Source organism: Lathyrus oleraceus, chromosome 3 (genome assembly GCF_024323335.1).
Source record: "Lathyrus oleraceus cultivar Zhongwan6 chromosome 3, CAAS_Psat_ZW6_1.0, whole genome shotgun sequence".
Classification (NCBI taxonomy): domain Eukaryota; kingdom Viridiplantae; phylum Streptophyta; class Magnoliopsida; order Fabales; family Fabaceae; genus Lathyrus; species Lathyrus oleraceus.
In genome coordinates, this window is record NC_066581.1 from 224,083,553 (window position 1) to 224,155,641 (window position 72,089).

The 72,089-nt window shown below is 36.9% G+C and overlaps 3 protein-coding genes across 3 annotated transcripts; 1 reads left to right on the forward strand and 2 right to left on the reverse strand.

Annotated features, from left to right (window-relative positions):
* Positions 1 to 2,394: 2,394 nt before the first annotated feature.
* LOC127129098 (phosphatidylinositol 4-phosphate 5-kinase 5) lies at positions 2,395 to 6,068 on the reverse strand. Its single transcript, XM_051058399.1, has 8 exons — positions 4,629 to 6,068; positions 4,237 to 4,404; positions 3,963 to 4,128; positions 3,763 to 3,879; positions 3,491 to 3,684; positions 3,088 to 3,218; positions 2,918 to 2,990; positions 2,395 to 2,769 (listed from the first exon to the last, which is right to left on the reverse strand). Exons 1-8 carry the CDS (start codon positions 5,873 to 5,875, stop codon positions 2,481 to 2,483), a joined length of 2,385 nt encoding a protein of 794 aa, XP_050914356.1. The 5' UTR covers positions 5,876 to 6,068; the 3' UTR covers positions 2,395 to 2,480.
* A 434-nt stretch (positions 6,069 to 6,502) lies between these two features.
* LOC127126430 (uncharacterized) lies at positions 6,503 to 8,002 on the reverse strand. The gene is made up of 4 exons (XM_051055354.1): positions 7,880 to 8,002; positions 7,682 to 7,802; positions 7,476 to 7,548; positions 6,503 to 6,886 (listed from the first exon to the last, which is right to left on the reverse strand). Exons 1-4 carry the CDS (start codon positions 7,908 to 7,910, stop codon positions 6,638 to 6,640), a joined length of 474 nt encoding a protein of 157 aa, XP_050911311.1. The 5' UTR covers positions 7,911 to 8,002; the 3' UTR covers positions 6,503 to 6,637.
* Positions 8,003 to 40,964: 32,962 nt separating this feature from the next.
* Positions 40,965 to 47,489, forward strand: LOC127126431 (amino acid transporter AVT1A). Its single transcript, XM_051055355.1, has 13 exons — positions 40,965 to 41,053; positions 41,197 to 41,444; positions 41,556 to 41,824; positions 42,400 to 42,614; positions 43,045 to 43,068; positions 43,154 to 43,334; positions 43,510 to 43,729; positions 43,992 to 44,127; positions 44,229 to 44,246; positions 44,407 to 44,554; positions 45,981 to 46,024; positions 46,718 to 46,780; positions 47,084 to 47,489. Exons 2-13 carry the CDS (start codon positions 41,251 to 41,253, stop codon positions 47,174 to 47,176), a joined length of 1,605 nt encoding a protein of 534 aa, XP_050911312.1. The 5' UTR covers positions 40,965 to 41,053; positions 41,197 to 41,250; the 3' UTR covers positions 47,177 to 47,489.
* Positions 47,490 to 72,089: the final 24,600 nt, after the last annotated feature.

Here is a 72,089-nt window from a genome sequence, read left to right on the forward strand (position 1 = left end):
TTATATCTTGTTGTAATCTCATGCTCCAATGTTATTTAGTCCATTCCATATGGTCCTACAGTGTGATATCCAGCTCAGGGCTTAGGTTCTTCATGCAACCAACGGTTCAGGTATGTAGGGCATGGCTTCATGACTCCACCCTGCATTGCTTCGTGAAATGCCCTGTTGTTACTACACCTGCTACAAATGTGCAGTTTGTATGATGTGACTGGCTACAGTGGATAGATCTTGTTACAGGTGCTGCTTGGTCTGAGCAGAGCGTGTTGTAGATGTAGCTATGGTCCCTGGCTGGTTCAAGGATATGTAGTGGCATCTGGCAGGTTCAGCTGTATGTTTTCATCCTTGTTTGTGGTTCAGCAATCATTCTGATTGGTAGCATAACAGCAGGGTAATGCACCATGGTTCAATTGGCTTGTGACATATTCATTTCCATTTCTATCTTTGGGTTTAATGCAACAATGACCATGGCAATGCAACTAGGTTCATAACATTGATCAATGCACCTAGAGGATGGTTGAACAAAGGCTTCTACTATGATGACCAAGAATGGAGTGTGGAGCATTCATGACAAATGACAAAGATTCAAAAGTCAAGGATCAAAAATTGACCTTAGGGTTAGAATTAGGACATAGGACTTAGGGTTTTAGGATGAAAAGGGCTTAGGTTGACTTTGGTCAAAGTTGACCAAAAAGTCAACTGTTGACCAAAGTCAACATTTGGTCAACATTTAATTTTTGTTATTTTTTTATGTAATGAACATTGCAATGAATTATAGATAGTTATTTGAATGGAAATTGGTATTTATCAATGAAATGAATTGAATTTGGCATTTGAACTTTGTATGCATTGCCTTGTAAATGGGCTTTGACTTGATCTTGAATGGACATGATTGAAGTGGGCCAAGAATATGACCTTGGATGAACATGAATGACTTGAATAAACCAATAGCATGAATCAATTTAACTTTCATAGACAATGGTAATCATGAACCAAACACTAAGCATTAAAGATGTCATGGAATGGACTTGGATGGACTCCACCAAATGAAAACAATCAAAACCAAAGGCTAGGCATTTGAAATGTACAAATGAAGTGCCATGGGATATAAGCAGAGAATGGAAATTCATAGGACCAAAGACTAGGGCTAGGACCATTGTCCTTAGGCATAGAAGGATAGAACCAAACCAAAATCAACATGAGTAAACCCAATATAAGAGTTTATGAGGGACAAAGACCAAGCAAGAATACCAAGCACACCATGGGAGGTGAATTGGGTGGAATTAGGGTTTTGAAGACTACCTAGATGAAAAGTCAAGTTACAAGCTATATTTAGATCCAATCTTCCTTGGTTATGATTATCTGAAGTATGTCAAGATCTTTGAATCAATGAAGATGCTTCACAAACCCATCCAAAGCTTCATGACCATATCCTCAAGCATTAGGGTTAGCATGCCTTGAGGACTGCTTGAAGATTTCCCATACCTCCATCATCAAGAGATTAGGGTTTTGAAGATCCCTAGGCTTTGGTGCAGCTCCAAGCCCTACCTGTCAAATTGACACACAAGCCAAGCATTTGGAATCTATAATGATCCCTTAATGGAATGAATGATGCATATGCATGAGTTATCAATGTATGCAGCTTATCCCCAAGTTGGACGGAGGTGGGAAAGAAATGGAGGACAAATTTTAGGGTACTACACTACCTGACGTGCAAAGTGTCCAATATGAGCTACGAGGCAAGTGAACTAATGAATTGGAGAAATTTATTTCTACTTGAACTACGAGATGGTTGAGGTGAGACAAACAATTAACATTGGCAATGAAGTGTGAGGTGGATAACATGACACATGTGTCATACTTAAACATTTCCTTCCATTTTTATTGGTACGAGGTTTTCTAAAGAGAAAATTTGAGAGACAACGAGATTGAGTGATCTTTGATTATATTCTAACGGTTTAAAAACAGTTCTGATACATTAGAATTGTGTGATTCATTTATTGAGAGAATAAAAAATTGGGATCGCAAATTAGTAAAAATTAGAAAATGTTCTGATAAATTGTTTTTTTATAATTATTTATAATCTTTTGTTGAAACTCTTGATAGTAGACCGTTTCTCTCCTCTCTAAAATAAATTATTTTAAATCGCACTAATATGTATTTATCAAATAGTAATTGATGAGACAAGTAAGAGCATCAAGGAGTGAAAAAAATAAACATGTACATTGATCCATTTCCATTCACCTATATATACATCCCAATTTGATACAAAATATTGGAATATAATTCCCCTTTCACCCTCTCCATCTCTTATAGAAGAAAATAACAATCCTAAACACAGTATTATATTCTATCAAATGTGTACAATATGCTTTCAGAGTTTCTTCACAATGTGCTCATATACATAATGTACTATACAAAAAATCAAAAAATTATGAACTATGATAAGCAACAATATACTTGAGGAATAGAAGAACCATGCTCTATGTTTCAAGAGTCTCTTCAATGAAAATTCGAAATATAAAATCGCGAAAACGCCTCGAGTATTGTCTAGGATCAACAGCTGATATTGAGGTAGGGTCATATTGAATGGACTTGTAAGCATGTTCTAGCTTCTTGCTGATATCGTAGTCTTGAAGTATGTCTATTACACCAAAAGTAAGTTGAACATCATAGAACTCTTCAATTGGTTCTCCAACTAGTTGTGTTTCGATATCGCCTCTTCTTACCGTCCGTTCAGCTTTTGCTGGAATATTCACACCCAATAGTGTACTGCATATAACCAAGTAGACAAATGTTATCTATTCATATTGTTGAAAAAAATCAACTATTAATGTCACACAGACATGCATAACAAATCACGAGTGCTTGAATATCAACCGTTGATTTTCTCATTAGCGATTGATATTACTTATTTTACCTTGAAGGATCGGAAGGAAGTTGATCTATGTATTCGACGGGAGTACATGGAGTTCCTTCGTTCTCTGATTCACCTGTGGTTGAAAAGTAAAAAAATTCGTACCAGGTTGTCAAAATAGGAACACGCGCGCGTGCACATACACATTACTATGAGTAGGATAAGAAAGTTACTGGTAGGAGTAAGAGATATTAAAGGAATAACATCTCCATCTTGTGATATATTTTTGAAATGAATGCCAAGTAGAAGACTATAGTCCATAATTCCTTCTTGTTCCAAAAGCTCACAGTCCTTATCAATTTGTCTGTAGAACAAATGTATGTTTCATATGCTTAGTATAATTTAATAAGAAACAAAAACTTGCAAAACATGTTTGGATTTGTAACTGTTTGACTTGTCCAATGAAGCACGGATAAGTAAAAATCACACCTGAATCGGGATCTAATACTCAGTATCGTGTCCGTGCTTCATTGGACTTGTCTAAATTAAGATGTTGTGTTTCAAAGGAAAAAGGATATAACTTCAAATGTGTGATATTTTAACTATATAAGTTGATGTATCGGAAACTTATATCACCTGCAAAACTCTTGAAACCACGTCTTCTGAAGTAGAAATATAAAATTAAGGTCAAGATCTTTAAGAATAGTTGTTTCACTAATCTCGGTCTCAAGTTTGTCTGACGTGCGACCAAGCGAAGAACCCTTCAAATCATAGCGTCTATGAGTGATGTACTCGGAACAAAAGAGGTTTCCCATTATGATAAATCGAACCTGAAAAGATGTATCAATCTTGAATTATTTTTTATGTTACAAGAAGATTATGTAAGACTAATAATATGAAATGTGTACCTTCTTTTGGATAGGTCCATTTAACTTTACGCAATGCAAGCCGTAATATTTCGTTAATAGCGTATTTTGATGCTCCCGAAAATGATTGTAATAAGCAGGAAGCATTTTTATGAGGACCTGCGATAGAAATCCAAAACAGCTAAATTATGAAAATAAATGTGAAATTTCAAATGTGACAAAGTTTAAGTTTTGAGACTCACTTTTACTTCAGCTTTCTTCATTGTCTTGATCATGTAACGGTCGTCGTTGGTTAAGTAAAAGAAGCTTCCACTTTTTCCAGGAGACGAAAGCTCGCGAAGAGCATCGTTTCCACATATGGATAGCATGTAATCAGCTGGATCCACATTGAATAGCTTCCTAAGAGTCCTGAGGGACAGATTGTGATGCAAAATCAATTCTCTTAAAGCGATTATTCATGGAAGAACTTTATAACATGCACAAAGAAACTATAAATGAAGTATTGATGAAGCTGACCTAAAAACTACAGGGCAATAGTCCTTCCATTTAAAGTCACATGATGGATGTGGTGGAGTGTATTTTGATCCTTCTGGTGGAAATCTTGTCCATACTTTCTCTTTCGGGTCGAAAGCCGAAGGTTTAAGATCAAGTGATGCAGTCGGAGCAGGTCTTGCAACCGAGTGCCTAGAAAGTCCGGACAAATTGTAAAATGATCAATATTACAAAGTCAGCAACAATAACATGGTTAGAAAAAACAAGAATTCAATAGTGTTTTCATTCTAGAGGATAAGTAACATGACTAGAGAGTAATTAGTCGTCACGAAAATACATTGCAAGAAGCATCAAAAACTAGATTTTCGATCAAGTTGGAAGGTTTATGACAGTTCGAAAATCCAAAACAACATTACCTAATTCCAAGCTGCAAATTAAGCATGAGCTCAAAATTTTTATGCCCTTTACAAATAGTCTCACCCTGCCTCTTTGCTTTCTTAGGTGCTTTCAAAGGTTGAAGTTGATTCAGAGCATCATTAGCATCATCAACCCTTGAACCAATTGATTCATCATCAAGATCACTCCCTAAAGTAGGAGGAGGAGTTCTACTACCACCGCTAGTAAGATCAAAATCTCCTCCACCACCTCCTCCTCCGTGACTACTCCCGCCACCATCCCACAAATTCATTCTATCCCCACTAACACTCACCCTTCCATCAACCGACATTCTCCTCGGTTTAGCACAATCCACTCCTTTCGTAGACTTCATAACCGCAAGTCTCTTTTGTGATGGCAAAACCAAAACCTTCTCACCAGGACAAACCGAATAAATACTTAACTCGCTATACAATTCCTGAGGATCCCAATCCAAATGCGTCTCATCAGATGACGGATCAAATGGATAAAGTGTTCCTTTTTCTCCATCTTCATCATCACCATCTTTACAAAAATTTCCAACATAATAGCTTCCATCTTGCCATCTATAAGTCCCATTTCCTTTTGGTAAACCATCTTCCCAAAACCCTTCAAAATTATTCCCATTAGGCCAAAAAAATGACCCTTTACCCCAAATTGTACCATTCTTCCATTCCCCGATATAATGACTCATATCTCCCCATTCATACCTCCCTTTTCCATCTTGCACCCCTCTTCTCCAATCACCTTCATACCAATCACCATTAACATAACTCTTAAACCCATGACCATGTTTCAAGTTCATCACCCATTGTCCTTTATACGTCTCACCGTTACAACCCGTGTACGTTCCTACACCATCCATGAAACCACTCTTGAATTCGCCTTCGTATGTAGCCCCGGAAGGCCAACTAAATCTACCTTTTCCCTTTGTTTTTCCTTTGGACCATTGTCCGACGTACATACACCCGTCTATCCATAGATACTTTCCTTCTCCATGCGGAAAATTCTCAGCCCATTGTCCTTTATAATAATCTCCATTAGGAAGAAATTTCTCTTCATTATATACTTCCAACGTATCATTTCCGATATCTTCATTATCATCAATGTGGTGTTCTTCTTCGTCGGTATTTGATATCGATAACGTCCCAAGCCCAAATATACTATTCGCGCGTTTCTTAGCTACTGCATGCGTTCTTCTCACCGTGGCTTCCCATGCCTTAAAAACACCTCCATCTTTACCAATCATCGTGTGTATTTTTCCTTCCAATGCTTTTCACTTATTTTTCTATACTCTTCTCCATTAACATTTGTTCCATTCAATACATGAACTCAAACGGTTTCATGCATGCGTCATTAACAAACAAAACAAACGATAAACTTGAATCAAATCTCATGAAACCAACAATGTCATGTAACTAACATGCATGCAGAGGGAACATACCAAAAGTTTCAAAACCAGATTTGACGTTGTGGTAATGTTTTTTTTTGTTTTCTCATGTTTCCAAAAAATCGGGGACATGTTTGTTAATTGTTACGGGAGATGCACAAATTGAGTCAAATTTTTGACACCTGTCAATTACAAACTAACCTTAAGGATTGTCCTTAATTTGACGTATACCATGTTAGTTTGTCAAAATTCATAATGTTGTGTGTTTATTTTTGTGATACATTCATGAAAGAGAGTGTTGTGGTTCATGTTCTACAACCTCTAAAAACCATGACAAATGGAGCCATGTCATGAAATCAAGGTGCTATTTTTGGACTATTTAACTAAATTTCTATTTTGTATTTTTTTAGCACATCTTGTGCTCTAAACTATGATTTGTATAAATAATTTTTAATTTTTTTTTTAATAAAAACAAGTCACAACATGTTTGAATCGAAGGTCTAAACGTCTGTATCATAAGTCGAAATTTATGTATACATATAGAGGTCTATAATGGTACGATCAATCACATTTCGGCTACAAACCAACACATTATCGTTGCGAGGTTGGTTACAATCTATATCATATTTTGTTAAGTGCTGCAAGAATCAAAACAGTGACAGAAGTGATTCCTGGGATGAAAAATTCATTTGGAATTGCTTGAGGCATGACTCTTTGCTTAATAAATAGAGCAGTCACAGGAACACCAAAGATGTATAAAAGTGCTTCTTTTGCTCCCACACCAGTGAATCCTGATTCCTTAACCATCTCTTTCATGATGTCTTGGAATTCTGTTTTTGTTAATTCCTTGTCTTTTCCTTTGTGATGTTCCTATAATATGAGATTTAAAAGATCATCAAATATTAATCATAAACACACCATGTTACTCTTTTTAAAATATCAAAACAGAATTTTAAGTCATATAATATAGCCAAGTTGTAAAAAATGGTATGTAAAGCCGACATTGTGTATTTGTGAACACGATTGTTATTACTACATAAATAATGTTCCCGACCACGATGACCCTTTTTTAAAACTCTGGACCCAATGGACCCAATCATCAGTCCAAAGATATAAGGTGTTTGAGATACAATACATATGTGACTTTCATATCCGTATTCGATCCACACCACGGATCATCCTTTGGTCTCCGCATAATACTCTAATGACAAAAAAATTCTCCACCGTATCAAGACTCCATTATTTATTTCTAAATTCACCATGGAAAAAATTATCTATAATATCTATGATTTAAAACTACGTAGCACTGACAAACGTGTTAGGATCCCTATCCTTGTCGGAAGCATACACCAATATTTATTTATGATTACGTTTAATTAATTTATCTTTTAAAATTATTATTGATGATACCTTGGATTGTTTTTGAGGTAGAGCTAAAATATAATATAAGATAACATACATGATATGCCTTCTCAAGTTCCTCCGTTTTAGGGAGTTTGAACTGCGTGTATCCAAGCTTTCTATTAAGTTCCCTGCCATAGAATGATGAAAATTTGTAATTGATAAAAATCTCATATATGATAAAATAAATAAATAAATTCAGTGCATATTATTTATGCTAAATAATCAATTAAATAGGTATTTAATATGAAAAATGATAAGTACTCGACAATTTCGCATACTCCTCGGTAGAATTCTGGAAAGTCATTTGACACATTTTTTATACTTTTTTCATAAAATTTATCTATAATTGGACCAAGTTCTTTAGCCTTCTTTTCATCAGTTCCTGCATCAAATTTTCATTAAAAAAAATAATAATGAACACCAATTTCTAAAAAAATTTGATAGGGTTAGATATAGAACCAGGTGATAATTTCTTCAGAGATTGGCCCATTTTTTTATTTATTTGACTTAATAGAGATAGATTTGTGCCAATGAGTAACAAAAATTAGAGGAACTTTATAGAGAATAAAAGTTAAATAAAACTTGTTTCTTAGGGTAGAGAACATTGGATTTCTTAGGTAACAAGCAAAATTATTACAAAAGAAATGAATCTTACTTAATTATATCTATTCAATATATTGTTCTTGACTTCTTGTTATCATCAGCAATTACTTCTTCATAACAAGTAGCATTTCAAATTATTATTTTAAAATTTAATTTTAAGCTTCCCTTTCTTAAGAAGTGGTTTCAAAATGGATTTAATTTATTTTAATATTACATTTTTAAAATGGTTTTAAACCCACCGTATCTCTCTTCTTACACAAGTGTGTGGCATAACACCAAACTTTGTATTTATTGAAATGGAATTTTACGGTAGAAAAATTGGATCCAATGCTATATATACAGAAGCACATGATTTTTGACTTTTTGCAGTAAATAATTGGTCAAAAACTTATCTTAAATATAGAAGTAACGTGTATAAATTTTTTTGATTAACTTATTTGAGTGTGTTTTTGATATAAAGTTTATAAAAAAATTAATATAAATTTTATAAAATTATATATATATATATATATATATATATATATATATATATATATATATATATATATATATATATATATATATATATATATATATATATATATATATATATATATATATATATATATATATATATTAATTAAGGTTTTCATTTTAACTTAATAACTTATAATATAGATAAAAACAATTTACTTTATTTTATTTTTAATTATAAAACTAGTTTATGCACTTGTGCTATAACTTATGCTATAACTTCTATATAGATTAATTATCTAAATAGATAATAATAAATTGTCAATACTTTGTAAATATTTTTTAAATAAAATTAATTATTTAATTATTTATTTTATAGACCATAATATTGAAAAGGAAAAGATACACATAGACGTTAAAACCTTAAAAGTTATATAAATCATAATTCTATTGTTTTTTTAAAAGAGTGCTTAGAATATTGTTCTACCAATCTAAAGAGTGAGCAAATAATTCATTATTAATCATCTGCACAATAATTTCTCTATATGTAGATGTGCTAATAACAAGTAGAGGTGTCAATTTAGGGGGCCAGGGCCTAATTTTTAAGGCCCCAAAAATATAGGGGGCCCAAAATTTAAAAAATAAATGAGCCCTTAAATATATGGGGCCCCTAAAATAAAGGCCCATAAAATTCAATTGAGGCCTTAAGGCCCCATCATTTTTTAAAATTGATTTTTTAAAGAAAAATTTGTTTTTTTAAAAGAATTTTTTTTTTTTTATTTTCATGAATTTTTTTTTTCAAAAAAACCGACTTTTTTAATTTCATAAAAAATCGATTTTGTTTCAAATAAAACTAACCTTTTTAATAAAAAAAATCGATTTCATTATTCCGGAAAAAATCGATATTTTTTCTATTTTCGGGAAAAGTCGGTTTTTTTTTATTTTCGAAAAAAGGCAATTTAAAAAAAATCACATTTTTTTTATTATTTTTGAAAATATCGACTTCTTTTATTTATAAAAAAATGACATTTTATGTTTCGAAAAAAAATCGATTTTTTGTTGGAAAACATTAATTTTTTTATTTTTGAAGAATATCAACTTTTTTCTTTCGAAATTTTTTTTTTTTTTAAAAAACAAATCGCCTTTATCATTTTAAAAAGAAATCAATTTTTTTTTGTATTTTCGAAAAAATCATCTTTTTTCCTATTTTTGAAAAAAATAATTTTTTTTCAGAAATATCACTTTTTTCAGAAAAAATAAAAAATTTAAATATTTTAAAAAAAATCGACTATGTTATTTTTTTTGAAAAAAATTAGTGTTTTTCTTGAAAAAATCAACTTTTTTCTTTAATTTCTGAAAATAATTTTTACTTTTTTTTCAGAAAAAAATTAATTTTTTAATTTTTTTATTATTTTTAAAGTATATATTTAAAAAAATAAAATATTTTGTTTCAAATAAATTATATTTTGAGCCCCTCACTTAAGCCCCTTAAAAACCAAAAATAAGATGGGGCTTAAAAATAAGGGGCCAAAAAATTATTGATTTAGTAGGGGGCCTAAAAAAATTGGGCCGAATAAGGGGCCCAATTGTTGGGGCTTTCTCATTTAGGGCTTTTTTGACACTTCTAATAACAAATAAGAAATATATTTTGAAAGTTAAAGGAGAATTGTGGGTGCCTCGAATACCAAAGAAACTACGCATGAATATGTTATATGTTTCCTACAAATAATATATGGTATTTGTTCTCTCATAAGGCCCAGATATCAAAGTCCAATCACAAATATTACGACAAAAGGTGCGAGGAACAGGTACAATTCCGTTTGAGCACGGAACACACGTTATTTCGATCACAGTCCAACATTTTACCCTTAAATTTAAATTTAATTGGAGTGTGATCAACGCGAAGCATCTAAACAAGTGAAAGTAGTTCTAACCGCTCAAATTATATATAATTCTCCACATGTCAGATTCAAATATTATATTCATTCTCACACTCAAACTACTTCTCACACTCAAACTATTTTCCATTCAGATATTATATTCATTCTCACATTCAAACTACTTCTCACACTCAAACTATTTTCCATTCATTCATTGACTGAAGTATTGGAGTATTAATCTTGTTAGTCCACCATGCTCTACCGCATCGGAAGAACAACCCACCGCACCTAAACCGTATCTCATTTTGTCATCAGTTATTTTTGGTTCATGTACGAAATAGTAGTGCCGTCGGTGAAAATCTGACATCTAATTCCTGCAAATTTTCACAAGAAATCATCGGCTCTTCACCATAATTAGGCAAACATATGATCTCTTTCCCATTCTAATCACCGATAAAACTCGTGAAATAATGGTAACATAAAAAGCTACCCGATCAACCACTCAATGCAACGTCTTTGATGTGACCGCTACAATAATCAATACTCCCGATCTCACAAGGGAGGTTCTCTTCCTCCTAAGGTTGAGGATGGTTCTTTACTTGTCACTTCTCCATTTACTCCTCCACTGCAAAAACCAGTCCCTCCAATAATCAACCAATGAAGATTCATAGTCCTTCTCATTTTCGAGTCTTTTCAACAACCATTCCAAGGTCATACCTTGAACCAACCTTCATCATATCTGTTGATTCTCAGACAAAATATGCTTTAATGCCTCTAATAACTACAAGCTAATACAGATACGCAAAGGGCTAACGATCTACTTAACAATGTCAATAACTTGGTGCAGCAATGGAATTCCAAGGTGATACTACAATTGCAAGCAGCTCAATTGGATCGTGCTTATAAGAAAATTGAAGAATTGGGAGGAAGTAGTTAGGAAAAACCAATAGACCCCGAACTAAAAGAACTCCTAGAACGTCTTAAATATGTTTTTCTAAGTCAAGGAAATAAACACCCTGCAATTTGTCATACCCCAAGTTTTACTCTCTCTTTTCCTTTTGCATAGTTCATTTGCATACATCAAATTATATCATGCATGAATATTGCATTTAGTCATTGGATCACAATCATGGACACATTTTGGTTTGTATCTTAACATTAGGGTTTTCCTCTTGATTTTGCTTGTCAACCAACCCTAATTTAAATAAGAGATGGTACTTGGTTGTTCTTGTTGCTCATGTAGGTGATTTATGTTCCAAATCAAGGCAATACAAAGGTCTTTTGGTCAAAGGAAATGAAAGTTTATTTTATTGTGATTCAAAAGTGATTCATGTGTTTATTTACATGCCACATCACTCAATCTTCAAGCTATTCTCAATATCATTCAAGCCCTAATCAATTTTTCATAAAAGGATGTTTATTTTATCATTATTGTGGCTTAGAATGCAAGAAAACATCAAGTTTGCACAAAGGGGCACAAGTATGGTTAACCTAATTTGCAAGTATGACATGCATTTGGTCTAAACTCGATAACTTCTTCAATTTTTATCCAATTACCAAGATTCTTTGATCCAAATGTGCCTTTTGAGTCCCTTTACAACTTTGATTCAAGAGTCAAATACTAATTCAATCATTAAGGACCTCATTTGTACAAAGGACCAAGTTGCCAAAATGGGCCAAAACCTTGTCATGACCACCACTTTCCACCCTTGTCATTTTCAGCTCAAGTACTCTTTTGATCTAATTCCTTTTGCATCTTGTTAATATCATGTCAAAGATCATTTGGCCCAAGTTATCCTCAAAATAGCCAAACATGCCTCAAGCTGCTTGGCCAATTGCCCAACTCAAATTGCAGGTCACGACCCCAACTTCCTAAGCACGCCATTTCCACCTCAAACATCCTTTGGACTTGATTCCTTTTGCATTGAATTCATGGCCATTAATAGATAATTTGGCTCAAGGAAAATTGGAAAACACATGAGTGGATTGGAATTGGCCTAAGCATAAACATGTTGACATGAACTTTGTTTTGGCACGAACTCGAAATTTGCAATTATATGCCATTCCTTGTTTTGGGAACACTTGCACATGTGAAAACATTTCGTGATGTGAAAATGCATGCAAACAAGCTAGAAACAACCTCATTTCATCAGCAAATCACACACTCCTCATGAGTTTTCACATGGTTTCGAAAGTGCAAAAGTTAAACCCTAACTCACACAATTTCATATCCAAACCACATGTGTGAGCTTCCCATTTCATTTACTATAAATAGGGGAGTGATTTTCCTTCATTTGCAAGCTTTAATAGCCAAGAAATCCCTGCCTCACTGAAACTCGAAAGCCCAAAAAAACAGCTAACGGTTTCATTGCTTCAAGCCTTTACCTTCGAGTTTCTTTGCCCAAAAAGCTTCATCAGCATCCTCTGAACCTTCTCCAATTGGAACCAAGCTTCAAGGCTGCTTAAATTGCTCTGAACGTTTTTCACCAGTTTCAACCTTCGACCTCGATTTGGACAAGGTAGTTACGAGTAAAATTACACTTCAAGCAAGTTACCATTATCTTCGTGATGTTCCACTGATCAAAATCCCTCATCTACCTTGGATTTATCTTTTGATTTAGTCATTTAATTTAACTTTGAAGAACTAGGGTTCTTCACTTGTTTGAGCAAATTCTCTATGCTCAGAGCAAATCAATTGCTCTGATGCAGAGAGGCATGAACGATGAATGAATGGGAAGCTTGCACGTTTAGTGTTTGAGCTTAAAATTTCAAGTTCATGAACTTGCAAAAATCAAAATCAGGAGGTTAAAGACGAAGTGCTTCGCATGCTTCAGAGGGAAATTTGAATTCCCTAGCCAATCAGAATGCGCCACCTCTCATATTTGTTGCATTTGAATTTCTTTTTTTTATTTTTATTTCATTTAATTTTCTTTTTCTTTCAAAATTCATTATAAATAGCTCTTTTATTATTTTTTATTCCAACTTTTTTTCATGATTTCATAAAAATATTTTCCACCATATATAATTTTCGCATAATTTTTAAAAGTCATTTTGCATTTAATTCATATTTTCTTTTATTTTCAATTTAATTTTCATTTAACATTTTATTTTTTAATCAGTTTGAAACATTTTCCACCCAAAATTTTTAGATCAATGTACTTATAATTTTGTTGACTTCCTCCATTTTTCTTGGACTTTTATTTGGTATTTTGTTACCTTTTTGACTTTTTCCATTTTATTTTTACTTTTATTTTCATTATTAAATCATTTATAAATCATTTTTTATTTCTTTTTGTTGCTCACTTGATGTTTTAACTTAAGTTGATTGTTTGGTTGATGAGGTCTTCCATGTTTCAAATCATTGATAAATGAACTTGAGGTTGATTCGACCTTCTTTGATTCAAACATGTTGATAGATGATCATCAATCATCTTCAACACTTTGCATCAATGATAGGTTATCCCTCGATGTGTCATATTTTGAGTCCTTTGATTTGTGGATAGATTGATCCCTATGTGATTGCCTTAGTTCTCCTTTTCACTCTTTCTATCTTCATCTCTTCTCTTATTTTGCTTTGATCATTATGTTACATGTTGTAGGAGATTAACTTTGTGTTAATTCTCTGACATGTCTCACACATACATTGTTATTGATCGGCTTCGGATAAGTATGACTTCTACATAAGCCTACTTACGAATGCTTAACATAACACTAAATTGTCCCGACACAATTAATTGACCACTAACTCCTAACATTATTTTATGCACTTTACTTTATTGTCATTTAATTCTTTCTCTTTAGTTCAAGTCATTTAATTTATGTCATTTACTTAATGCACTTTACTTTTATGTCTCATTACTCATCATCTCACTTCATACTTTATTCATCTTGTCTTATTCATCTATTACTTCTTATCTTGTTTGATTGATCTGCTTGTTAATATCAATGAATTAAAACATGATAAAGTGACTTTACTTGATATTAAACATATGCTTGACTTGGAGTATCAATGACCTCTTTGAACCTTGGACTTAGGACCTAGACCCTTTGCTTGACTTGGAGTGACCTTGGACCCATGGACCTTATGGATACTTTGACTTGCCTTTGCTCCTATTGAACTTTTGAGCTTGGATTTTGTTCATCTGCTTTTTTCCTCTTGCTTATTGCATTCATCTGCTTAGGCTTAGCACATGTTTGTACATACATGGCTTTCTCTTGGGCTACCTAACAATGAGACATAGGACAATGCACTTTACACCCACATGGATTTCTCTTGGGTTACCCAACAATGAGACCCTGGGCTAGTTATTGTATGAGCATGCATTATATTTTTCTATCATTCTTATTCCCTTTTGATTTAGCTTGATCAAATTCCACTTTGATCAACTAGATCCTTTCACCTGTTACACTCGGTCAGTCTTTGTCAAGTGGCCATAAGTCCCTTGGTCACTTGATAGGACTTGCCTCTGTTACTTTGGAGCTTCAGTTTCTCAACAAGTGCAATACTTCTAGTAGACTACATATTTCCTAAGCATATCTCAATTCATCTGACTCATCCCCACAAGTATCTTTGGAACCTGTTTCAACAACTTGTCAACCATTGACTAGGCTTGCATGCCATGAGCCTTAAGCAATGGAGAATAATGAGAGGGTATCTTTCCTACACTTGTCTAGAATATCTCTGAGTGCGGGACGAATGACCTAGTTGCTCAGAGTATTTTTCTCTATTTATAGACTTTAGTGTAATCCCAGTCAATTCATTGATAAGTCTACAACTAGTCCTATGACTCCTTTTATCTTCTCCTTTTGGTTTACACACCATTTCAATCATCTCTTCTTAGGGACACACCTCTATGGTTAACCCCCTATCCTTTTATTTGGGACACACCACTTTGGTTAACCCCTATTTCTTGGTTTTGACACCACAATTCAGGGACACGCCTCTTTTGTTAACCCCTATTTCTTGGTTTTGACACCACAATTCAGGTACGCACCTCTTTGGTTAATTTCTTATCCTTTCTTGGTTTAAACACCATCCTCTTACCATGTGAGTCACAATGCTTTGATAAGACCCTTGTCATGCGAGTCCCTATGCTTTGACAAGTTCTTGTTTTTCTCCCTTACCATATGAGTCCTAGTGCTTTGGTAAGATCCTTGTCATGTGAGTCCCAGTGCTTTGACAAGTTCCTGTTTTTCTCCCTTACCATATGAGACCTAGTGCTTTGGTAATATCGTCATGTGGGTCTCAGTGCTTTCACAAGTTTATGCTTTCCTTACTTACCATGTCAGTCCCAGTGCTTTGGTAAGCCTTTTCCTTTTGGTTTAATTGATGAATTGATAAAAAAATGTTTCAAAAGAAGAAGGCTCATCTTCCCCAACGAAAAAGGTTCTAGTGAAATCCATTGAAGAGACCATATCGGATGATGAGCATGAAGAGGTAAACAAGGTGGCACTACAATTGCAAGCAACTAAGTTGGATCGTGCTTATAAGAAATTTGAAGAATTGGGAGGAAGTGGTGAGGAAAAAGCAATAGACCCCGAACTAAAAGAACTCCTAGAACGTCTTAAATATGTTTTTCTAAGTCAAGGAAATAAACACCCCGCAATTATTAGCAACACTTTGTCAAAAGTTGAAGAAGAGAAACTATTGCGGGTACTAAGGGAAAACAAATAAGAATTGGGATGGAGGGTGTCAGATTTGAAGGGAATCATCCCATCATATTGTATGCATAAAATCAATCTTGGGGAAGAATTTAAACTAGTGGTTCAGCCTCAACGGAGACTAAATCCAACAATAGAGGAAGTGGCAAGAAAAGAAGTCTTTAAATTGCTAGAAGCATGTATGATTTACCCTATTTCTGATAGTTCATGGGTAAGACTAATGCATGTAGTCCCGAAAAAAGGGGGAACCACTATTATTCCAAATGAAAAAAATGAATTAATCCCAACCCTTACCGTTACGGGGTGAAAGATGTGTATTGACTATCGCAGGTTAAGTCTAGCAACACGGAAGGATCATTTTCCATTTCCATTTATGGATTAGATGCTTCAAAGACTATCTAGACAAGCCTATTATTTCTTTCTGAATGGATATTCAGGATATAACCAAATAGTCATTGATCCCGTAGATCAGGAGAAAACTGCATTCACATGCCCTTTTGGAATTTTTGCATGCAGACGAATGCCTTTCGAATCACGTAATGCACCCGCAACATTTCAAAGGTGCATGATTTCTATTTTCTCTAACATGATTGAAAATTTCATAGAGGTATTCATGGATGATTTCTCTATTTTTGGTAAGTTGTATGATAATTGTCTTGATCGATTGAACAATGTCCTTAAGAGATGTATCGAGACAAACTTAGTGTTAAATTGGGAAAAGTGTCATTTCATGATCACTGAAGGTATTGTTCTCGGCCACAAAATCGTTGTGAAAGGTTTAGAGGTTGATCAAGCAAAAATTGAGGTGATAGAAAAACTTCCACCTCCGGTAAATGTCAAAGGAGTAACTAGTTTTCTAGGACATGCAGGTTTCTATAGGAGGTTTATTAAAGTTTTTTCAAAAATTTCAAAACCTTTGTGCAGCATGTTGGTCAAACAAAATGAATTTAACTTTGATAAAGATTGCTTACATTGTTTTTCTGTGATAAAAAATAAATTAATAACTGATCCAATCATTGTTTAATCTAATTGGGAACTCCCTTTTCAGATCATGTATGACGCTAGTGATTATCTTGTGGGCACAGTTCTTGGCCAAAGATACACACAAGTTTTTCGTGTAATTTACTATGCTAGCAAGGTTTTAAATGAAAATCAAGTTAATTACAATTCATTGGAAAAGAATTGCTAGATGTAGTATTTTCTTTGGAAAAACTTCTCCCTTACCTAATTGGTTCCAAAGTGAATATTTTTACAAATTATGCAACTTTGAAGTATATGTTCAGTAAAAGCGATTTGAAACCAAGATTACTATGGTGGTTCCTTTTGTTGTAAGAGTTTGATCTGGAAATTAAGGATAAAAAAGGAGTGGATAATGTGGTGGCGTATCACCTTTCTAGATCAGAGGATCAGGAGGTGACAAAAAATAAGGACAATATCACAGAGACATTTCCGAATGAGCAGCTAATGGAGATTAGTGAGAGACCTTGGTTTTCATACATGGAAAGTTATAAAGCAACAAATGTTGTACCAGAAGAATATACATGGCAACAAATAAAATGCTTCTATAAAGAAGCAAATTTTTATCTTTGGGATGATCCATACCTACTTAAGAGAAGTCCTTATGGTTTACTTCGCAGGTGCGTTGTAGGTAAGAAAACCGACAGAATTATGGCATTGTCATAGTTCCGCATATGGAGGGCACCGCAGTGGTGAGAGAACGACTGCAAAATTTTACAAAGTGGGTTTTGGTGGCCTATCTTATTTAATGATTGTAAGTTATATGTGTTTACATGTTCGGAGTGTAATAAGACGGGTAACATCTAAAAACGAGATGAGATGCCTTTGAACATCATGCTGGAAGTATGACTATTTGATTGTTGGAGAATTGATTTCATGGGTCCATTCCCCCAATCAAATACCTATCTTTATATTCTTGTATGCGTTGATTATGTTACCAAATGAGTGGAAGCAATTGCGTGCAGTGCTAATGACGCCCGAACCGTTACTAACTTTTTGAAAAAGAATGTTTTTTCCAGGTTTGGGGTACCCATAGTCTTAATCATTGATGGTGGAACGCACTTATGTAACAAACACTTGGAAAAACTGCTCGAAAAATATAATGTGAAGCATAAAGTGTCAACACCATATAATCCTTAGAATTACGGTCAAGTGGAAGTATCAAATAGGAAATTGAAGCAAATTTTGGAGAAGACAGTGGCAGCCTCAAGAAAAGATTGGTCAACTAAATTTGATGACTCCCTGTGGGCATGCATAACAACTTTCGAAACACATTTAGGATTTTCTCCGTATCAACTAGTGTATGGAAAAGCATTCCATCTTCTAGTTGAATTGGAATATAAATCATATTGGATTGTAAAATTTCTAAACTTCGATGAGAAATTAGTTGGTAAGAAGAGACTATTGAAACTGGGTGAATTGGAAGAGATGTGATTGTACGCATATGAAAATGCGCTAACTTACAAGGAACAAGCTAAGAGATACCATGACAAAAAGCTTGTTCGAAGACATTTTAAGGTAGGACAACATGTATTCTTGTTCAATTCGAGGCTAACATTATTTCCAAGTAAGCTGAAGTCTAAGTGGTTTGGACCGTTTTTGGTCACTGAAGTATGTCAAAGTGGAGCAATTGAAATTTAGGATCCTGGTGATATGAGAAGGTTTAAAGTCAATGAACAACGGTTGAAGCATTATTATGGAGGAGAGATTCAAGAGGAAATAACCTCTCTCATACTATCTAACCCCTGATGTCAACTGTCAAGCTATTGATGTAAAAGAAGCGTTGGATGGGAGGTAACCCATCAATTCTTAATCAGTTTTTATTTGTCCAAATTTATTTTATTTCTTTTCAAGACCTTATCAAGAGGAAGTAGCTACTCAAGAAAAAAAAATTATGAAGATCTATATTGTTCTTAATAAATTTGTTTGTAGCTATTTATGTGTTTTTCAGATGGCAAGTTCTAACTTTAGCATTGATCAAATGATCCAAAAGAGACTTTATCATTAAAATAGAAACTAACAACTTAAAGGCGAAGGATGAGAAAAGAATCAACGGACTTGTACTCAACCTACATATACCTAATCCGGTAATATTTGAGTCAAATATTTCCATTGTTCACTTTTCTTTCTTTATGAGTGTATCCAAGCATTATTCCTTTATTCTTGTCAAAGTTATCAAGTTTGATTAATACACACTGAGTCGATTTTTTTTGTTTATAACTTTGAGCCTTTTTAAACCATCCTTTAGTAGTAGGATTATCCTTTGCTAAATACTTTCAGCATAAGTATTTCTTTCGGTGATGTAGCCTTAAATTCTTAGCCATATTACTTGAAAGATCTTTTTTCCCACCATTTCTTTAGAGTTAGGTAGAAATATTATTCTTAGAGTTTATGAAAAAGATTAAGTTTGGGGTTACTCTTGGAAATGCATAACATTTTAAGTTTGGGGTTGGGGTACTAGAGAATATGATCCAAAATTTCAAAAATATGTTGTGAAAAAGAAGTGGAAAAAGTCACTTCTTCAAAAAAAATTAATAAGAAAAGAAAAAGAATGACATTGTAAGAAGGATCACAAATCTCTAGTACTAACAAAAATGTATGATGAATGAAGGAGAACTAGGAACCTAACTCCAAAGGTTTAACCTAATGTTCCTAAATATTATCTACCCTGACATAAGTCAAATTACAACCTGGAAAGCCCTCTAATGTGTGTGTTATGATCTCTTTTATGAACTTTTTTAGAACATAATCAAGCTAAGTTTAATTGATTTTGCATGTTGATTGAGTAATCACCTTATCCATTGAGTGAGTTATAGAAAGTTGAGATACATGTTACGTACTATTCAATATTTAGGACATTTTCCAAATTCACTAGATAGAAGTGGGAAGCTAGAACATGGTCAGGTAAAAGAAAATTTTAATTTGATGATGTTTGATTGTTATTGTGTGACTTGTTGTCTGTTGAAATGTGCAGTTACAGATGAGTTACTTGAGGACAAGCAACGATTCAAGTTTGGGATTGGGATGACAGTTCGTCATTGCATATATTTAGTCGAAGAATTGAAGCAAAGCAAGTGGAAGTCGAGCAAATTGTATAAATTGTGGACTTAGTAAAAATTTGAGTGAAAAAGGAGCAAAAAAGAGTGAAGCTTCATAAATAATCACATCCACCATCGCACAATATCACACACACGATAGGGTATTAAAAGGTGCATCACTCGTGCGATGCAGGGTATCGTGCGCGCGATGGTCACTTTTCTGACGCACTCTGGTCCATTCTGACGCCTTTAAAAGGGAAAATTCTGTACTTTCACAAGGTTTACGAAATTTGGCAATGGGAGCATGATTTTATAGCATCAAATGGTGATTTTGAGAGCATTAGAAGCCATTGGAGGTCAATCCTTTAAGGGAATTCATATGGTATTCTTCTTTATTTAATTGGTATTATAATTTTAACTATGAGTAGTTAAACTCCTCTTGGTTAGGTTGTGTGATGATGAACCTTATTCAATATTGTTTGCATTATATGTTGGTTTGACTTCTGTATGAATCCTGTGAATTATAATCTTATTCAGTTGTTTCTTAATCTTAATGCTTTTTATTTGAGATACTCTCTCAATCTGATATTAGACACATATGAATTATTGACCGTTAGCCTATGTGTTGGACCTAGGGCAACTGTTCTACTTACGTTGGTTGAATAGGGATATGAGACCCCGAGTAGTGGTCTAGGGAATTAATGTTATGTACATCGCCTAACCCTGCTTACGCTGACAGACTAGGGCTCCGAGTAGTGGTTAGTGAGTTATTTCGTAAGAGATCGGTTATAACAGTTTTGTTAGTTTGTCTGAGATTATAAGGATTAAACAATTCATACAAGGCATTATACATCAATAAGATAGGATAAGAGGATTCTAATACACAACCTAATTGTCTTAATACTTCTGTTTTAAACTCGTAATTTGTTTTTCGTTCTATAAACGGGAAAAAGTCTACATGTTGATACAATTAATTTTATAAACAAGAATACGTTACAATTATTTTTATAAACGAGAATAAGTTATAAATATTTTTATAAATGGGAAAAACTCAGCTATTGATACAATTATTTTTATAAACGAGAATAAGTTACAAATATTTTTTATAAATGGACACACGGGTTCAAGGTGCTTATAAACGGAAAAAAAGTCTACATATTAATACAATTATTTTTATAAACTGGGATAAGTTATAATTACTTTTATAAACGGAAAAAAGTAACAAATATATTTATAAATGAGAAAAAGTATATTGTAGATACAATTAGTTTTATAAACGAGAATAAGTTATAAATATTTTTATAAACGACTATATCAAGTTTCTAAAACTAAGGAGAATTTAGTTTATTTGATTAAAATTTAAATATTACTACAATAATAGTCTATCATTATTCCAGTCACCTATTTTTAACTACTATCAATACATGAAGACATTTTAGATTTACAATCTATATAATTTAATTTACACAATATACTATACACTCATTATTACAATGTTGAGATTTTAATTTACACGGTACATTATGCCCGCTTCATACTAATAAAATAACACGAAAAGATCATTGAACCGTTTTCTTACAATTCAATTACTAATAAAAAAATATAAAAAATTCATTAAACATTAATACTCACATATATCTTTAAAATAATTTTATTAATTTGTAAAAAAAAATTTATTTTAATGAGTTTCTATTTTTTAAATTTTGAATGTGTTAATTGTAAAAATTTGTTTTGGTAAAAAAAATTATAACAGTCAAATAAATTAGAATAATTAAATTTTTGTTATTATATAAATGAGTTGTTGATTTATAAATGAGTTTTATTTTTATATGATTGGGGCAATAAATTAGTTGTGAATAAAATATATTAAATTTAATATTTAATATTAATTAATTTGATTAATTAGTTCAAAAAATTATAATTAAATTAATCATAAAATCATTTTAATAACATTGAAGGATACATATGAGTAGAGGTATAAGCGGATCATAAAAAACCAATTAAAATGACAATACAAATCAAATCAAATCAAACCGAAATAAAATTGTCATCCATTTAAAATACCTTAACTATATTAAATCCTTTTGCAATTAAGGATGAAAAGGGAGATGATATAGAGCCTTTGATTCCTCTCCTCGACTATTTGGATACGAGTTGGCTTACTCGACTATCTGAGTAATCGTCATTCAAATAAAACTTCCAACATATTAATCCAACTTGTCACTCCCGTGTGATCAAAAATCTTTTCAAAAAGAACGTTGTTCAACCCCTTTTGACGCGCATAACAAACTAGTGTTTAAGCCTCCGCCGAGAGTAGACAAGTCAGTGTTTAGCCTTTAGAACGTGATTTAAACATTTGTTCATTAAAAGACACCAACAAATCATAGTTTCTCGAACTACAAATACTCTGATTTCTTTATTGCACTACAAGGATACATAAGCACAAGATTTCAAGATTGTAGCAAACCATAGTTAATCGATTGTTACAAGTGTGCAATCGATTGCACAATCTATTTTAGGCAAATTTACACTATTTTAGGTAGGTACAATCAATTGTCTGATAGATGCAACCAATTGTCATGTTGAAAAAATTTGGGTTTTCTTGCATAATTCCTACACCAGTTAAATTCCTTTCCGATTTGTTTCAACCCTCTTCCTTCAAACACAATCCACCTCATTTCTAATTTATTCCAAAACATGTAAAACCATTCATTGACACAAGTTCTTGAAATTAACAAGTTTGATCATCAATAATCAACCACAATAACATTTTCTCATGAATCCAACATAAACATATTATCATGAACCCGACATAACTACACAAACATATTATCAATCACAACATTAATCAACATAAAATTATGAACTATTTCTAATCATCATGTTCATAGAATCAACATTAAAACCCTAGTTTTATGTAAATAAGGAATCTAATTAGAACCAACCTTAAGAGTTTATTGATGAAGAAAATAAGTTGGTTTGGTTGATTGTTTCCACTTCTTCTTCAAGCTTCCTCTTCTTTCCTATTCTTCTCTTCTTCTTGTTCTATGCTTTATTTTACTTTCCTTGGTTTACTGATAAAAATGAAGGTTGGCAAGTGTGTTTGGGTATCACATAGAAAGAATGAGGGGATGAAAAGAGACATGACAAAAATTAGTGGTTGGAAATGAGAGATAGAAAAAAGAATAACTTAAAATGATGATTCTTAAGAATATTTCCACTACTAGAACACCTGGCCCATTATTAATGTTACCAAAATTTCCCTTCTTGTACTAATTAATAAAAGGTCAGTCTCAAAGAATAATAATTAAGTCAATATGGGTTCACTAATTACTCTATTTGTCCAAACTAACAACTTTTAGAGCATATAGGAACTCAGTTGATCTCAACTGACCAAGGTTTGAGTATCTAAGGGAACACTGGGTATTACAAAAAAATACAAATAGAAGGCAAAACCTTAAGAAGTTATATAATCATAAATTAAGGTATTTTAAGTCTATTTAAATAAAGAAGTTATCCTTCAAACAAAATATGATATTTTACATCAGACTAATCTCATAATCAAGTAAGAGCTTTTACACCAAGCGTAACTCATGGATCAAATGGAATTTTTCACGGATAATCTCACGAACTAAGTGAGAGCTTTTACACCAAGTGAAATTCATAAACCAAATAAAGATTTTCAAGTACAATTTTACTAACCAAACAACAACTTCACACAAAAGATATTGCACAAGAGATAAATCCTCTTGCATAAATTAAAATATTTCCCTAGCACCAAAATAAGTATGAAATGAGTCACTAAAATTTTTCACTCTTAAATCATAACGAATTTTAGTGAAATGAAATAAATAATAAGGAAAAGAGTAAAGAGTGAGAAAGAATGTCAAAATATGTTTTTTGTTGTCGTTTAAAAGTGAGGAGGAGTCCTCTACTTATAAGTGAAAATCTTACACAAAAGGAAAATTTTTAATGCTCATAATCAATTATGCATTAGATCTAATCGATTATGTGCTTCATAAAAACAAAAACCCTAACTCCCTAAAAGTAAATCCTACAAAACTTAGTGTCTTAATAGATTAGGAGTTTTATTAATCGATTAAGAAGCTTTATGTTTTTCTCTAATTGATTGGATAAGGGTCTTAATCAATTATGCATTATTATAAGCCTCCCAAATGTTTAAAAACACCCTTGACCAATCCCACAAACACCGTGATGGTCCCTTTAAGGGTTTTAAGTTTTTTTTATCAAATGGAGAGTTTAAAAACACTTTTAGGTAAGTGTGCACATTACCTTAGTAATTTAAGAATCACTCTAATCTCTTTTACAAAAATATAATTACTCAGACCAGACTAGGATATATTTCACATTTCCTCACTTTCATCATCTATAAACATTTAATATCTCTTACTTGATTCACCATTGATTTAATACTTTATTTGGAACTTGACTTCTTGTATCTAATGAGGCTTGATATAACTTCTTTGATGGACACCATAATCAGATAAACTTCTTATCTGGAGATCATCAGGTATTCCATCGAACAACGCTTGACATTAGGTGTTGTCCTTAAGAGATTGGCTTTGTGATCTTGATCTCCCAAGCATAACAACTTGATCATAACTTTAGATGAAGACTTCACCTTATAGTGTTGTCATCATCAAATTCATTTAGGTCAACATGCGACATACATTATACCTGCAAGCACATAGATCCACACAGGTTTCCCCATGGTTTTGAGGTCAACCCATTAAACCCTTGTAGGTTTCAACCCTTGTGAGGTATCATATCTTTTCGGGTTACCCACATGGTATCTAAAAGTTATGCATACATGATGTTGTATGACATTACTTGTTTAACTAAGTCCCAATGAATGCCATAATTCATCTTAATTGTGATTAATAGAAGTGGAACATAGGTTAAGGGCTCAATTGATTAACTTCTCTTTGAAATATAACAATGGTGGCAAACTTTTATCTCTCGACTTCAACTTCTATTATGTTGTGGGAATCATCATTTCTCATAAACTTCTCTTCATTAAGTATCATGAAGCTCCCTTGGAGTTGAGGAAGTCTTTGAAGTCTTTTGCTACCACTTTTACATGCCTTTATAATCCCCACTCTTCTAAACTTTCTTCCTACGCGTCCCAATTTGTGGCTTCTATTTGTCCAACTTTCCTTCTTCTAAATAAAGTTAATGGAGGAGATCCTACAAGGATGTGACAGTTTCCTCACTTAGATTCATTATGATGGGAAAAATCTCCCACTTTGATAATGTATCCCTAGAGATGCAGTAAGTTAAGATTATATTTTCTTCTTCTTATCCTTCTTCTTCTTCTTCTTCTTCTTCTTCTTCTTATTTAATTGGATAATATTCCTTGGAAAACATTGCACTCTCATCCTTCCTCTTTTTGGAAGTATTTTTCCTATATATTTCATTTATATTTTTCTTATCTTGGGTTGGAAACCCTGACAATTCCTATTGTTGAATTAAATCCTTAATGTCATCCTTAAGATGAATGCAATCCTCCTTGTTGTGGTTGTTTACTTTTGTGGAAACATGAGTGAAAGCACATAGTATCATTTGGTATCTTTTACGTTCTTTAAGTATCAATTTGTTTTTTGATGTTTTACAATTCTATTATTGTTTGATTGCATATTTTTATTTTGTATGTTATCTAATTCATTTGTGTGATTGTACTATTCATTTCCATTTGATTGTAATCGCTTCAGCTACTAAATTGTACCACTGAGAACCTTCTATATTTCATGATTATTTTCATTTGATCATTATTGGTATTTTTTCATTTTGAACCTATGAAAATTACTATTTTGTCATTTCCACATGATTATCTTGAATCACAAGTTAGAATATTTGAATTTGGATGTTTTGATATTTGATTCGAATCATGTGTTGTATTTGATTCGAATCACTTACCTGTTGAAAATTGGAACATCATTCTAAATCAAAATTTTCTAATAAAAAATTGAACATGATTCGAATCATAACCTCATTTGATTTGAATCAAGTGCAAATAATGATTTGAATCACTAGCTTTGAAAGACGCCCTTTTTGGGGTTGTCCGGATTGATTCAAATCACAAATCCTTCTTGATTCAAATCAAACTTCTAAAAATCCAATTTTCCATCTCTTTTTTAAATAGTTGCTTCTTTTTGTGAAAGTAACAATCTGTGTGAAACCTATGGTGATCCGTAGAGACAAAAACTTTGATTTTGTCTCTCTTCTTAGTGTGTTCATATTTACACCATGTTTCTCTCTTCTTATCCAAAAATCAACCTTTAGATATTGAATCCATGTGAATTCTTTATCTTTTTTGTTGCACCTTGTTCTTGTGCAATTTGGTTGTTATCTTTGTGTGATTTAGAGAATGAGTTGATCAATATTGTTGAGGATTTATCAAGCTCTTGATAACAATCAAGAACCAAGATCAACTCATCTATAAACTTGATTGAACCTTCTGTGTGGGTTCATTATTCAGTAAAATTGAGTTACTCGACTAACAACTTATAATACCAGTGGTTGGCTGAGATTATCTAACACTATTCACCATCTTCATCCTTAGTTTGTTTCCTTTGATTTGTGGACCCTCCTCTAAAGATTGAGTGTAAGGGAGAATATTGGTACATTATGGTATCTAATGTTTTTATGTGTAGCTGATTTTTTTTTATTGTAACAAGTGCAAGTATCATTTCTTGAGTGAAATTTGGCATTGAGTTGTTATCTATCAAGATGGGAGTTTCTATTATACTCTAAGGAAGACTTTGGCGAGATCAAGTATCAACGGTCCTTAAGGAGGGGTAGGAAGTTGTCCTTATTTGGTGGCATTGGAGAAAGATTACATGCAGATAAAGTTGGGAGTTGTCCAATATATACTCAGTTAATGGCAATCGCTCAAACAAAAAATCAGTAAGATCAAGGGGATCACCACACATGAATAATTGGAGCAGGTTATTATGGATAATGTCATACCTCAAAAAAAGAATATAACCTTGCCAAGCACAATCGCACGCTCGCAAAATGGACTAACAGAGTCGCTGTCATACCCCAAAATTTGCCCATCAATAGTTCAAGACATTTTTCAGGGGCATTCCGACTCATTTTATGGCACTGATCTTAAAGGGACAAAGGCCCAGCTCACGAATGGCCCAATCCAGAAAATGGCCCAAACTGGCCTGTTCGCTACACGCTCGCCTAGCGAACGTTACGTTCGCTACACGCTCGCCTAGCGAAGCAAACGTTCGCTACCAGCTCGCCTAGCGAAGCTGACAGACAACAAAAAATTTCGGGCTTCGTTCTGAGCCCATTAGGTCATGAAAAAGGGCATTATAAATACCAGCACTTCAGTAATGAAAAGAGAACGAAAAAGGGACGAAAGGAGAACCCTAGCAAGCAAACCCTAGCGCTCACAGACGGAAAACCCTGAAGGAAAAGCCGGCGGCCGCAAAGCTACCTCCGTCCAACTCAATCCGGCTCGCCAACTCAAGGTTGCAATTCGATTGCAAACAGGTTTGCATTGCTATTATCGCTTTATGTTCTTAACTTGCATGTGATATCATAATTGAATTCATAAACATATTTGAGGTTTTGCATGTGAGTTTAAGTATGCCAGCCTATCCTGAATGTTTGACCATATTATTTCTGTAATTGAATACCATAAGACTTGCCGCATGCTGAGATTATACTGTTCTGAAATTCAAAACCCGCAGCCGCTCGCTAGCACATCGCTAAGCGAGCCTGTAGCGAATATTCGCTAGGCCTTCGCTAGGCGAGGCAGAGGCGAACGGGACAGTAGCTTATATTTCGTTTGTTCTGTGCTATGCTTCTCTGATCTGTTCCCTTATCATCATACATTATTTTGCATGACATTTTTGCTGTTGTATTTCTTTTGCGGTGTAATCCTCGATTGCACCCTGATTTGGTATGCTAACCCGTTTGCTGAATTTTGCAAAGGTTCATATGTCCCAGAAAAAGATCGTCGTTTAGGCCTTCCACTTTATTTGTGGGATACCCTTGTGAAGAGCTGCCCTAAATTGCTTAATTAATTTTAATGTATTAATTTTAATGTATTATTTTTAATGTATTGATTTTAATGTGGAGATTCATCCTAATTACCTAATTAACTTTAAAATATGACCTTTGACTATGTGATCTTGGACCTCTCTTTTGCCTTATGATATTACGGTACCACGGTCATGTCCCGCGAATGTGGGGATACACTTAGCAATGGCCCTTCGATTAAATCATCATAAAATAAATCATAGTCCCTCGGATGTTGCCTTCGAATATATGATTTCGTCCCTCGATGACCCTTCGGTGTAGCCTACGGTTAAATGATGGTCGTCCCTTCGAATGCTAAGGTATCCTTACAACTGTTGCCTTCAATGACCTATCGATGACCCTACGATGACCCTTAAACATCCAAAGGGTAAAATTACTTACTTCTCAATAGTAAGGACAGTTTTACCCTCATAAGGATAGGAAACGTTCATAACGACCTTAGGAAGGTATAACTCTCAATTACTGGATCATAACCTAAAATATTTTCAACACCTCACACCTTTCAAAACCTCTTTTGGAAAATCACCACTTGGTATACATTCATACTAGAATCATTACCAAGTTACATTTTTCTAAACTGTTTTCAAAATCAAACGAGATAAATACTTTGTATACATTCATACGAGAATCATTACAAAGTTAAACTCTCTTTCAAACATTTTTAAACAATTCACCAACACTTTTCAGACAAAAATATAAGTGATCCAGCAATTAAGAGCCCATGGATAACCATGGATACAAAGGGTGCTAATACCTTCCCTTTGTATAATGTACCTCCCGAACCCAAAATCTATTGAGGTCTTTCCTGTTCTTTTCCACCTTTCCTTATTGGATAAAAGAAAAGTCGGTGGCGACTCTTGCTATCCGCGACATTGCGATAAAAAGCAAAACACCCCAAGTCAGTTCACCGTATGACAGAACTGGCGACTCTGCTGGGGATACTTTAAAAAGAGAGGTTACCTTAAAAAACAAGATCACTTATTTAAAATTGTCTGATTTACTTTTAAGGGATTGCTTGGGTATTCTTGAGTGAAAGATCCTACACCCGGATCTAGTGTACCTTAGGTAAGTAGCAATAGATCATCGCGACTATCCGGCGTATACTGGAATGGTTAAAATGATGGCTACGGTTAATGTGACACTTTGGTTGTCCTGATGTTCCTCATGTTACTTGAGGAAAAATTTGGCTTCCGCGTGGTGTCATTAAAGCATTAACCAGACCTTTAGAACCCTAATTGACTCATCCTGGCCATTAGAAAGTAGTGAGATAACTGACTTCGGTTCCGACTGGGGTTGGTTGAGACTCGATACTACACTCTTTGAGATTGGACTTTAGGGAAGCTTTGGTCAACCACTTGGTGTTGCACTGAAGTGGACTTAAAGGAAGGTCGATGATCTGAGATCCTTTTAGAACCCGGTTACTATTCTAGGACAGGTTGAACCAACTAAACTTCAGTGGGGAGGGTACTTACCTATAGAACTCATGCAAGCCTTAAAACCTAGGAATGATGGTTGTGTGACTTGTTTGTGTTTGTTATTTATTTAACCTCATAACATCATAACATCATGACATCATAACATTGTACTAACCATTTCAAGGACTTAGGGATTTAACTTTGCTCTGTTTTGTATAAAAAAAATAAAAAAAAACAAAAAAAAAACAAAAAAATAAAAAAAAGTTTCCTTTTTTGGTAGTCTATACAAAGTTAAATTCCAAAAGGCCTTGAAAGCATTTCATACATTGCATAGCATGACATAACATTGCATAACAGGTACTCTAAAGGGATCAATGTTCTCACGGTTTTCCTACAAACAGAAAAATGGACCTCGAGCAAACTGTCAAAGATCTCCATGCTCAGAATGCTCAACTCCAGGAGATGATCTTGAAATTATCCAAGGGGCAGGAGGAACTGAAGGCTCTTTTGCTCGAAAAGAAGAAAGACAATAAACCTGTGAGTTACCTTAACCCGGGAAGAAGGCTCAAACGACAGGCCACAAGAGTCGAGATTCGAATTCCGAAGGATCAAGAAGAGGAAACAGAGACAGATTCAGAAAATGAGAATGCTGATCCTTTCAACCCTGAGGATGACGATGAAGATTACGAGAATGAACAGTACTCTCCAAAAGATGACAAGTACAAGTTGTTGGAAGAACGCATGCTAGCTATGGAGGGTCAGAAGGCGCCCGGTCTGGATTTCGAAAGTTTGGGTCTAGTCTCCGATGTGATCATTCCTCGCAAATTCAAGGTCCCCGCTTTCACTCAGTATGATGGGGCATCTTGTCCTCAGATGCATCTGAGAGCTTACGTGAGAAAGATTCAGCCGCACACCACTGATAGGAAGCTATGGATCCATTTCTTCCAAGAGAGTTTGTCTGGCACACAGTTGGAGTGGTATTATCAGCTCGAGAGCTCTAACATCCACACATGGACTGATTTAGCGACAGCTTTCTACAAGCACTACCGGTATAATTCTGAACTAGCGCCTACTCGGCTACAGTTGCAGAATATGACTATGGGATCTAAAGAAAGTTTCAAAGAATATGCTCAAAAATGGAGAGATTTGGCTGGCAGAGTCAAACCCCCTATGACCGATCGAGAATTGGTGGACATGTTCATGAGCACACTGACTGGCCCATTCTACAGCCATCTATTGAGGAGTTCCTCATTGGGTTTCACTGAACTTATATTAACAGGTGAACATGTTGAAAGTGGCATTCGAAGTGGGAAGATACAGGCGACTACCTTTGATCCTCCGGAGACTCCTAATGGCATCACTGCCCCTCTGCCTAATCATGACGAGACTGTCAATGCTGTGGAAGATACTGATAACGATTATGACTTGGATAGCTGGATTTCCCCAACAATTGGTGACGGACTCAATAATTGGAAGGCTGAAGATACTATCCCGATTTCCTTTAGTCAGGAGTAATTGTTATTGCCATTTTTGTGTTTCAAAGCATTGTGTCTAGGCCCGGGGCATAATAGCTAATTTTTCAAGGGTTTTGTCATTTTCATAAGCATATTTACATTCAATAAATCAATGGACCTTTTGCATTCAAATATTGCGCTCTTTATCTTTCCTGTCATTTTTCAAAACAAGCTATGTTTTCTTGCACACACTCACGTAACAAATCGCGTATCCATATTCACTCTGGATCCTGTGGATAATAGTTCTACTACTGTTCATTATGACTTTGAAAATCCGATCTACCAAGCCGAGGATGGAAGTGTGGAAGATTGTGAAGTACCTGGTGAACTTGTCAGACTGTTACTACAAGAAGAAAAGACCATACAGCCGCAGGAGGAATCAATTGAAATTGCAATGGGTACTGAAATAGACAAGAAAGAAGTCAGAGGTTTCTTGGGGCACTCGAATTACATTGCCCGATTCATCCCACATTTGACTGCTACCTGCAAACCCATCTTCAAATTACCAAAAAAGAAAAATCAAGAGATGGTATGGAATGATGAATGACAAAATCAAGAAATATCTCCAAGAACCTCCAATTCTAATGCTACCAGTTGAAGGAAGATCTCTAATCATGTATTTGACCGTGTTAGAAAATTCAATAGGGTGTGCTGGGGCAACATGACGAGTCTGGTCGAAAAGAGCATGCCATACACTGCCTTAGCAAAAGGTGCCGACTGTGAAACAAGATACTCACAGCTCGAGAAAGCTTGCTACGCTTTGGCCTAGGCTGCTCGCCGACTAAGACAGTATATGTTGAATCATACCACTTTATTGATTTCTAAGATGGATTCTATCAAATATCTACTTGAGAAACCTGCTGTCTCCTGAGAGAGTTATCACTGATAATGGTACTAAACTGAACTCTACACGCAGTTCAAAATAAAGCACCATGACTCTTCTCCGTACCGGCCAAAGACGAACGGCGCCGTGGAGACTGCTAATAAGAATATCAAGAAGATCATACAAAAAACGACATAACGTACAAAGACTGGCATGAGATGTTACCTCTTGCTCTTCATGGTTACCGCACTTCGACAGGGGCAACCCCTTTCTCTTTAGTCTATGGAATGGAAGCCGTTTTACTAGTGGAAGTTCAGATTCCCTCTCTAAGAATCATGAAAGAGGCGGGCTTAGATGAAGAGGAACGGATTCAGACTCGACTCGATCAGATAAATTTGATTGAAGAGACTCGCGGCTGTTTGTCATGGGCAGATATATCAGAAGCGCATGATCCAGGCATTTAACAAAAAGGTCAAGAGACAGGTATATCAAATTGGCGACTTGGTGATCAAGCGTATCATTCTACCACAAGGTGATCCCAGGGGCAAATGGATTCCCACATACGAAGGGCCATTTGTAGTTAAGAAGGTATTCTCTGGGGGAGCCATGATGCTTGCTACAACGGATGGCAAAGAGTTCCCGCATCCTGTGAACGCTGACATAGTTAAAAAAAAAATACTACGCCTAAAAGAGACCCGCTAGGTCGACATACCTAGGCAAAAGTAAGGGCATCCCGGCGAACCAAAAGGGTTCGGGCAAAATTAGGGATAAACATATAAAATGTACACCCGGCAAGTCGAAAACCTGAAAAGGCGGCTTGGGCAAAAAGGGGTATCCCGGTGGACTGAAAACCTGAAAAGGCGGTACAGGCAAAAATTAGGGATCTAAGCGTATGACTATGTCCCGTTCTCGGTCTGCTTCATCCAAGTTCAAAGGACTGAACAAGCTCATCACTTCTATCCGACAGCAGGAGATGAGAGGCTTGAAGATATAATGACAGGGGTGGAATTAGAATCGATAGGACATTTTCTGCATAGCTTTCTCTTTGTTTGCCTGACGATTTCCTCTCACTAGGATTTCTGTCTCCTTGTACTCAAATTGCCTATTTATAGGCCTTCTTTCAAAATCAATACAATTTCATTTCCAAAAAGATGCTTTCGTTTTACTTTCTCTGTTTTGTTTGCGTAAACGTCCATTGATTTAACTTGAATGGATATATGCATTTGAATATGATCAATGTTTATCAAAATACATGCATAAAATAACAATGACAATTACTAAAGGACTTCAGGATCGAGGAGAAGGTCTAACCAGGCTTTCCAATGAATCTGTTGCCAATTCTATTCCCCGGCTAAGCCAGTTATTCCCCAGAAGAAATAGGCATCACTAGACGAATTGGTCATCTCTTCTATCCCCAGCCAGGCTCTGTCGAATGTTTCTACCATCAGACAGAAATCAAATACCCCAGCTGAGACAGGGTCATCAACACAAATATCCCCGACCAGAAGACCGAGATTTATTTCCCCCAGTAGAGTCCCCCGACGCATAATTCATTCATTTCATAACATATACATGCATACAATATTCGCATTTATTTCAGACGCATAATTCACTCATTACATCATTTCACAGCCCACGCATGCATACAACATTTGCATCTCATGCATCATGACATGGCATGAAGCTAACTTTATTTTTCAGGTTAATTATCCTCTTGATACAATCAAAACAAAGGTCCATTCAGACGGACAGCTTTATCAATTACAATCAGAATTCAACTACATCTTTCAGATAAACTCCATGGCAACATTCATTCTGACATCCTCATAACGATGGCATCTATGAGTTCACCCCAGACATTTATCGCAAATACAACATATACAAATACTATCAGATACAGCCTAACGTACGGTTCACTCTGATTCAGCTCAACATATTACTCTTTCAACTCAGATACGATCTAGCGTACGATCCATTCTGACCTTCAACAACTCAAATACGATCTAGCGTACGATCCATTCTGACCTTCAACAACTCAGATACGATCTAGCGTACGATCCATTCTGACCTTCAACAACTCAGATGCGATCTAACGTACGATCCATTCTGACCTTCAACAACTCAGATGCGATCTAACGTACGGTCCATTTTGACCTTCAACAACTCAACTACGGTCTAATGTACGACCAAGTTAGACCTTACATTTCTGAAGCGTAGTCTAGCGTACGACTACCCCTTTCAGCATCAGATTCAGCCTAACGGACGGCTCATTCCAGTCATCAACTACAGTCTAATGTACGACCAAGTTAGACCTTCCAGTCATCAACTACAGTCTAATGTACGACCAAGTTAGACCTTCCAGTCCTCAGATTCTGCTCAGTGACAGTCTAGTGTACGACCAAGTTAGACCTTCAAGTCCTCAGATTCTGCTCAAATACAGTCTAATGTACGACCAAGTTAGACCTTCAAGTCATCAGATGCTGCTCAAATACAGTCTAATGTACGACCAAGTTAGACCAGATGATGCTCAAATACAGTCTAATGTACGACCAAGTTAGACCCTCATCTCCTCAAATGCTACCTAGTGACAGATACGGTTTAATGTACGACCCAGTTAGACCTTCATCTCCTCAGATGCTACCTAGCGTGCGGTACATTTCTGAAGTGCAGTCTAGCATACGACTACCCCCTTTATCGTCAGATTCAGCCTAACGGACGGCTCGTTCCGCAACTCAGATACGATCTAGCGTACGATCCATTCTGATCCTTTATCCCCAGCAGTGTATGACTCATTCGGATTCTTATCTCATTTTGATTCGGCACAACATATTACTCCTCCAACAATACGGTCTAGCGTACGACCCATTCGGATCTTCATTCCTCAGATACTACCTAGCGTACAGTACATCCCGAGGTGTAGTCTAGCGTACGACTACTTTTCGTCAGATATAGCCTAACAGACGGCCCTTTCTGCAACTCAGATACGATCTAGCGTACGATCCATTCTGATCTGTTATCCCCAACGGCGTATGACCCATTCTGACTCCCCAGCGAAGTCGACAGCCTAATGGATGACTCACTATACGGTCTAACGTACGACCCGGTATGACACCTATGTCTTCAGATATCGCCTAATGTACGACAATCTGAAGCTCTCATCATCAAACTTCCTGGATGGCATCTTTAAGCCTATCTCCATCAAGACAAATTGACAAGTGCAAATTTTTGGGGCATTCTAAGTGTTCAATAATCTTTCACCTCCAGACCACGAATGGCGTACATACCATCCTAACTCTCTCGGTTCAAGAATATTGAACAGGGGCAGCTGTCATACCCCAAAATTTTCCCATCAATAGTTCAAGACATTTTTCAGGGGCATTCCGACTCATTTTATGGCACTGATCTTAAAGGGACAAAGGCCCAGCTCACGAATGGCCCAATCCAGAAAATGGCCCAAACTGGCCTGTTCGCTACACGCTCGCCTAGCGAACGTTACGTTCGCTACACGCTCGCCTAGCGAACGTTCGCTACACGCTCGCCTAGCGAAGCAAACGTTCGCTACCAGCTCGCCTAGCGAAGCTGACAGACAACAAAAAATTTCGGGCTTCGTTCTGAGCCCATTAGGTCATGAAAAAGGGCATTATAAATACCAGCACTTCAGTAATGAAAAGAGAACGAAAAAGGGACGAAAGGAGAACCCTAGCAAGCAAACCCTAGCGCTCACAGACGGAAAACCCTGAAGGAAAAGCCGGCGGCCGCAAAGCTACCTCCGTCCAACTCAATCCGGCTCGCCAACTCAAGGTTGCAATTCGATTGCAAACAGGTTTGCATTGCTATTATCGCTTTATGTTCTTAACTTGCATGTGATATCATAATTGAATTCATAAACATATTTGAGGTTTTGCATGTGAGTTTAAGTATGCCAGCCTATCCTGAATGTTTGACCATATTATTTCTATAATTGAATACCATAAGACTTGCCGCATGCTGAGATTATACTGTTCTGAAATTCAAAACCCGCAGCCGCTCGCTAGCACATCGCTAAGCGAGCCTGTAGCGAATATTCGCTAGGCCTTCGCTAGGCGAGGCAGAGGCGAACGGGACAGTAGCTTATATTTCGTTTGTTCTGTGCTATGCTTCTCTGATCTGTTCCCTTATCATCATACATTATTTTGCATGACATTTTTGCTGTTGTATTTCTTTTGCGGTGTAATCCTCGATTGCACCCTGATTTGGTATGCTAACCCGTTTGCTGAATTTTGCAAAGGTTCATATGTCCCAGAAAAAGATCGTCGTTTAGGCCTTCCACTTTATTTGTGGGATACCCTTGTGAAGAGCTGCCCTAAATTGCTTAATTAATTTTAATGTATTATTTTTAATGTATTGATTTTAATGTGGAGATTCATCCTAATTACCTAATTAACTTTAAAATATGACCTTTGAATATGTGATCTTGGACCTCTCTTTTGCCTTATGATATTACGGTACCACGGTCATGTCCCGCGAATGTGGGGATACACTTAGCAATGGCCCTTCGATTAAATCATCATAAAATAAATCATAGTCCCTCGGATGTTGCCTTCGAATATATGATTTCGTCCCTCGATGACCCTTCGGTGTAGCCTACGGTTAAATGATGGTCGTCCCTTCGAATGCTAAGGTATCCTTACAACTGTTGCCTTCAATGACCTATCGATGACCCTACGATGACCCTTAAACATCCAAAGGGTAAAATTACTTACTTCTCAATAGTAAGGACAGTTTTACCCTCATAAGGATAGGAAACGTTCATAACGACCTTAGGAAGGTATAACTCTCAATTACTGGATCATAACCTAAAATATTTTCAACACCTCACACCTTTCAAAACCTCTTTTGGAAAATCACCACTTGGTATACATTCATACTAGAATCATTACCAAGTTACATTTTTCTAAACTGTTTTCAAAATCAAACGAGATAAATACTTTGTATACATTCATACGAGAATCATTACAAAGTTAAACTCTCTTTCAAACATTTTTAAACAATTCACCAACACTTTTCAGACAAAAATATAAGTGATCCAGCAATTAAGAGCCCATGGATAACCATGGATACAAAGGGTGCTAATACCTTCCCTTTGTATAATGTACCTCCCGAACCCAAAATCTATTGAGGTCTTTCCTGTTCTTTTCCACCTTTCCTTATTGGATAAAAGAAAAGTCGGTGGCGACTCTTGCTATCCGCGACATTGCGATAAAAAGCAAAACACCCCAAGTCAGTTCACCGTATGACAGTCGCCATAAAACTTTATTTATTCCCAAAAAGAGAAAGGGAAAATATCGATAAAACCCCTAAAAGAATGACTAAGATATGGTCTCGCGACCAAATCAGGTTTCGAGAGTCGATTACGAAAGGGGAATGTATTAACACCCCTCACCTCCGTTGTACTCAACGGGAACCATTTAGTTAGTTATGTGCATTAGTGTTTGCTTTTGAAATGTTAGGTTTCCTCAAGTTATTAAAAGGGAAAAAGGATAGGACTAAAAGGTTTATTTTTTTATTAGGGTGCCTAACAAGACTTTGAATCTTGCTCACGCGTATCTCCAGGTGCGATGGAGAACTCAAGTCTACGTAGTTCTAAGTAGAAAATGTTTTTTTTGTTGATCGATTTTAGAGAAACCTATTTTGTCACAATTGGCATAAAAACATTGCCTGCTACCCAAAACAAATGGAGAAGGGAACGTTTGCATCTGACTGAATGGATAGACATATCAACATTTACGGTAAAACATCGCTAGCTTACTCACACACATAAATGAACGAAGCGTTGCCTTGCATTGTCTCGAGAAAAAATACCTTTCGTTTGTGAAAAATGTTTTAGGTTTGATCGTGCGACATCGATAAAAATGTTTGATGTGTTGGAGGTATTTTTGGATGGTGACGAGACCTCAGATGGTCAAGAACTATATCTCGTATCCCATATCTCGGGAGCTCGTGGACTACACCACATTCCTTTTTCATCTTATTTTTGAAAGAGTTTTAATATTTTTAGGTATTTTGGGTTGACTTTATTGAGAAAATGCACTCAATGATAATCGAGGTTTGTTTTACATTGTGGAATTGCTTGGAGGATTATGAGTGTTCGGATGGTTGAGAACTACATCTTGTATCCCAACTCTCAGGAGCTCGTAGACTACACCCCTTTCATTTTCATCTAATTTTATTGAAAGTGTTAAATAATGATTAAATATTTTTTATTTTCATTTGGGAAAATGACTTGACATTGGATCAAGCGTTTGATTAGAGTTTGCGAAATGGTTTGACAAAAATGGTTTTGAAATGGATTAGAAGTGAAATGAATGATGGTTGAATTTTGAAATGGAAACTTGGTGTTGACCAATTATTTTTATTTGTCACAAAATTATTGATTTTATTTGTTTTTAAAATGCCGTTGATGTTAATCAAGATTTTTTACCTATTCTAAAAACGGTTGATTTTATTTTTAGTCAACATTAGTTCATTCTATCTAACTAAAGGGCAAGAAAATAAAAGTAAATAAATACAAATTAAAATCAAAGGGATGGGGATATATTTATCATTTGGGAGATGATAAAAAATGAAATAGAGCAAACAATTAATTAAACTACTAATCGATTAAGCAAAAAAACAATTAATTAAATACTAATTAAATAATTAAAATAAAAAAACAAAAAAACAAAAAAACATGAAAGGAGTGCAAAAATTGGGTATTGGGTGTGCATGAATTTACATAGGCCTAAGGCCCAATCCACCAACAAATTTATCCTAACTTACTAATAATAATAGATAGTAATAATAGATAATAATAAAAATAAATAATATATAAAAAAAGAAAAAAAAAACCTTAAAAAAAGAGAGAAGGGGCGGTGCATTAGACAGAAAGAGAACATTTCTTACGGACAATATTTAGACATTTCTTACACGTGTACAAACAAACGCTTAAGTCTTCCATGTGCGAGCACACAACTAAATATTTAAAGTGGTATAACGCGATCAAACAGGATCCCTTCTACCGCAAAACAAACAAATGCTAAGTCTCACATGCGCGAGCAAACAAGACAATGTTTAACCATTAGAATGCGACCTAGACATTCGTCCATTAAAATCATTCAACCAACACTCATTTGTATTATAAACTATGTAGCTTTGAGTTATACATCGCACCTGGAGATACGTAGAAGTGAAATTCAACGTCTCGTCAAACACTATAACAAAAACACTAAAATTATCTTTTGTATTGCCATGAACTACGAAGCTTTGAGTTCCTCATTGTACCCGAGGATACGTAGGAGCAAAACTCGCAGTCTTGTCAAACACCTTAATAAAAGCCTTTTTGCGATCCTTTTTATATTCCTTTATACTTTTGATTATTCGAAGGAAACAAATGACATAAGCCTACAGTCAACCGCAAATTTAACTAAAAGGTTCTTGTTGAGTACAACAGACATGATGGATGCTAATACATTCACTTTGCATAGTCGACTTCCAAACCGAATTTGGTTGCAACGACTATTTTCTTTTTCATTTAAGGATTTTATTGATATTTTCCCTTTTTCTTCTTTGGAATAAATAAAGTTTTGTGGCGACTCTGTTCGAATAATTTTTTTACGACTCTGCGAATGATCGTATTTTTTAGAGATGCGACAATGTGGAATCTTTCTCAAAAAAAACTACCTTCATCTTCTTTCGAGATGCAATAGTAGAGTCTATGTATATATATAAAGTTGTTAAGTTTTAGAGCCAAAATTTATGATAATATAGTCATTTCAATATTATTTAGTTATTATTATTATTAAATATTTTGAAAAAAATTAAATTTTCTTATTTAAAAATATTTTGTATTTTCTTCGACTAAAGCTAAAAAAACCTAACTTTTGTTCCACTAACTATTAAAATCCGTTTTTTTCTTTTCTCTATTAAATCATTTAAGGTAAATTTCAATTAATTAACCAAAAAGTTTTTAAATTTAAATGTTTTGATTCTAGTTCAGCTTTGGATTTTTTATCTTATTGTTTTTTACTATTTTTACTCTATGATTTTTTTTGAAAATTTTGTGGAAAATATCTTTATTTATTATATATAATAATACAAATTATTAAATTATTTCTATTTTCCTTTTTAGTTTTGTTTTATCTATGATTTAATTAAAAGACTAGATTTTTGTCGGATCAAAGATCAAATATGGACTTAAATAATTTAAAATAACTAAAATATAAAGTAAAATAATAAGAGTTTAATGATAATGCACTAACAGTGTAAAAAATATATTATTTTGTCATATTATATAAGTAAAAAAATTATTTTACACTATCATCAAATAGAAATATATCATTTTGTCATGTCAATTTTCAGTGCATCACCCCTTTTCTCAAATAATAATAATTATCATTTTTAAAAACTCATGTTTTATTATTATATACTACCTACAATATCTACATTTTTAAATTATTAAGTGTTAAATGCTATATTGATTTTAATTCTATGCCAAAAATAACAACCACATCATTTTTAATATATATTTTTTATTTTATAAATTTTACTCTATGTTTTAATTCTATTTTTTAATTTTGTTGCATTAACATATATATATATATATATATATATATATATATATATATATATATATATATATATATATATATATATATATATATATATATATATATATATATATATATATATATATATATATATATATATATATTCAAAATAATAGTAATTACCAAATAAAAAAATGACAATAATAAATGTCTCACCATTGAATATGATTCAAACTCCTCCATTATCCATTTAACTTATTTTGATCCTAGATAATTTGTCATTTTTATTCCATTACTATTTATTTAAACTCATATGATAGTATTATCTATTTACTTTTTCAATATTAAATCTAAAGAATATTAAATATAGTCTGTAAAGTCTAACCCAAATGATAGGTATGAATGTCGTAGAACAGACGTGTCATGAATTTATGACTTACTATTAACAATTTATTTAAAAAAATGTATTTTGTTAAAATTCAAATTTAATATTGACAAAAAAAAAATTAATACATTTGAATTCTTGTTTAATTTGAGAATTACAACAGAAAAATCATCAGAGTCACAGCTGTCAAGTTTTGGCAAGGTGAGAGCTTCTTCCTTACCACAACAACCCGCTTCAAAATGCAACTGTTCCGCATCTCACCACCTTTCTGTACCTTCACTTGCTAAAACATTTCTCAACACACTAATTCAACTTTTCGCACCTCTCTTTTTCTTTTTTTTAAGAACTGTATACACAGGCTTCGTTGCAGTATCATTGAATTGTAACTATAATCAATCATGTCGCTCGAGAAGAGCAAAGAGAAAGAGAACGAGTTTTTTGTCGACGCTACCGAAGAAGAAACCGATATCGAAGCTGTTAACTACGATAGTGAAAGTAGTCATGAAAATGATGGTGGCAGTTACGATGAACTCGATCGCAATGAAGGACAACCTGAATCTTTCTCTTCTCAACAATGGCCTCAAACTTTCAAGTATTCTTCTTCTTCTTCATGTCAAATATGTATAGATTTTTTTATTTTTTTTTATTTTATGTTATTGTAATGATTATGATTTTTGTTATTTTTGTTATATGATGATGATAGTGAGGCTATTGATCCTTTAACGATTAATGCTCCGAATCTTGGATCAATTCTGAGAGCGCCGAGTGTTCTATACTCGAGCTTTGTGAGTCGTTCATCAAGGAGTTATTTGGAGTTACAAGATGGAAAGGCTTCTTTTCTGTCTGGGAGTCAAATTCAGGAAGGCTTTCCTAGACAATCGACATGGTGGGAAAAAGCTTCAATTCAAATGCACGTTCCTGAAGAATTGTCTCCTGGCTATGGATGTAGCTTCACTCAGACTATATTTAATGGTATCTTACTTCATTTCATTTTAGTAATTCAACTATGTAGCACCGACACCACTGAAAAAAAACGTCAGTGCCAATTGGACACCTGACCGACACTCGTGATTATTTTTAATGTATTCATTTTTTCAAATTATTATTAGTGTTGCGTGTCACACACATGGATTAATGTTTCGGGTGTCCATGCTTCATAGTCGGCCGCATTTGCTATTGTGATGTTGTTGCAGAGACCTCTAAAAACTTTATATCACGGCTGCAATAGCAGCTTCTGACTGCTGTTTTGATTTTGAAATATGGTTTCAATATTATGTACTTGTGCTGAATTACCGTTAAATCTAAAATACAGTCACAGCTATGCCGCAAATCTTGATATTTCAAAAAATGCAAGAAAATGCGGCTGATGTGGCCGAAATTGTAATTGTGACGTTGTTGCGAAGACATGTAAAGTTTTTATATTGTGGTTGTAATTGCTGTAGCTAAGGACAAAAAAAATGTAGTTTGTTATTTGGCATATAAATTACTATAAAGCGTGCTCCTTTATGTAAGGGATCATTTTATGAGGTAATGTTGTACTTGGCTAGGGATTAATGTGATGGCTGGAGTTGGGCTTCTATCTACACCTGATACTGTGAAACAAGCTGGGTGGGCCAGTATGTTGGTGATGGTTATTTTCGCAGTTGTGTGCTGTTATACAGCAGAACTAATGAGACATTGCTTTCAAAGCAGAGAAGGCATCCTTAGCTACCCAGATATAGGAGAAGCTGCATTTGGAAAATATGGCCGAGTTGTTATATCAGTAAGAATGTTTCTGCTTTTTGATTAATTTTTGGAGAGAACTTGCTTGTTTTTTTGCATAATCTTTCTTAGTATGAAATTCCTTAAAGTCTTTTTTCAAACCCTTGTCTTTTTTAAGGGTATAACTGCTGATTAAATCCCTTTTAAGAGTAAAATTATGTTCTTCTTTCTGTTATGTTCTTGCTCACAAACAATTGTTATGTTCTTCCTACTTATGGTTCAGTCCTATTATATTTTTCTTCTCTGTTTAAGTATTTTTTCCATTTCGCTTTCGTCTGTTTCTTTGGCCCCATGATATGATATTTCTCTATTTTATTTATTTCAACGAGTGCTAAAGAATGGTGACATAATATGTATTTTCTACTGCATAGTATGATGGTTTAAACAATGTGTATACTGACATTTTATTTTCAATTTTTATCTTGTTGCAGATTGTTTTGTACACCGAATTATATGTAAGTGCTGCAGTGCATCCATTTCCTTTTGCCTTTATTACTCTGCAGAATCTATATGACACATATCAATCATTTATGAATGCAGTCATATTGTGTGGAATATATCATCATGGAAGGCGATAACCTTACTGGTCTTTTTCCTGGAACGTCCTTGCATTTGGGAGGTTTGGATTTGGATGGCAAGCACTTATTTGCAATTTTGACTGCACTTATTATTCTCCCTACTGTTTGGTTGAAGGATCTTCGTATAATCTCCTATCTCTCAGGTTAATACTTTTGACGATCCGAAAATATAAAGTTGTGGAGACAATACTGATATAATATAAAGTATATGTAGGAGCAGCTAGTTTGTATCTCCCAATGTCTATTGAAAATATCCATCCTTATTTTAAACCTCTTTCTTGCAAGCATTTACTGAGATAACTTGTGATGGTTCTGCAGCTGGAGGGGTTATTGGTTCAATGTTGATCGCTATTTGTGTTGTTCTTGTTGGGACAAGAAATGATGTTGGATTCCATCAGACTGCTCCATTCGTAAAGTGGAGTGGCATTCCATTTGCTTTTGGTATCTATGGGTTTTGCTTTGCAGGACATTCAGTTTTTCCCAATATATATCAGTCTATGGCTAACAAAAGAGAATTTACAAAGGCAATGATCATATGGTATGCTTTGCTACGTAACTTTCTTTGTCAGTGGCAACCAAGGTTATTATTATTTTTTATTTAAAAAAGGTCCGCGTTAAGGCATCGAGTTTTTTGGTGTCTCTGTGACTACTATTGAGACCTCATTAGCAGCATTTGACCATGACTCTGCAATATCAAAGAGCCTGATGTGGCCGTTACTGAGACTGCAATTTAAAATCTTGATAGCAACACATGTTTTCTTAAGTGTTTTCATTTACCTCTACATTTTATTCTTGTACAGTTTTGTTTTGCCCATGTTTTTATATGGAGGTGTCGGACTGGCGGGATATCGCATGTTTGGTGAAAAGACATTGTCTCAGATTACATTGAATCTACCACCAAATTCACTTGCTTCCAAAGTCGCTTTGTGGACTATAGTAAGAAATTTTGGGGCCGCTCTGCATTATTTTTGTATATTTTTTTCTTTCTTTCAAGGTACATTTGTATTGTTTCTAATTTTGTTTGTTTTCTCTTTCAGGCAATTATTCCGCTAACTAAATATCCTTTTCTGTCATTAAAGTGGAACTATGCTTGATCATTTGCTATTTCTAATAATTATGTCATTGAAGTGGAACTATGCTTGATCATATTATGAAGGCATTATAGAATTTCAATTTGCTTCTTTTTTTCTTTTTCCTTTTCCCTTAACTATCAACAAATATGCTTTGATGATGAACCCACTGGCAAGAAGTGTAGAGGAATTGTTGCCTGCTAGCATCTCAAACACTAATTGGTGTTTTCTTCTTCTAAGAACAGCACTGGTTACATCTACTGTTGTTGCTGCTTTTCTGATTCCATTTTTTGGTAAGTATTAACCTCTGTCTCTAATACAATACATTTCTATGTCTTCACATTCAGCGTATACTCAAGAAAATTATATCACTATAGCTACAAATGGTCGGCCCTTTGCAGCGCCATGCTACAAATATCCGATACTCGGTTAGAGCATCAATCATGCTACATCATGTTCAACAACTTCCAACTTTCTATTTCTTCCAAGTTCCAACTATGAAACTATTTAAGAATTTATAATGGTTCTCACAGAAATTATATTTTATTATTAAGAACCAACTGGTTGTTTATGCTCAGGTATTGTAAATATGATTTATGTTCGTTAGGGTATTAGTGTGATTTTGTCTTGATTATACTTTCCTTTCTTAGTTAATCATTTCCCTAACTCTTGGAATTGTTTAGGAGGCTCATGCTAATTATAAACGTACATTCTCCTGACATAATTTAGACAAGATATTCAGTCTCAAGTTGGTATGGAGAACCAGGTTTAAAATCCTAGCTTTTCTTTGGCTCTTAGGTGTCCAAGAGACGATCAAGGCTTCTCTAAAGTGAGCAATTCACTTTAGATAGTAAAGTGAGTAATATCAATTGTTAATAATCAAATCAATGGTTGATAGTATATGTACATGCATAACATATTATAGGTGGTTACAATATGAAACATTGATTTCCTCACTATAGTAACTACTCACTTTAAAGGAGGCCAATCCTCAAGAGACACCTCTGTTTGATCTCAGCCATCACCAGAGCCTCTTCCGCCGCCAACGACGGAGATACACGCCTCACCATTGTGATCAGATGCTTCCTAATTTCCTAAACTTGAAACCCCGTCGACAAAAGCTCTGTCTCACGCAACAACATTGCAGACATTTTTTGGGTGCAAGTATGCCGCCCACTGGCGGTCTGTTTGTATCTCTATTTCTTCTCTGTCTCAATTGTTTTCCCTTGCTCTATTGGGCACCAAACTATTGCATCATCAAACAATTTATATAGAACTAGTGATGTATATTTTACCAACTTTTTGGCCGCCGTCAAAAAAGCTGTGAAGCTTTGTCATTGCTCTTTAAGAACCAGTTCTTATCTTGGATCATTGATGACACGTGATATTTTATTTTTTAGTTTCAATATTTTTTCTCATGTGGGAATGACTATTAGATATTTAGATCATCAAATAGGCATTGAATTGTTAAATTACACTATTATAGTAAATCCCAGAACTATTTTTTCATCTTACAGCTCTTATTGTCCTTAAAAAAATCTTGAAGTGCTAACTGCTAAATACTAATTACATATTTGCTTATCTGCACAAGAAATGTGTTTCTATGTGCATATATTTAGATGAAAGCAATTTTATTACAAAATCTGTATTAAAAAATCACTACTGGTATAATGTGTCGGATGGATAATATGGTCGTGACATCTTTTGTTATAATTTCAGGGCTAGTGATGGCTTTAATTGGTTCTCTCCTCAGTGTTCTTGTGGTAAGCATATACTTGTGTACTTTCTTTTAAAGGAACAGGATTTGAAGGAAAAATACTACTTATACGCATGAACACTAACAGCTACAATTTGCTCTAAATATTTTTTCCTCGCTATTTTGGACTGAAACGTCATCCCCTCACCCTAAATTTTTCTTTAGAACAAAACGGATTAGTCATCCCCTCACCCTAAGTTTTTCTTTAGAAAAAACCCGATTTGCCTTCTGTCTTTCTGTAGTTTCTTTTTTAACGTTTCACTTGTTAGTATTATTGTACAAAAGCATTCATTACTTGTCATATCTGGGGTAAATTTCCTGCTTTGTATTAAATATTCTTGAATGCTCTGCCACATATTGATCTTAAGCTAAAATATAACTTGACTAGCAAATAGGCATGGTATGTATGGCTATAGAATGTCAAGCTTCAGGTCTGGATTTAAAGTTTAAGCTTCCGTATGGGTCCAACATTGATAATAAGTAATCGTATGATATGCTTAGCAAATTTTAGCAAATCCTAGTATACTGTGTGGTGAAATATTCATATTTGTAGTCTAGGATTTGCTCTTCAATTTTTTTTGACGTATATACATTTACAACTATCTTTATTGTCCACATAGATTGGTCATTTGCTTCAGCTAATATTGAAGATTTAATTCATGTAAACTGCTACATAATGTTGGATTGCTAAATTTTTCAGGCAGTGGTATTGCCAGCTTTATGTTTTCTAAGAATTGTGGGGAAAAAGGCAACAAAAACACAGGTATATATCAGTTTTACCGACCTTGTTAATTTTATGTTTTTCCAAGTGCAATGATCTTATTTATGAAAATTGTTTGTTAGAGTAGTAAATTCTATTCACCAGCTTTGATCATTAATTTCAGAAGAGGAGTACCCTTTAGAGGGCATGTAAAAATAACAGTTTTTTTTTTACAATAAAAATAACAGTTGAATACATGTTAGTACAGAGCCATAATTATGAATACTTAATTGTTCATGTTAGCTGAGCTTTACACAGCTGAATCTATGAAAATTCTCTCTCCTTATTTTAATGGCATTATTGCAGGTTGCTCTCAGTGTTGTAATTACTGCATGGGGAATAGTTTGTGCTGCTTTTGGATCATATTCATCTCTACTAAAGATTATAAACCAGCACTGACACCTTTTTAATTTCAGCAAGTGGCCAGTTACTTATCTTTGTAGCCATTGGTATATGCATGTCCCATTGAGGTATACTCATGTGGTGTCTTCTTTTGACTGCACTTATTGAAAATGGAGTCAAACTTAAGCTGTTCAGATTGCCATTTGAGAGCAATATTTTTGAGCATTTTCTTTGTGATTAGCAGTTACCACCATGGTGGTGGTTCCTTAATTACTGGGTACTAGTAATACTGTGAGCTATATCTTGTTAGAATTTCTATTTTTTTTTCTCTTCCTTTGAGAAAGTTCAAAATGAACTTAATATTTTTAAATCATTGTCGATTAACCTTGAAGGATTATCTTATACGTGTTAGATTATATTAATAGAGTTGTGTTTTTTTACACATAAATTTGACGTCAAAATTTAACAACTTAGATGATAACATAATTTAAATATGTGATTAATTATGTTATATAGATTGTTAATGAATGTAACAAGGTTTCACATTCATTGATTATCAACTGAACACAATTAATTACATTTTTAAAGATCAACAACTATAATCTTCACACAAACAGGCATTGTAGTTAATGTATTTATTTTACATGGTAGCAATTTTTTTTATCTTGTGGTGCAGATTAGACAGAATGATAGTGTATATTTTTATTTGTAACTCTGTTTTATGTTTTTCATCTATTATAAAATCAGTTACAGCATAGCACTACAAGTGTTTGAAAGGCGACCCACTATAACTGTCTACTATAGACGGTTGTCGCCAATGAATGAGAATTTTTTTCTGGGATAGTTATTCACTGTTACAATGAGATGTTTACAAATTACACATTTCAGTTGCTACTTTACTTGATGTCTCTTATTTAATTGATATCTCTTATACGTCAGACACAAGCTCAATGGAGACTGAACTGTGAAGAATGGCCAGTCACAATTGAGTTTGTAAATTACTTTTAATTTGTCCCTGTGCTGAAGAAATTTTGAGAAAGAGAAAGGTTTTGGTTAGCAGATCTGTCCATTGATCCGTGTTTGAAATATGAACACAGAGCTTTAGAGCAATGAACTTATTTCTAACAGAATAAGTCAATCTCCGAATGTTTTAAAATAAAATTGATATTGTAAGGGGGAAGCAAACTTTAGTATAAATCTCAAATTCAACCAAATGTACATCACACCAATACTACATAGATTCTACTACCATAGTTTTCAATTTAATCCACTAAGATAAATCTCAAATTCAACCAAATGTACATCACACCAATACTACATAGATTCTACTACCATAGTTTTCAATTTAATCCACTAAGATAAATCTCAAATTCAACCAAATGTACATCACACCAATACTACATAGATTCTACTACCATAGTTTTCAATTTAATCCACTAAGATAAATCTCAAATTCAACCAAATGTACATCACACCAATACTACATAGATTCTACTACCATAGTTTTCAATTTAATCTACAACAAAACAAAGTTGAATTTTTCAATTCTAACAAAACCTTCACCTTCACAATATATCACTACCAAAAGAAATTTTAATAGCATGCAAGTTCTAGAAAATAATAAAAAAAATAAATTAATCATGCAATTAACTACGAAAAATAAAAAGGAGAGAGAAGAGAATATACTGGGATTTATACCAGTTCGATGTGTTCGTCTTGACTTTGCGCATACTCTAGTCTCTAATGATATTCCATTGAAGTTCTGTTGATCTTCCAATATGGTTTGGTGATAAAAATTACAAGAGTTCGTACAATCACAATATCCAAATTAACGTTGAAAATATAAAAATGATCTTTCAGGATCTTTGACTTGTACACACTCTACCATCTGAACTCTTTGCAAAATCTTCATGCAAAATCACTTCTTGAATCTTCCAGTCCCAACAACCTGTTCCCAAGTCTCCGTTCTGCAAAAATCTCTATTCGATCCCACTGGTATCTTAAGTGTTGGTATGTCCGAAGATTGAGAAGAACGCCTACCTCATATGTAGGCTTCCACAAATCACTACCTCGTATGTAGGTGTGTGATTGGAGTCACAAGTGAAAGTTATGATTTGAGTCAAAGAGCAAAGTGATTAGAATCAAGACATGAAACATATGAGAAACTCATATTTATGATTTGAGTCATTATTCAAGTCACGGTTTGAGTCATTAATAGAGGCAACACATGTAACTGCAGTCCTTCATGATTCGAGTCAAGTGTAACTCATGATTAAAACCAAATGGTGCTATGATTCTTGTCATACGGTGAACTGGACTTTTTGTGTTTTTTATCGCAATGTCGCGGTTAGCAAGAGTCGCCACCGACTTTTCTTTTATCCAATAAGGAAAGGTGGAAAAGAACAGGAAAAACCTTAATTTAGATTTTGGGTTCGGGAGGTACATTATACAAAGGGAAGGTGTTAGCACCCTTTGTATCCATGGTTATCCATGGGCTCTTAATTGCTCGATCACTTATATTATTTTTGTCTAAAAAAAAAAAAGTGTTTGTGAATTGTTTAGAAAAATTGTTTTGAAAAGAGAATTTAACTTTGTAATGATTCTTGTATGAATGTATACAAAGTGATTATCTCGTTTAGTTTTGAAAATTGTTTAGAAAAATATAACTCGGTAATGATTCTAGTATGAATGTATACCAAGTGGTGATTTTCTGAAGGTATTTTGAAAGGTGTGAGGTGTGAAAAAATGTTTTAGGTTGTGAGCCAGCAATTAAGAGTTATACCGACCCAAGGTCTTTATGAGTATTTCATATCCTTATGAGGGTAAAACTGTCCTTATTATTGAGAAATAAGTAGTTTTATCCTTTGGATGTAAAAGGGTCATCGTAGGGTCATCGATTGGTCATTGAAGGCAACAGTTACGAGGATACCTTAGCATTCGAAGGGACTATCATCTTTTAACCGTAGGCAACATCGGAGGGTCATCGAGGGACAAAGTTGTATATTCGAAGGCAACATCCGAGGGACTATAATTTATTTTATGATGATTTAACCGAAGGGTCTTTGCTAAGGGTATCCCCACGTTCGCGGGACATGACCGTAATATCGTAATCGTAAGGCAACAAAGAGAGGTCCAAGATCACTTATTCAAAGGCAAAGTTTTACAATTAATTATATAATTAGGATGAAACTCCACATTAAAATTATTAAAAATAATATATTAAAAAATTAATACATTAGAAATTAATACATTAAAAATTAATTTAGGGTGAAACTCCACAAGGGTATCCCACAAATAAAGTGGAATACCTAGCCAATAACCTTTTCCTGGGATATGTGAACCTTTACGAAACTCAAAAAAAAAAGAAACATGTCAGAACACCAAATCAGGGTGCAATCGAAGATTACACCGGAGAAATATCACAACAATAAATAGGATAGGATGAATAATGCATGGCTATGATAAAACATAAAAAAAAAACAGAATAGAAAAGTCAGCTACTGTCTCGTTCGCCTCTGCCTCGCCTAGCGAAGGCCACGGATTTTGAATTTGAAAACAGCCCCATGTTAGGAACTTTGAATTTTATGGCATTTTATCACAGGAATAACATGGTCAAACATTCAGGGTATTCAGGCATATTTAAATTCCCATACGAAAGCAAATTATATATCAACATTTAATCATGATGCATTATATATGTAGATATGGCCAATTGAAAGTATAAACAATAGAGATACGCAAACCTGTTTGCCAATTCAAGGTTGAAGGGATTGACCACTTGTAGTATCGGAATAAGTTAGGCAGCGGGAATTGGACGGCGATGGCTTCGGTGCAGATGGGCTGCCTTCAGGGTTTCTTTACTCTGAATTCTCCGGGTAGGCAGGGTTCCTATGCCAAAACTTCTATTCGTTCTTCTCTGTTCTCCTCCTCTTTTTTTTCCCCAGTGAATCTCCCAGTGTAACTCCAAGTCTCCAAGTGTAACTCCACTACTGAAACTTCAGTATTTATAGACTAATTTCGTGGGTAATGGGCTTGGAATGAGGGAGACCCAAGTCCAAAATAATTTGTTATATTTTATTTATTTATTTATTTTAATTATTTAATTAATTAATTAATTAATTAAAAAAAAAATTCTTTTTTTTTTTTTTTTTTTTCGTTTCTCGTTTTTTTTTTTGGGCTCAGAATGAAGCCCGAAATTTTTGTTGTCTGTCAGCTTCGCTAGGCGAGCGCGTAGCGAACAGGCCAGTTTGGGCCATTTTCTGGATTGGGCCATCCGTGAGCTGGGCCTTTGTTTCTTCAAGATCAGTGTTATATATGAGTCGGAATGCCTTGCAAAATGTCTTGAAATATTAATGGGCAAATTTTGGGGTATGACAGCTGCCCCTGTTCAATATTCTTGGACCGAGAGAGTTAGAATGGTGTATACGCCATTCGTGGTCTGGAGGTGGAAGATTATTGAACACTAGAATGCCCCAAAAATTTGCACTTGAGAATCGACAGTTGGTCTTGATGGAGATGGGCTTAAAGATGCCATCCGGGAGGTTTGATGACGAAAGCTTCAGATCGCGCCGTATATTAGGCCAATTTGAAGACATGGGTGCCACACTGGGTCGTACGTTAGACCGTATAATGAGTCATCCATTAGGCTGCCGACTTCGCTGGGGAGTCGGAGTGTGTCATATGCTGTTGGGGATAAAGGATCAGAATGGACCATACGCTAGATCGTATCTGAGTTGCAGAATGAGCCGTACGTTAGGCTGAATCTGATGACGAAAGGGGTAGTCGTACGTTAGACTACACTTCAGAAATGTACCGTATGTTAGGTAGGATCTGATGATGAAAGGGGTAGTCGTACGTTAGACTACACTTTAGAAATGTACCGTATGTTAGGTAGCATCTGAGGGGATGGACATCCGAACGGGTCGTACGTTAGACCGTCGCAGAATGAGTCGTCTGTTAGGCCGCATCTGATGATGAAAGCGGTAGTCGTACGCCAGACTACACTTCAGAAATGTACCGTACGTTAGGTAGCATCTGAGGGTTGTAAGATCCAAACGGGTCGTACGTTAGACCGCGTTGGGTTGTTGAAGTTCAGAATGGATCGTACGTTAGATCGTATCCGAGTTGTAGAATGAGCCGTCCGTTAGGCTGCATCTGAAAAAGAAAGTAGTCGTACGCTAGACTACACCCCTGAATGTACCGTACGCTAGGCAGCATCTGAGGATTTGAAGGTCCAAATGGGTCGTACGTTAGACCGCATTGGAGTTGCTGAAGAAGTCATATGTTGGGCTGAATCAGAATGAACCGTACGTTAGGCTGTATCTGATAACCTGTATATGTTGTACTTGCAATAAATGTCTGGGATGGGCTTAGAGATGCCATCGTTAGGAGGATATCGAAGTGTTGTCAGAATGAATGTTCCCATGAACTGTATTTGAAATATGTATCTGAATCTTGAATGTGATTGATAAAGGTGTCTGTCTGAATGAACCTTCTACTTTGACTATATCAGGAGGATAATTAACCTGCAAAGAAAAGTTAGCTTCATGCTATGTCATGATGCATGAGATGTTTCGTGTTATGCTAAAATAAATGTGAATGTTGTATGCATGCGTATGCTGTGAAAGGATGTAATGAATGAGTTATGCGTATGAGAAGTTCTGCTTGGGGACTCTACTGGGGAAAATAAATCCCCATCTACTGATTTGAGACATTTGTGTCGATGACCCTTTCTCGGCTGGGGATGCTTGATTTCTGTCTGATGGTGGAAATATTCAACAGAGCCTGGCTGGGGATGGATGAGATGATCAATCTGTCTGGTGACGCCGACCTCTGTTGGGGAGTAACTGGCTGTGCCTGGGGATACTGCCATTTTCTGAGGAAAAAAAAAAACAGGCTTGCTGGGGAAGAGAATTGGTAGCGGATTCATTGGAAGCATGATTAGACCTTTTCCTTGATCCTGAAGTCGGGTAGTAATTGCTATTGCTATTCTATGCATGTATTTTGGTAAACATCAGTCATATTCAAATGCACATATTAATTCAAATTAAATCAATGGACATTTACGCAACCAAAACAGAAAAGTAAAAACAAAAGCATCTTTTTTTTTGAAAGAGGGTTGTATTGATTTTGAAAGGAGGCCTATAAACAGGCAATTTGTGTACAAGGAGACAGAAATCCTAGTAAGAGGAAATTGTCGAAAACAAAGAGAAAGCTATGTGGAAGAAGTCCTATTGATTTTAAGCCTACTACTGTCATTATGTCTTCGAGCATCTCATCCCTTGCTGTCGGATAGAAGTGATTGGCTTGGTCAGTCCCTCGAACTTGGATGAAAGTTGACTGAGAACGGGACATAGTCATACGCTTTAATCCCTAATTTTTGCCTGGACCGCCTTTTCAGGTTTTCAGTCCACCAGGATACCCTTTTTTGCCCAAGCCGCCTTTTCAGGTTTTCGACTTGCCGGGTGTACATTTTTTTTATATATCCCTAATTTTTGCCCGAACCCTTTTGGTTCGCCGGGATGCCCTTACTTTTGCCTAGATACGTCGATCTAGCGGGTCTCTTTTATGCGTAGTATTTTTTAACTATGTCCGCGTTCACGGGATGTGGGAAGTCTTCACCATCCATTGTAGCGAGTATCATGGCTCCACCTGAGAATACCTTCTTAACTACAAATGGCCCTTCGTATGTGGGAGTCCATTTGCCTCTGGGGTCAGTTTGTGGTAGGATGATGCGTTTGATTACCAAGTCGCCAATTTGATACACTTGTCTCTTGACCTTTTTGTTGAATGCCCTGGTCATGCGCTTCTGATATATCTGCCCGTGACATACAGCCGCAAGTCTCTTCTCATCCATCAAATTTATCTGATCGAGTCGAGTCTGAATCCATTCGTCCTCGTCTAAGCCCGCCTCTTTCATGATCCTTAGAGAGGGAATCTGAACTTCCACTGGTAAAACGGCTTCCATTCCGTAGACTAAAGAGAAAGGAGTTGCCCCTGTCGAAGTTCGCACGGAAGTACGATAACCATGAAGAGCAAATGGTAACATCTCATGCCAGTCTTTGTATGTTACCGTCATCTTTTGTATAATCTTCTTAATATTCTTATTAGCCGCTTCTACAGCGCCGTTCATCTTTGGCCGGTACGGAGAAGAGTTATGGTGTTTTATTTTGAACTGCGTGCAGAGTTCAGTAATCATCTTGTTGTTCAAATTAGTGCCATTGTCAGTGATAATTCTCTCAGGGACGCCGTATCGGCAGATGAGGCTGTTCTTGATGAATCGTGCCACCACATTCTTAGTAACAGAAGCAAATGAGGCTGCCTCCACCCACTTTGTGAAGTAATCAATAGCAACAAGGATGAAACGATGTCCATTAGAGGCGGTAGGTTTAATCTCGCCAATCATATCAATGCCCCACATTGCAAAGGGCCACGGCGCGGTCAACACGTTTAATGGAGCAGGAGGCACATGTACTTTATCCGCATAGATCTGGCACTTATGACAAGTTCTGGAGTGATGGTGGCAATCAGTTTCCATGGTAGACCAATAATACCCTGACCTCAGAATCTTCTTGGCCATTGTATGTCCACTAGAATGAGTCCCAAAGATACCGTCGTGCATGTCTTCCATAATCTTCTCTGATTCCTTTCTATCCACACAGCGAAGCAAAGTCGAATCATGGTTACGTTTGTACAATATTCCATTACTCAAAAAGAATTTAGCGGAGAACTTCCTCAGAAATTTCCTGTCATTGATGGATGTCCCTTCAGGGTATTCCTGAGCTTCTAAATATCTTTTTATCTCGTGGAACCAAGGCTTCTCTTCTACTTCATCAGCGTTAAGTTCATAACAATATGCTGGTTCGTCTAGTCGTTCAATGGTAATCCGGGGAGCTTCATTGTCCCATCTGACTCTGAACATAGATGACATGGTAGCCAATGCGTCTGCCAACTGGTTCTCCTCTCGGGGAATATGTTCGAATGTGATCTCTTCAAAGTATGGGATTAATGTCAACACCTGCTCTCGATAGGGGATGAGGTTCGGATGTTTAGTGTCCCATTCTCCTTTGACCTGACTGATTACTAAGGCTGAGTCTCCATACACCCTCAAAAACTTGATTCTCAGGTCTATAGCAGCTCTGAGTCCCAAAATACATGCTTCATACTCAGCCATATTGTTGGTACACTCAAAACATAGTCTAGCGGTGAAAGGCGTATGGCCACCCTTGGGGGAAATGATCACGACGCCAATACCGTTGCCCAATGCGTTAGACGATCCATCAAAAACCATAGTCCATCGGGATCCCACTTCGGGTCCTTCATTCGGTCCAGGTTCTTCATAATCAGTAACAAGCATGACATCCTCATCTGGGAACTCAAAATTCATAGACTGATAATCATTCACGGCCTGATGAGCCAAATGATCAGCTAGCACGCTTCCTTTGATTGCTTTTTGGGTGGTATACTGGATATCATACTCTGTTAAAATCATCTGCCATCTTGCTATTCTTCCGGAGAGGGCGGGTTTCTCAAATATGTATTTGATAGGATCCATCTTAGAAATCAACAAAGTGGTGTGATTCAACATATACTGTCTTAGTCGGCGAGCAGCCCAGGCCAAAGCACAGCAAGTTTTCTCGAGCAGTGAGTATCTTGTTTCACAGTCGGTAAACTTTTTGCTAAGGTAGTATATGGCATACTCTTTTCGACCAGACTCGTCATGTTGTCCCAACACGCACCCCATTGAGTTTTCTAAAACGGTTAAATACATGATTAGAGGTCTTCCCTCAACTGGTGGCACCAGAATTGGAGGTTCTTGGAGGTACTTCTTGATTTTGTCGAAAGCTTCTTGACATTCATCATTCCATATCATCTCTTGATTTTTTCTCAGTAACTTGAAGATGGGTTTGCAAGTAGCGGTCAAATGGGAAATAAATCGGGCAATGTAATTCAAACGTCCCAAGAAACCTCTGACTTCTTTATCCGTACGGGGAACTGGCATTCTTGAATAGCTCTCACCTTGGCCGGGTCAACCTCAATACCTTTACCACTGACAATAAAGCCCAAGAGTTTACCGGATCTTACTCCAAAGGTGCATTTGTTCGGGTTCAATCTCAACTTGTATTTCTTCAGCCTCTCAAACAGTTTGTATAAATGATCGAGATGTTCTTCTTCAGTATGAGACCTGGCTATCATATCGTCCACATATACTTCTATTTCATGATGGATCATGTCATGGAACAAAACCACCATAGCACGCTGGTACGTTGCTCCTGCGTTCTTTAAACCAAACGGCATTACTTTATAACAGAAGGTGCCCCATTGCGTCACAAACGTAGTCTTCTCCATGTCCTCAGGTGCCATTTTGATCTGGTTATAACCCGAGAATCCATCCATGAAGGAGAATACCTTGTGTTGAGCGGTGTTGTCTACCAGAACATCAATGTGTGGCAGTGGGAAATCATCCTTGGGACTCGCTCTATTCAAATCTCTGTAATCCACACACATTCGCACCTTACCATCCTTCTTTGGCACTGGTACCACATTAGCAACCCATTGAGGATAAGAAGTAACCGCCAGAAAACCAGCATCGAATTGTTTCATGACTTCGGCCTTGATTTTCTCGGACATTTCAGGACGCATGCGACGAACCTTTTGCTTAACAGGACGACAATCTTCCTTCGTCGGCAAACGATGCACTACTATATCGGTATCCAGCCCTGGCATGTCTTCGTAAGACCAAGCAAAAATCTCCACATAGTCATGTAGCATCTGAATCAATCTTTCCTTGACACTGATTTCCAAGCCTGCTCCTATTTTGACTTCTCTCTTGTCCACCTCGGTACCCAGATTTACAGTCTCAACTGACTCCTCATGCGGCTGTATAGTCCTTTCTTCTTGTAGTAACAGTCTGGCAAGTTCTTCAGGTACTTCACAATCTTCCTCACTTCCATCTTCGGCTCGGTAGATCGGATTTTCAAAGTCATAATGAACAGTAGTAGAACTATTATCAACAGGATCCAGAGTGGATAGGGATCTGCAATTCGTTACGTGCGTGTGTGTAAGAAAACATAGCTCGTTTGAAAGATAATAGGAAAGACAAAGAGCGCAATATTTGAATGCAAAACGTCCATTGATTTATTGAATATAAATATGCTTATGAAAATGACAAAACCCTTAACAAATTAGCTATTGTGCCTCGGGCATAGACACAATGCTTTAAGAAGTTTGATTGTAAAGAAAATTAAAATTTGCAATTCTAGAATAAACAATAACAATTACTCCTGACTAAAGGAAATCGGGATAATGTCTTCAGTCTTCCAATTGTTGAGTCCGTCACCAATTGTTGGGAAAATCCAGCTATCCAAGTCGCAATCACTATCAGCATCTTCCATAGCATTAATCTGATTTTTGACTATCTTTCCAGAGTTAAACCCCAGGCCAGCTTTATCAGACTTGTACGGTACATTGATCAGTTGACCCCAACCAGCACGATCACCATTTTCAATCGCGGCTTGAGCATCTTTCAGAGAGATCATGACAGGGGGAGCACGAACAACCTTGGGCACAAGGGGAGTTGGCTTAAGGACAGGACTGGGTGGAGGAACCACTTCAAATGACTGAGAAGGAGTCTCAAAGAATTCACCATCCATCTCGACGTATTTGAAGGCTTGCACACTACTGACAATATACTCTTCTTCTCCACATACAGTGACAACCATGCCTGCTATTGGATACTTCAGCTTTTGATGAAGCGACGAAGCTACCGCACCTGCCCCATGGATCCAAGGGCGCCCCAACAAGCAGGAGTAGGCGGGACGAATGTCCATCACGTGAAAGGTAGTGTTGAAGACTTGAGGTCCTATCTTGATAGGGAGAACCACTTCACCATAGACAACACTCTTCGCACCATCGTAAGCACGCACCACAACATCACTAGGTTTCAGTTCAATGCCTTTGTAGTCAAATTTATCGAGTACAGCTTTCGGGAGCACATTCAAGGAAGAGCCGTTGTCGATCAACACGTGAGCCAGGGTGATCCCCTCACACTCGATGGAGATATGCAGAGCTTTATTGTGATTCTTTCCTGCTGGCGTCAGGTCAGCATCGGAAAAGCCTAGGCCATTGTCAACAGTCAAATTAGCAACATAATGTTCGAATTGATCGACGGATGTTTCTTGAGGCACATGAGCGGTCTTCAAGAATTTCATCAATGCATTGGCATGGGATTCAGAGGATAATAACAAGGACAACATTGAGATTTTAGACGGAGTATGCCCCAATTGTTCCACTACATCAAAATCGCTCTTACGGATGATTTTCAGCATCTCTTCCATTTCCTGTTTGGCAACATCTTCAGAAGTAACTTCGACCGATGTCTCTGACTGAGGAGGATTGACTGGTCTTTTTCCTCGAATTTCGGGAGCGGGAGGTGAGATTTCTGGGGAGTAGATCCTTCCACTTCGAGTAACTTTACTAGTCCCCACAATATCATTAGGATTAGCAGAACTACCAACTTGCTTTATGCCATGGATGTAAACGTCGCCTCCATAGTTCCACGGAATAGCTTTGCTGGAGGAATATGGCACGGGGCCAGGTGCGGTAATAATCAGGGGAGCCACTTTGGGCTCAGCGGTAATCTTCACAGGCACTCTAGTAGCGGTAATCTTCACTGGAGCTTTGGACCTAGCAATCACAGATACCTCTTCAATAGAGTTGTCCACCTTAGGAACCCTTTCAAATAGAATTGTACGATCATCCATCAGCCGTTGAATGCCGTTCTTCAACTTCAAACAATCATTGGGTCGGAGTACACAGAGATCGCAATCTTCAGCACAACCTGGAAATAAACCAGCTTGCAATAAATTCTTCTTAACGATCAGGAGAGGAGATGCTAAATCAGCAACGTCAGTAACGTGAGAATTGTCGTCCACAACATTAACATTCTGGTCATGATTAGGCATAGGTGCTGTGATGACATTGGGGGTCGCCGGAGGATCAAATTCAATTTCTCCAGCGTCGATCATATCCTGAATCTTGTTCTTCAACAACCAGCAATCATTCGTATCATGCCCGGGGCTATCGGAGTGATAGGCACACCTGGCGTTGGGATTATAACGAGGAGAAGTAGTGTTGGGATTTGCAGGAGGGCCTCTGAGGGTAATCAAATTGGCCTTTAACATACTCTGCAGTGCTTGGGTTAAAGTCATATTGATCTTGGTAAACTGTCTTCTCGACCTGTCTTGTCTGTGTTGGAAGTTCTGAGATGGCGGTGCGGCAATTGTAACTGCCCCAACAGTATGGTCACGATTCTTCTTGTTATGCTTCCTCTCACTGTACACAGCATTTGATTCATTCTTTCCCTGATAGGACTTTTTGGTGCTTGCAGAAGTAGCTGCCTGTATCTTTCCACTTCGAATGCCGCTTTCAACCCGTTCACCTGTCAAGATAAGTTCAGTGAAACCTGACGAGGAACTTCCCAGTAGATGGCTGTAGAATGGGCCAGTCAGTGTACCCATGAACATGTCCACTAACTCTCGATCAGTCATAGGGGGTTTGACTCTGCCAGCCAAATCTCTCCACTTTTGAGCATATTCTTTGAAACTTTCTTTAGAGCCCATAGTCATATTTTGTAGCTGTAGCCGAGTAGGCGCTAACTCAGAATTATACTGGTAGTGCTTGTAGAAAGCTGTTGCTAAATCAGTCCATGTGCGGATGTTAGAGCTCTCAAGCTGATAATACCACTCTAACTGTGTGCCAGACAGACTCTCTTGGAAGAAATGGATCCACAGTTTCTTATCAGTAGTGTGCGGCTGAATCTTTCTCACATAAGCCCTTAGATGCATCTGAGGACAAGAGGCACCATCATACTTAGTGAAAATGGGAACCTTGAATTTGCGGGGAATGACCACATCAGAGACCAGACCCAAGTTTTCGAAATCCAGACCGGGCACTTTCTGCCCCTCCATAGCTAGCATACGTTCTTCCAGCAACTTGTACTTATCATCCTTCGGAGAGTACTGTTCATGTTCATAATCTTCATCGTCGTCCTCAGAATTGACGAGATTAGGATTCTCATCTTCCGAATCATTCTCGGTCTCTTCTTCTGAATCCTTCGGAATTCTAATCTTGACTCCTGTAACCTGTCCCTTAAGCCTTCTCCCCGGGTTGATGTAACCCACAGGTTTCTGGTCCTTCTTCTTCTCCATCAAAAGAGCTTTCAGTTCTTCCTGCCCCTTAGATAAGCTCAGCATCATTTCCTGGAATTGAGCATTCTGGGCCTGGAGATCTTTGACAGTTTGTTCGAGAGCCATTGTTCAATCTGTTTGAATCTGCTGGAATCTGTTTGATAGGAAAATCGTGAGAACACTGATCCTTTAGAATACCTGTTATGCGATGCAATGCAATGTATGAAATGTTTTCAAGGACTTTCGGGATTTTACTTTGCATAAACTAACAAAAAGAGCTTTTTTTTTTTCTCTTTTGTTTTTGCTTTTGTTTTTTTTTTCTGTTTTTTTTTTTAGCAGAGTTAAATCCCTAAATCCTTGAAATGGTTAGTACAATGCCATGATGTTATGATGTTATGTTGTTATGATGTCATGTTGTTAGATAAATAACAAGCACAAGCAAGTCACACAACAATCATTCCTAGGTTTTAAGGCTTGCGTGAGTTCCATAGGTAAATACCCTCCCCACTGAAGTTTGGTTGGTTCAACCTGTCTTAGAATAGTAACCGGGTTCTAGAAGGATCTTAAATCATTGACCTTTCCTTAAGTCCACTTCAGTGCAACACCAAGTGGTTGACCGAAGCTTCCCTAAAGTCCAATCTCAAAGAGTGTAGTATCGAGTCTCAACCAACTCCAGTCGGAACCGAAGCCAGTTATCTCACTACTTTCTAATGGCCAGGATGAGTCAATTAGGGTTCTAAAGGTCTGGTTAATGCTTTTATGACACCACGCGAATGCCAAATATTTCCTCAACTAACATGAGGAACATCAGGACATCCAAAGTGCCACATTAACCGTAGCCATCATTTTGACCATTCCAGTATACGCCGGACAGTCGCGATGATCTCTTGCTACTTACCTAAGGTACACTAGATCCGGGTGTAGGATCTTTCACTCAAGCATAACATACCCAAGCAATCCCTTAAAAATAAATCAGACAAATTGAATAAGTGATCTTGTTTTTAAGGTAACCTCTCTTTTTAAATATTTAGGGTCCCCAGCAGAGTCGCCAGTTCTGTCATACGGTGAACTGGACTTTTTGTGTTTTTATCGCAATGTCGCGGTTAGCAAGAGTCGCCACCGACTTTTCTTTTATCCAATAAGGAAAGGTGGAAAAGAACAGGAAAAACCTTAATTTAGATTTTGGGTTCGGGAGGTACATTATACAAAGGGAAGGTGTTAGCACCCTTTGTATCCATGGTTATCCATGGGCTCTTAATTGCTCGATCACTTATATTATTTTTGTCTAAAAAAAAAAAGTGTTTGTGAATTGTTTAGAAAAATTGTTTTGAAAAGAGAATTTAACTTTGTAATGATTCTTGTATGAATGTATACAAAGTGATTATCTCGTTTAGTTTTGAAAATTGTTTAGAAAAATATAACTCGGTAATGATTCTAGTATGAATGTATACCAAGTGGTGATTTTCTGAAGGTATTTTGAAAGGTGTGAGGTGTGAAAAAATGTTTTAGGTTGTGAGCCAGCAATTAAGAGTTATACCGACCCAAGGTCTTTATGAGTATTTCCTATCCTTATGAGGGTAAAACTGTCCTTATTATTGAGAAATAAGTAGTTTTATCCTTTGGATGTAAAAGGGTCATCGTAGGGTCATCGATTGGTCATTGAAGGCAACAGTTACGAGGATACCTTAGCATTCGAAGGGACTATCATCTTTTAACCGTAGGCAACATCGGAGGGTCATCGAGGGACAAAGTTGTATATTCGAAGGCAACATCCGAGGGACTATAATTTATTTTATGATGATTTAACCGAAGGGTCTTTGCTAAGGGTATCCCCACGTTCGCGGGACATGACCGTAATATCGTAATCGTAAGGCAACAAAGAGAGGTCCAAGATCACTTATTCAAAGGCAAAGTTTTACAATTAATTATATAATTAGGATGAAACTCCACATTAAAATTATTAAAAATAATATATTAAAAAATTAATACATTAGAAATTAATACATTAAAAATTAATTTAGGGTGAAACTCCACAAGGGTATCCCACAAATAAAGTGGAATACCTAGCCAATAACCTTTTCCTGGGATATGTGAACCTTTACGAAACTCAAAAAAAAAGAAACATGTCAGAACACCAAATCAGGGTGCAATCGAAGATTACACCGGAGAAATATCACAACAATAAATAGGATAGGATGAATAATGCATGGCTATGATAAAACATAAAAAAAAAACAGAATAGAAAAGTCAGCTACTGTCTCGTTCGCCTCTGCCTCGCCTAGCGAAGGCCACGGATTTTGAATTTGAAAACAGCCCCATGTTAGGAACTTTGAATTTTATGGCATTTTATCACAGGAATAACATGGTCAAACATTCAGGGTATTCAGGCATATTTAAATTCCCATACGAAAGCAAATTATATATCAACATTTAATCATGATGCATTATATATGTAGATATGGCCAATTGAAAGTATAAACAATAGAGATACGCAAACCTGTTTGCCAATTCAAGGTTGAAGGGATTGACCACTTGTAGTATCGGAATAAGTTAGGCAGCGGGAATTGGACGGCGATGGCTTCGGTGCAGATGGGCTGCCTTCAGGGTTTCTTTACTCTGAATTCTCCGGGTAGGCAGGGTTCCTATGCCAAAACTTCTATTCGTTCTTCTCTGTTCTCCTCCTCTTTTTTTCCCCAGTGAATCTCCCAGTGTAACTCCAAGTCTCCAAGTGTAACTCCACTACTGAAACTTCAGTATTTATAGACTAATTTCGTGGGTAATGGGCTTGGAATGAGGGAGACCCAAGTCCAAAATAATTTGTTATATTTTATTTATTTATTTATTTTAATTATAATTAATTAATTAATTAATAATTAAAAAAAAATTCTCTTTTTTTTTTTTTTTTTTTCGTCTTTTTTTTTTTTTTTTTTTTTTTTTGGGCTCAGAATGAAGCCCGAAATTTTTGTTGTCTGTCAGCTTCGCTAGGCGAGCGCGTAGCGAACAGGCCAGTTTGGGCCATTTTCTGGATTGGGCCATCCGTGAGCTGGGCCTTTGTTTCTTCAAGATCAGTGTTATATATGAGTCGGAATGCCTTGCAAAATGTCTTGAAATATTAATGGGCAAATTTTGGGGTATGACAGCTGCCCCTGTTCAATATTCTTGGACCGAGAGAGTTAGAATGGTGTATACGCCATTCGTGGTCTGGAGGTGGAAGATTATTGAACACTAGAATGCCCCAAAAATTTGCACTTGAGAATCGACAGTTGGTCTTGATGGAGATGGGCTTAAAGATGCCATCCGGGAGGTTTGATGACGAAAGCTTCAGATCGCGCCGTATATTAGGCCAATTTGAAGACATGGGTGCCACACTGGGTCGTACGTTAGACCGTATAATGAGTCATCCATTAGGCTGCCGACTTCGCTGGGGAGTCGGAGTGTGTCATATGCTGTTGGGGATAAAGGATCAGAATGGACCATACGCTAGATCGTATCTGAGTTGCAGAATGAGCCGTACGTTAGGCTGAATCTGATGACGAAAGGGTAGTCGTACGTTAGACTACACTTCAGAAATGTACCGTATGTTAGGTAGGATCTGATGATGAAAGGGGTAGTCGTACGTTAGACTACACTTTAGAAATGTACCGTATGTTAGGTAGCATCTGAGGGGATGGACATCCGAACGGGTCGTACGTTAGACCGTCGCAGAATGAGTCGTCTGTTAGGCCGCATCTGATGATGAAAGCGGTAGTCGTACGCCAGACTACACTTCAGAAATGTACCGTACGTTAGGTAGCATCTGAGGGTTGTAAGATCCAAACGGGTCGTACGTTAGACCGCGTTGGGGTTGTTGAAGTTCAGAATGGATCGTACGTTAGATCGTATCCGAGTTGTAGAATGAGCCGTCCGTTAGGCTGCATCTGAAAAAGAAAGTAGTCGTACGCTAGACTACACCCCTGAATGTACCGTACGCTAGGCAGCATCTGAGGATTTGAAGGTCCAAATGGGTCGTACGTTAGACCGCATTGGAGTTGCTGAAGAAGTCATATGTTGGGCTGAATCAGAATGAACCGTACGTTAGGCTGTATCTGATAACCTGTATATGTTGTACTTGCAATAAATGTCTGGGATGGGCTTAGAGATGCCATCGTTAGGAGGATATCGAAGTGTTGTCAGAATGAATGTTCCCATGAACTGTATTTGAAATATGTATCTGAATCTTGAATGTGATTGATAAAGGTGTCTGTCTGAATGAACCTTCTACTTTGACTATATCAGGAGGATAATTAACCTGCAAAGAAAAAGTTAGCTTCATGCTATGTCATGATGCATGAGATGTTTCGTGTTATGCTAAAATAAATGTGAATGTTGTATGCATGCGTATGCTGTGAAAGGATGTAATGAATGAGTTATGCGTATGAGAAGTTCTGCTTGGGGACTCTACTGGGGAAAATAAATCCCCATCTACTGATTTGAGACATTTGTGTCGATGACCCTTTCTCGGCTGGGGATGCTTGATTTCTGTCTGATGGTGGAAATATTCAACAGAGCCTGGCTGGGGATGGATGAGATGATCAATCTGTCTGGTGACGCCGACCTCTGTTGGGGAGTAACTGGCTGTGCCTGGGGATACTGCCATTTTCTGAGGAAAAAAAAAAACAGGCTTGCTGGGGAAGAGAATTGGTAGCGGATTCATTGGAAGCATGATTAGACCTTTTCCTTGATCCTGAAGTCGGGTAGTAATTGCTATTGCTATTCTATGCATGTATTTTTGGTAAACATCAGTCATATTCAAATGCACATATTAATTCAAATTAAATCAATGGACATTTACGCAACCAAAACAGAAAAGTAAAAACAAAAGCATCTTTTTTTTGAAAGAGGGTTGTATTGATTTTGAAAGGAGGCCTATAAACAGGCAATTTGTGTACAAGGAGACAGAAATCCTAGTAAGAGGAAATTGTCGAAAACAAAGAGAAAGCTATGTGGAAGAAGTCCTATTGATTTTAAGCCTACTACTGTCATTATGTCTTCGAGCATCTCATCCTTTGCTGTCGGATAGAAGTGATTGGCTTGGTCAGTCCCTCGAACTTGGATGAAAGTTGACTGAGAACGGGACATAGTCATACGCTTTAATCCCTAATTTTTGCCTGGACCGCCTTTTCAGGTTTTCAGTCCACCAGGATACCCTTTTTTGCCCAAGCCGCCTTTTCAGGTTTTCGACTTGCCGGGTGTACATTTTTTTTATATATCCCTAATTTTTGCCCGAACCCTTTTGGTTCGCCGGGATGCCCTTACTTTTGCCTAGATACGTCGATCTAGCGGGTCTCTTTTATGCGTAGTATTTTTTAACTATGTCCGCGTTCACGGGATGTGGGAAGTCTTCACCATCCATTGTAGCGAGTATCATGGCTCCACCTGAGAATACCTTCTTAACTACAAATGGCCCTTCGTATGTGGGAGTCCATTTGCCTCTGGGGTCAGTTTGTGGTAGGATGATGCGTTTGATTACCAAGTCGCCAATTTGATACACTTGTCTCTTGACCTTTTTGTTGAATGCCCTGGTCATGCGCTTCTGATATATCTGCCCGTGACATACAGCCGCAAGTCTCTTCTCATCCATCAAATTTATCTGATCGAGTCGAGTCTGAATCCATTCGTCCTCGTCTAAGCCCGCCTCTTTCATGATCCTTAGAGAGGGAATCTGAACTTCCACTGGTAAAACGGCTTCCATTCCGTAGACTAAAGAGAAAGGAGTTGCCCCTGTCGAAGTTCGCACGGAAGTACGATAACCATGAAGAGCAAATGGTAACATCTCATGCCAGTCTTTGTATGTTACCGTCATCTTTTGTATAATCTTCTTAATATTCTTATTAGCCGCTTCTACAGCGCCGTTCATCTTTGGCCGGTACGGAGAAGAGTTATGGTGTTTTATTTTGAACTGCGTGCAGAGTTCAGTAATCATCTTGTTGTTCAAATTAGTGCCATTGTCAGTGATAATTCTCTCAGGGACGCCGTATCGGCAGATGAGGCTGTTCTTGATGAATCGTGCCACCACATTCTTAGTAACAGAAGCAAATGAGGCTGCCTCCACCCACTTTGTGAAGTAATCAATAGCAACAAGGATGAAACGATGTCCATTAGAGGCGGTAGGTTTAATCTCGCCAATCATATCAATGCCCCACATTGCAAAGGGCCACGGCGCGGTCAACACGTTTAATGGAGCAGGAGGCACATGTACTTTATCCGCATAGATCTGGCACTTATGACAAGTTCTGGAGTGATGGTGGCAATCAGTTTCCATGGTAGACCAATAATACCCTGACCTCAGAATCTTCTTGGCCATTGTATGTCCACTAGAATGAGTCCCAAAGATACCGTCGTGCATGTCTTCCATAATCTTCTCTGATTCCTTTCTATCCACACAGCGAAGCAAAGTCGAATCATGGTTACGTTTGTACAATATTCCATTACTCAAAAAGAATTTAGCGGAGAACTTCCTCAGAAATTTCCTGTCATTGATGGATGTCCCTTCAGGGTATTCCTGAGCTTCTAAATATCTTTTTATCTCGTGGAACCAAGGCTTCTCTTCTACTTCATCAGCGTTAAGTTCATAACAATATGCTGGTTCGTCTAGTCGTTCAATGGTAATCCGGGGAGCTTCATTGTCCCATCTGACTCTGAACATAGATGACATGGTAGCCAATGCGTCTGCCAACTGGTTCTCCTCTCGGGGAATATGTTCGAATGTGATCTCTTCAAAGTATGGGATTAATGTCAACACCTGCTCTCGATAGGGGATGAGGTTCGGATGTTTAGTGTCCCATTCTCCTTTGACCTGACTGATTACTAAGGCTGAGTCTCCATACACCCTCAAAAACTTGATTCTCAGGTCTATAGCAGCTCTGAGTCCCAAAATACATGCTTCATACTCAGCCATATTGTTGGTACACTCAAAACATAGTCTAGCGGTGAAAGGCGTATGGCCACCCTTGGGGGAAATGATCACGACGCCAATACCGTTGCCCAATGCGTTAGACGATCCATCAAAAACCATAGTCCATCGGGATCCCACTTCGGGTCCTTCATTCGGTCCAGGTTCTTCATAATCAGTAACAAGCATGACATCCTCATCTGGGAACTCAAAATTCATAGACTGATAATCATTCACGGCCTGATGAGCCAAATGATCAGCTAGCACGCTTCCTTTGATTGCTTTTTGGGTGGTATACTGGATATCATACTCTGTTAAAATCATCTGCCATCTTGCTATTCTTCCGGAGAGGGCGGGTTTCTCAAATATGTATTTGATAGGATCCATCTTAGAAATCAACAAAGTGGTGTGATTCAACATATACTGTCTTAGTCGGCGAGCAGCCCAGGCCAAAGCACAGCAAGTTTTCTCGAGCAGTGAGTATCTTGTTTCACAGTCGGTAAACTTTTTGCTAAGGTAGTATATGGCATGCTCTTTTCGACCAGACTCGTCATGTTGTCCCAACACGCACCCCATTGAGTTTTCTAAAACGGTTAAATACATGATTAGAGGTCTTCCCTCAACTGGTGGCACCAGAATTGGAGGTTCTTGGAGGTACTTCTTGATTTTGTCGAAAGCTTCTTGACATTCATCATTCCATATCATCTCTTGATTTTTTCTCAGTAACTTGAAGATGGGTTTGCAAGTAGCGGTCAAATGGGAAATAAATCGGGCAATGTAATTCAAACGTCCCAAGAAACCTCTGACTTCTTTATCCGTACGGGGAACTGGCATTTCTTGAATAGCTCTCACCTTGGCCGGGTCAACCTCAATACCTTTACCACTGACAATAAAGCCCAAGAGTTTACCAGATCTTACTCCAAAGGTGCATTTGTTCGGGTTCAATCTCAACTTGTATTTCTTCAGCCTCTCAAACAGTTTGTATAAATGATCGAGATGTTCTTCTTCAGTATGAGACCTGGCTATCATATCGTCCACATATACTTCTATTTCATGATGGATCATGTCATGGAACAAAACCACCATAGCACGCTGGTACGTTGCTCCTGCGTTCTTTAAACCAAACGGCATTACTTTATAACAGAAGGTGCCCCATTGCGTCACAAACGTAGTCTTCTCCATGTCCTCAGGTGCCATTTTGATCTGGTTATAACCCGAGAATCCATCCATGAAGGAGAATACCTTGTGTTGAGCGGTGTTGTCTACCAGAACATCAATGTGTGGCAGTGGGAAATCATCCTTGGGACTCGCTCTATTCAAATCTCTGTAATCCACACACATTCGCACCTTACCATCCTTCTTTGGCACTGGTACCACATTAGCAACCCATTGAGGATAAGAAGTAACCGCCAGAAAACCAGCATCGAATTGTTTCATGACTTCGGCCTTGATTTTCTCGGACATTTCAGGACGCATGCGACGAACCTTTTGCTTAACAGGACGACAATCTTCCTTCGTCGGCAAACGATGCACTACTATATCGGTATCCAGCCCTGGCATGTCTTCGTAAGACCAAGCAAAAATCTCCACATAGTCATGTAGCATCTGAATCAATCTTCCTTGACACTGCTTTCCAAGCCTGCTCCTATTTTGACTTCTCTCTTGTCCACCTCGGTACCCAGATTTACAGTCTCAACTGACTCCTCATGCGGCTGTATAGTCCTTTCTTCTTGTAGTAACAGTCTGGCAAGTTCTTCAGGTACTTCACAATCTTCCTCACTTCCATCTTCGGCTCGGTAGATCGGATTTTCAAAGTCATAATGAACAGTAGTAGAACTATTATCAACAGGATCCAGAGTGGATAGGGATCTGCAATTCGTTACGTGCGTGTGTGTAAGAAAACATAGCTCGTTTGAAAGATAATAGGAAAGACAAAGAGCGCAATATTTGAATGCAAAACGTCCATTGATTTATTGAATATAAATATGCTTATGAAAATGACAAAACCCTTAACAAATTAGCTATTGTGCCTCGGGCATAGACACAATGCTTTAAGAAGTTTGATTGTAAAAGAAAATTAAAATTTGCAATTCTAGAATAAACAATAACAATTACTCCTGACTAAAGGAAATCGGGATAATGTCTTCAGTCTTCCAATTGTTGAGTCCGTCACCAATTGTTGGGAAAATCCAGCTATCCAAGTCGCAATCACTATCAGCATCTTCCATAGCATTAATCTGATTTTTGACTATCTTTCCAGAGTTAAACCCCAGGCCAGCTTTATCAGACTTGTACGGTACATTGATCAGTTGACCCCAACCAGCACGATCACCATTTTCAATCGCGGCTTGAGCATCTTTCAGAGAGATCATGACAGGGGGAGCACGAACAACCTTGGGCACAAGGGGAGTTGGCTTAAGGACAGGACTGGGTGGAGGAACCACTTCAAATGACTGAGAAGGAGTCTCAAAGAATTCACCATCCATCTCGACGTATTTGAAGGCTTGCACACTACTGACAATATACTCTTCTTCTCCACATACAGTGACAACCATGCCTGCTATTGGATACTTCAGCTTTTGATGAAGCGACGAAGCTACCGCACCTGCCCCATGGATCCAAGGGCGCCCCAACAAGCAGGAGTAGGCGGGACGAATGTCCATCACGTGAAAGGTAGTGTTGAAGACTTGAGGTCCTATCTTGATAGGGAGAACCACTTCACCATAGACAACACTCTTCGCACCATCGTAAGCACGCACCACAACATCACTAGGTTTCAGTTCAATGCCTTTGTAGTCAAATTTATCGAGTACAGCTTTCGGGAGCACATTCAAGGAAGAGCCGTTGTCGATCAACACGTGAGCCAGGGTGATCCCCTCACACTCGATGGAGATATGCAGAGCTTTATTGTGATTCTTTCCTGCTGGCGTCAGGTCAGCATCGGAAAAGCCTAGGCCATTGTCAACAGTCAAATTAGCAACATAATGTTCGAATTGATCGACGGATGTTTCTTGAGGCACATGAGCGGTCTTCAAGAATTTCATCAATGCATTGGCATGGGATTCAGAGGATAATAACAAGGACAACATTGAGATTTTAGACGGAGTATGCCCCAATTGTTCCACTACATCAAAATCGCTCTTACGGATGATTTTCAGCATCTCTTCCATTTCCTGTTTGGCAACATCTTCAGAAGAAACTTCGACCGATGTCTCTGACTGAGGAGGATTGACTGGTCTTTTTCCTCGAATTTCGGGAGCGGGAGGTGAGATTTCTGGGGAGTAGATCCTTCCACTTCGAGTAACTTTACTAGTCCCCACAATATCATTAGGATTAGCAGAACTACCAACTTGCTTTATGCCATGGATGTAAACGTCGCCTCCATAGTTCCACGGAATAGCTTTGCTGGAGGAATATGGCACGGGGCCAGGTGCGGTAATAATCAGGGGAGCCACTTTGGGCTCAGCGGTAATCTTCACAGGCACTCTAGTAGCGGTAATCTTCACTGGAGCTTTGGACCTAGCAATCACAGATACCTCTTCAATAGAGTTGTCCACCTTAGGAACCCTTTCAAATAGAATTGTACGATCATCCATCAGCCGTTGAATGCCGTTCTTCAACTTCAAACAATCATTGGGTCGGAGTACACAGAGATCGCAATCTTCAGCACAACCTGGAAATAAACCAGCTTGCAATAAATTCTTCTTAACGATCAGGAGAGGAGATGCTAAATCAGCAACGTCAGTAACGTGAGAATTGTCGTCCACAACATTAACATTCTGGTCATGATTAGGCATAGGTGCTGTGATGACATTGGGGGTCGCCGGAGGATCAAATTCAATTTCTCCAGCGTCGATCATATCCTGAATCTTGTTCTTCAACAACCAGCAATCATTCGTATCATGCCCGGGCTATCGGAGTGATAGGCACACCTGGCGTTGGGATTATAACGAGGAGAAGTAGTGTTGGGATTTGCAGGAGGGCCTCTGAGGGTAATCAAATTGGCCTTTAACATACTCTGCAGTGCTTGGGTTAAAGTCATATTGATCTTGGTAAACTGTCTTCTCGACCTGTCTTGTCTGTGTTGGAAGTTCTGAGATGGCGGTGCGGCAATTGTAACTGCCCCAACAGTATGGTCACGATTCTTCTTGTTATGCTTCCTCTCACTGTACACAGCATTTGATTCATTCTTTCCCTGATAGGACTTTTTGGTGCTTGCAGAAGTAGCTGCCTGTATCTTTCCACTTCGAATGCCGCTTTCAACCCGTTCACCTGTCAAGATAAGTTCAGTGAAACCTGACGAGGAACTTCCCAGTAGATGGCTGTAGAATGGGCCAGTCAGTGTACCCATGAACATGTCCACTAACTCTCGATCAGTCATAGGGGTTTGACTCTGCCAGCCAAATCTCTCCACTTTTGAGCATATTCTTTGAAACTTTCTTTAGAGCCCATAGTCATATTTTGTAGCTGTAGCCGAGTAGGCGCTAACTCAGAATTATACTGGTAGTGCTTGTAGAAAGCTGTTGCTAAATCAGTCCATGTGCGGATGTTAGAGCTCTCAAGCTGATAATACCACTCTAACTGTGTGCCAGACAGACTCTCTTGGAAGAAATGGATCCACAGTTTCTTATCAGTAGTGTGCGGCTGAATCTTTCTCACATAAGCCCTTAGATGCATCTGAGGACAAGAGGCACCATCATACTTAGTGAAAATGGGAACCTTGAATTTGCGGGGAATGACCACATCAGAGACCAGACCCAAGTTTTCGAAATCCAGACCGGGCACTTTCTGCCCCTCCATAGCTAGCATACGTTCTTCCAGCAACTTGTACTTATCATCCTTCGGAGAGTAC

Coding starts and splice junctions, on each gene's coding strand:
- LOC127129098 (XM_051058399.1), bottom strand. CDS start 5,875: ATGATTGGTAAAGATGGAGGTGTTTTTAAGGCATGGGAAGCCACGGTG. Junction 3,880..3,962: donor TGAAGAAAGCTGAAGTAAAA/GTGAGTCTCAAA, acceptor TTTCTATCGCAG/GTCCTCATAAAAATGCTTCC. Junction 3,685..3,762: donor ATGGACCTATCCAAAAGAAG/GTACACATTTCA, acceptor ACATCTTTTCAG/GTTCGATTTATCATAATGGG.
- LOC127126430 (XM_051055354.1), bottom strand. CDS start 7,910: ATGGGCCAATCTCTGAAGAAATTATCACCTG. Junction 7,549..7,681: donor GGAGTATGCGAAATTGTCGA/GTACTTATCATT, acceptor ATTCTATGGCAG/GGAACTTAATAGAAAGCTTG. Junction 6,887..7,475: donor AACTTGAGAAGGCATATCAT/GTATGTTATCTT, acceptor CTCATATTATAG/GAACATCACAAAGGAAAAGA.
- LOC127126431 (XM_051055355.1), top strand. CDS start 41,251: ATGTCGCTCGAGAAGAGCAAAGAGAAAGAGAACGAGTTTTTTGTCGAC. Junction 43,335..43,509: donor TATAATCTCCTATCTCTCAG/GTTAATACTTTT, acceptor ATGGTTCTGCAG/CTGGAGGGGTTATTGGTTCA. Junction 43,730..43,991: donor ACAAAGGCAATGATCATATG/GTATGCTTTGCT, acceptor ATTCTTGTACAG/TTTTGTTTTGCCCATGTTTT.